The sequence below is a fragment of the Motacilla alba genome, chromosome 24, assembly GCF_015832195.1.
Source record: "Motacilla alba alba isolate MOTALB_02 chromosome 24, Motacilla_alba_V1.0_pri, whole genome shotgun sequence".
NCBI lineage: Eukaryota > Metazoa > Chordata > Aves > Passeriformes > Motacillidae > Motacilla > Motacilla alba.
In genome coordinates this window covers 4,086,335-4,140,264 of record NC_052039.1, presented here as the reverse complement: position 1 = coordinate 4,140,264, position 53,930 = coordinate 4,086,335, and the positions used below count along the sequence as shown (strand labels likewise).

At 47.4% G+C, this 53,930-nt stretch overlaps 1 protein-coding gene across 1 annotated transcript; it reads right to left on the bottom strand.

Annotated features, from left to right (window-relative positions):
• Nucleotides 1-441: 441 nt before the first annotated feature.
• LOC119711274 (CXADR like membrane protein) lies at nucleotides 442-52,675 on the bottom strand. Its single transcript, XM_038161230.1, has 7 exons — nucleotides 52,170-52,675; nucleotides 51,102-51,456; nucleotides 5,493-5,650; nucleotides 4,657-4,858; nucleotides 2,728-2,895; nucleotides 1,859-1,981; nucleotides 442-461 (listed from the first exon to the last, which is right to left on the bottom strand). Exons 2-7 carry the CDS (start codon nucleotides 51,127-51,129, stop codon nucleotides 442-444), a joined length of 699 nt encoding a protein of 232 aa, XP_038017158.1. The 5' UTR covers nucleotides 51,130-51,456; nucleotides 52,170-52,675.
• Nucleotides 52,676-53,930: the final 1,255 nt, after the last annotated feature.

Genomic DNA, 53,930 nt, shown 5'->3' with positions numbered 1-53,930 from the left:
AGAGAACATTTCCCATGGGTGATGGGCCCTTGGCTGATCGTTTGTGACAACCTTTTTGGATAAAAGTGGTCGGGCTGGGCTCGGCTGAAAGGTGTTTTCTTAAGCTCAGTCCCTCAGGAGGGTTTAACAAAGCCAAGTGAGGTTTTAAACCGGTTCAGTTCAATTGCCATAAAAGCTGCCCGGGCGCTTTTGCTTCACACGCCTGAGGCAAACCGGTTTTCCTCATTCCATATTCCAGCTCTTTCAGGCTTGGCTGGGCAGAAAAATTCCAAAGCTGTGGAATCTCCGGGAGGAGACTTCTTTGTTAGGAGTCTTATCACAGCAGGTCCAGCTCGGGGAGCTGCTGATCTCCATTGTTTGGCTTTGGGGGATAAACTCCACCCTTTTCCTGCTCTGCAGATGTGAAGCACACCCTGGCTGCACACGCCCTTGGGCGCTTCCTCAGGCGATTTGGACCTCAGCTGTTGGGGACACAAAGGGCTAAACCTGATTAAATTATGTCAAAATTACTCTCTATCCTGCAAATTAGTCCATGCAGAAGCCAGGCTTTCCAACTGCCTTTAGATATTTTGCTGCCCCAAGTGCAGCAGATACGTAATTTGGGGTGGTGGAATGCCCACAGAGAGAATTCATACCTGAGAGTCACCTCATGCAATCACTCCAGCCAGGAGAACCCCTAACTTACCATTTTCCCTGCTTGTGCTTCACGAATCGTTCTGAAAATCAACTTTTCTAACAGACCCAGACACCTGAAGTGATAAAACCATCATCTGGGCTCAGGTTGAGGTGTTATTTTAGGTGTGTGAATCAAAAATGTAATAAATAAGAACCATTTTGTGGGATTAAAGCATGAAAGGGCAAAGGAGCAGCACAGATTTTTCAGGTGGGAGAGCTGGGAGGCAGCAGGTCCCCTGTGGAGCAGGGACACGGGTCTGGGTGAAAGGAATGAGGGACTGGTCACTCTCACAGCTCCTGAAAGTTGCCTGTGCTCAGCTGGGGCTGGGCTCTGTCTCCAGGCAGCACTGACAGAAGCAGAGCACACAGCCTCGAGCTGCACCAGGGGAAATACAGGCTGGAGATCAGGAAAAGGTTTTTTCCAGAAAAGTGATAAAGTTCTGGAATGGCTGCCTGGGGAGGTGGTGCAGTCACCATCCCTGGGTGTGTTTAACACAGCCTGGATGTGGCACTGGCTGCCAGGGTTTGGTTTAGGGGTTGGGGCTGGATTGGACTCGATGATCTTTAGGGTCTCCTCCAACCTGGTCATTCTGTGAATTCTGTGATTCTGTGATTTGTCTTTACAAACAAACCGTGGGTCTGCTGGGAGATAAACCTAGCACTGAGAGATAAGAGAAACCAAGGGAAGGATCCCATTGATGAATGGATGAAAAGAATGACAGAGATTTGTCTCTACAAACAAACTGTGGGTCTGCTGGTAAATAAAATTGGATACTGAGAGATGGGAGAAACGATGGGAAGAACCATAATTTCCATGGGAATTCCACAGATTGGAAGGGCAGCCCAGATGATGCTTTTATCACTTTAGGTCTTTGGGTCTGTTAGAAACGTTGATTGACACAAGGAAAAGAAAAAGGAGAGCACACATTAGGGGGGGTCTCTATGAGGAGATTTGGGAAGTCTGAACCTCTCCAGTACCTCAGGCGATGGGGAAGAGAGAGGGAAACGTGGCGGGGAAATTGGGATAAAAAGGAGGCTGCATCCTCCAAAAATCTGAGAAACCCCATGGGAAATGCCCCGTGGCCTCTCCCTTGGCTGGAATGAAGTTGCAGGGCTGCTCTGTCTCCTCTCTGGCCAGCAGGCCCTGGTGTTTGGGGGCAGTTCCCCTGCCCAGGGTACTTACGCTGCACTGTCACCTGCAGCGCGCAGCTCTCCTGGCCCGCCTCGTTGGTGGCCACGCACTGGTACAGCCCCGTGCTCATCTGCGTCAGGTTCTTCAGCAGGACCTGCCCGGGGTTCGAGATGTCTGCGAGGGGAAAAACACCCCCGGGGTCAGTCAAAGGAGGAGAAACTTCAGCTGCGGGCAGTGCAGGGAGGCACGAATTGACCCGCGGGGTCAAACCGGCTCCAGAACAATGCCACGGGGAAGGAAAGGAGAAAAAAGGGGGAAAGAAGGGAGAGAGAAGGGAGAAAGGGGGAAAGAAGGGAGAAAGGGGGAAAGAAGGGAGAAAGAAGGGAGAAAGAAAGGGGGAAGAAGGGAGAAAGAAAGGGGGAAGAAGGGAGGAAAGAAGGGAGAAAGAAAGAGGAAAGAAGGGAGAAAGAAGGGAGGAAAGAAGGGAGAAAGAAAGGGGGAAGAAGGGAGAAAGAAAGAAAGAGGAAAGAAGGAAGAAAGAAAGAGGAAAGAAGGGAGGAAAGAAGGGAGAAAGAAAGAGGAAAGAAGGGAGAAAGAAGGGAGGAAAGAAGGGAGAAAGAAAGGGGGAAGAAGGGAGAAAGAAAGAAAGAGGAAAGAAGGACGAAAGAAAGAGGAAAGAAGGGAGGAAAGAGGGGAGAAAGAAGGAAGAAAGAAGGGAGAAAGAAGGGAGAAAGAATGAAGAAAGAAGGGAGGAAAGAAGGAAGAAAGAAAGGGGAAAGAAGGGAGAAGGATGGGAGCAAGAAGGGAGAAAGGAGGGGGGAAGGGGGAGCACCCCCCAGGTGCAGCCGCAGCGGTGGGAGGAGGGTTGGAGCATCCACCCCGTGAGCCCCGGGCCCGAGGGAAGCCATGCCCCGACTCACTGACTCTGGAGTTGGGTGGGAGGTGCTCGGCTCTCTCGTCCTCCTCGCTGAGGCGCTGCCAGCGGTAGGAGATGGGGGCAGTGCCCGAGGCGGAGCGGCACTGCAGGGACAGCTCCTTCCCCTCCAGCATCTCCCCCTCCAGCCAGCACTTGGGCTTGGAGGGTTTCTCTGCAAGGAGAAGACAGGTCATGGCATCACAGCAGAGTTTGCTCACTGGAAACCCTTCCTTTGGCATTTAAACAGCTTCCAAGAGCTGCCTTCCCTGGAATGCGTGAAGGAATCACACCAGTGGTGGCTTTTAGGGGACTAAAACCCCTTCCTTTTCCTTTCCTTTCCTTTCCTTTCCTTTCCTTTCCTTTCCTTTCCTTTCCTTTCCTTTCCTTTCCTTTCCTTTCCTTTCCTTTCCTTTCCTTTCCTTTCCTTTCCTTTCCTTTCCTTTCCTTTCCTTTCCTTTCCTTTCCTTTCCTTTCCTTTCCTTTCCTTTCCTTTCCTTTCCTTTCCTTTCCTTTCCTTTCCTTTCCTTTCCTTTCCTTTCCTTTCCTTTCCTTTCCTTTCCTTTCCTTTCCTTTCCTTTCCTTCCCTTCCCTTCCCTTCCCTTTCCCTTTCCCTTTCCCTTTCCCTTTCCCTTTCCCTTTCCCTTTCCCTTTCCCTTTCCCTTTCCCTTTCCCTTTCCCTTTCCCTTTCCCTTTCCCTTTCCCTTTCCCTTTCCCTTTCCCTTTCCCTTTCCCTTTCCCTTTCCCTTTCCCTTTCCCTTTCCCTTTCCCTTTCCCTTTCCCTTTCCCTTTCCCTTTCCCTTTCCCTTTCCCTTTCCCTTTCCCTTTCCCTTTCCCTTTCCCTTTCCCTTTCCCTTTCCCTTTCCCTTTCCCTTTCCCTTTCCCTTTCCCTTTCCTCTCCTCTCCCATAGGGCACACAGCAGAAGGTTTTTAGGGTTCAGCTGCCCCCCAGGAGCTGGCTGGCTCAGCCACAGCAGTGACATTCTCGCACTCTTTGCCTCGCGGTCCCTTGAAGCTCTGTTATCACCACATTCCTCCTCCAGGCACAATTTCCAGAACATCCTTCCTTCCCAGTCCTTCCTTCTGCCCTGACGGGCTGCAGGATCCTTCCAGGGGATCACAGAGAGTGTGAAAAGCAATGAGCTGGAATCAGGGAGGGAAAGGCCACCCTCAGCTGCTCGTGTGTCACCCCCACGGGCTGGGTCGGGTCCGGTGCTGGGACATGCAGTGCCAGTGCCCAGCAGGAGCGTGGCCAGGGGGGTGGCCAGCTGAGGTGGGACATCAGCCGGCTGTGGAGTGAGATCACAGCCATCCTCTGCAAAGAATGGGTTTGCACCTTCGTGCCTGTTTGTGGACTAACTGGCTGCCAGGAAGCAGAGAGATGAACAGAGGAACGACTCTGGCAAAGGACAGCTCTGGAATCACTAAGCAGAAACCTCCTAGAGAATAATCAGATGGGATCCTTGATATTTTCCTGACGGAGCCATTGCGCACGAGAACCTTATGAATTTGTTTCAGGGTTCAGTACACCAACCTCAGACCAGTTCTTTAGGCTCTTCCTGTGGCCAAAAGCCACACAGGCAGATATAAAGCTGAGCCCTGAAACCCGATCTTGAGGTGTTTTGTGCTCGGCAGAAACCTCCTAGAGAATAATCAGATGGGATCCTCGATATTCTCCTGATGGAGCCATTGTGCACGAGATCCTTATGAATTTGTTTTAGGGTTCAGTGAGTTCAGTGCTATCACACCAACCTCAGACCAGTTCTTTAGGCTCTTCCCGTGGCCAAAAACCACAACGGCAGATATAAAGCTGAGCCCTGAAACCCGATCTTGAGGTGTCTTCGTGTATTTATACCCTGCTGAAACCAATCTCTCCCCAGGAAGTGAGTCTGGATTTCTTTTTTCCCCCTTTGGGAGACCAAGGAACTGTCCTTACCCACGACCTTGAGGGTGATGCGAGCCCACTCGTACTGGCCAGCGTTCTTGACCTTGCAGATGTATTTCCCTGCATCGCTGGACTGCAGGGAGATGATTTGCAGGGATGCATCTCCAGCAAGGAAGTTGGAGGTGAAGGAGACACGGCCCTTCTGCTCCTCGTTCAGGTCATCATAAACACGGCCCCCAGAGTAGGTGATCACCTGGGAGCAGAGCAGACCCTGAGCTGTGATTTTATTTTCACGTGGAACAACAAATCCGAGCGTTTCCAGGAGCTGCACATCCCACAGAGGTGACTTGCCAAGGGGAGCCTGGGGCAGGGTGGGAAAGCAAACCTGGGTTTCTGCTCTGAGAATGATGCAAAAGTGTGTTTATTTCTGCTGGAGGTTTCTGTTGGGCACTGTACGAGTGTGAAAACAGGCATCAGTTTGTTTTCACACATCAAAGCAGCCTGGAGGTTGGGCTGTGTTAATTTCTAAGTCCCTGCACACCTCATTTGTGTAAGGACTAAACTGCTGAGTGTTGTACTGAAAGCAAGGGGTCGAAAAGTGGGCCTGCGAAACCCAAGGTTATTTTAAAAACCTGAAGGGCACTTCTGAACCTGATCTAACAAAGACTGATTACATTAAAAAAAAATAAAAATCCATTGTAGCCCAACCTGGTCCATGTTGGATCTCAAATAACTTCTCCACATTCTAAACCTCTCTAAATCAGCTCTGTTTTCCAATCACTGCTCTCATCATCAGAACAGCCCGCAAAGATCGTCACGGCAGTGCTGGTGAACGGAGGGCTGGTGGCGTGAGGGCAGGAATAAAGTGATTTTCTCAGCCAACCCACCGCTTTCTGCACGGTCTCAGAGATGTGCAGCAGCCACTCGATGTCCAGGCTGCCCTGCTCCAGCAGCCCCAGGCGGTGGTGGCAGGGCAGGGTCACGTTTTCTTCTGCCACCCTCTTGAACTCGGTCTGAGCCTCGCAGAGCCACACGGAGCAGGAAGCTGGAAGACAAATTTCAAATTTCAAAGCGGTCAGAGGAAGACAAATTTCAGATTTCAAAGTGGTCAGATGAAGACAAATTTCAAATTTCAAAGCGGTCAGAGGAAGACAAATTTCAAATTTCAAAGCGGTCAGAGGCCAGGGTGTGGAAGAGGTTCTACAGAGAGAGTCCCAGCATTTCCAGGAGCTGCACGTCCCAGGGAGGTGACTTGCCCAGGGACACACGGGAAGCCTGGGGCAGGGTGGGGAAGCAAACCTGGGTTCCTGCTCTGAGAGAGAAGGGAAGGAGGGGTGGAAAGAAGGAAGAAAAAATGAGGCAAGGGGGTGGAAAGAGGAGAAAAGAAGGGGAAAGAAGGTGGAAAGAGGGGGAAAGAAGAGGGAAAGGGGGGAAAGAGGGTGGGAAGAGGGGAAAAGAAGGAAAAAAGGGGGAAAGGGGGAAGAAAGAAGCTGAACAGAAGGTAGAAAGAGGGGAAAAGAAGAGGCAAAAGAGGGAAAGAAGGGAGGAAAGAAGGAAGAAAGAAAAGAAGGTGGAAAGAGGGAGAAAAGAAGGGGAAATAAAGGAGAAAAGAAGGGGAAAAGAAGGTGGAAAAGGGAGAAAGAAGGGAGAAGGAAGGGTGAAAGAAGGAAGAAAGAAGAGGGAAAAGGCAGAAAGAAGGTGGGAAGAGGGGGAAAGAAGAGGAGAAGAAGTGAGGGAAGAAGAGTGGGAAAGAAAGGAAAGAAAAAGAAAAGAAAGAAACAAAGAAATAGAAAATAAAGAAGGAAAGGAAACCACCCCCAATGGTGGTGCAATGCTGCGGAAAGTGTATTTGTTTCTGCTGGAGGTGTCTATTGGGCACTTGTGCCAGTGTACTCCCAGGGTGTGGAAGGTTTTACAGTGACTTCTGTGAGCCAGAGAGGAGTTTGATAGGAGGATCCACGTTTACCCCTGTGAGAATTTCCTACCAAGGTCATTGATACAGAAACCAAGAAAGAAAGAAGGATGTTCAGCCAGCACTGCCTTAGGCAGTGTCTGCTGGAGCTCTTGTTCTGCATCCATTGAAACCTGGACAAAAATCCCCCCTCAGTTCTTGGCTTTGCCCGTCTCCCACTTGTGAGCGTGGACTCAGCGTGGGAATGCAAACTCAGTGAGACCTGACCCGCAAGATCAGAGGGAGGGAAAGCTCCAGGCGCTGGGCTCAGGGGTCCCCCGGGTCAAAATCCAAAATTCCCCAACCAGATTTCCGTGGGGCACCGCTGCCGTTTGCCCCTGGGGTGTAACTCTTCTCTGGAGTTGTTCTGCAGTTTTGCTGCTCAAAACAAAACCCTGAAGCTGCTCCAACGAGCACTTTGCTTGTCCTTCCTGACCGATGGGTAAAGTGCAAACTGAAGAGTTTGTAAGGGTGTATAAGAAGCATGCATGTTATAACAAAAATGGTTTGAAGCACTTTGAAGATGGAGTGTTGCTTTGTGTTGTCTCCATCTCGACTACGACACCAGGGTGCATCTCTGGAGGGGTTTTTTTGCTGGATTTTTCCTCATTTTCCTCACAGCATCCGAGCAAACTGCCCAGCTCAGCTCCCTGCACGGAGCGCAGCTGATTCAAGGAGACATCTCCGCAAAGCCAGGCGTTGTCACCCTGCTCCTGAAGCACGAGCAGATGGCCTCACGCAGCCAGTGCTGCCGCACCCTCCGCACGCTGCAAACTTCACACCACCTCCCCAGCCCTGCCCTCGCCTCTCAGCACTGAAATGACCCGATTTCAAAAGCAGTATTGATTCAAAAGCGTTATTTCCACCCAAAAAAATCTTCAATTTATCCCTTCGTCAGTCTGACGAAGGCTTGGAGTCTCTTCCCTAACAGTGGGTGATACTTACGTATTTCAGAAATAAGAAATATGTGTATCAGATATATGTATATCACAAATATAATGTGTATCAGAAATAGATATATGCCAGAAATAGAATGTGTGTCAGAAATAGATATATGTCAGAAATGTTATGCATATCAGAATTATGTATATCAGAAATATTGTGTCTATCAGAAATATGATGTGTATCAGAAATACATATATGAGAAATATTATGTATATAAGAAATATATATCAGAAATATTATATAGATAAGAAATAGGTATATAAGAAATATGTATATAGAAATATATATATGTCAGAAATATTATGTCTATCAGAAATCTGTGTATCAGAAATATAATGTAGATAAGAAACACGTATATAAGAAATGTGTATCACAAATATATGTAGTCAGAAATATGTATATCAGAAATACGTATATCAAAAATATTATGGATATCAGAAATATGTATAGTCAGAAATATTATGTATAGCAGAAAAATGTCTATAATAAATATGTCTATCAGAATTATGTCTAATATGTCTATCAGATTTATGTCTATCGGAAATATAATGTATATCAGAAATATGATGTATATCAGAAAGATAATGTGTATCAGAAATAGATATATGTCAGAAATGTCATGTATATCAGAAATATATATATTAGAAACATTATGTATATCAGAAGTATATATAACAGAAATATTAGGTATATAAGAAATATGTATATCAGAAATATTATGTGCATCAGAAATACATATATCAGAAATATTATGTAGATCAGAAATATATATGAGAAATATTATGTATATAAGAAATATATATCAGAAATATTATATAGATAAGAAATATGTATATAAGAAATATGTATATCAGAAATATATGTATGTCAGAAATATTATGTCTATCAGAAATATGTGTATCAGAAATACATATATCAAAAATATTAGGTATATCAGAAATATATATAGTCAGAAATATGTATATCAGAAATACATATATCAAAAATATTATGTATATCAGAAATATGTATAGTCAGAAATATTATGTATAGCAGAAAAATGTCTATAATAAATATGTCTGTCAGAATTATGTCTATCGGAAATATAATGTATATCAGAAATATGATGTATATCAGAAAGATATATATGTGTATATCAGAAAGATATATGTGTATATATATGTATATATATGTATATATATATTATATATATATATATGTATGTATGTATGTATGTATGTATGTATGTATGTATGTATGTATATATAAAATAATGTATATCAGAAAGATATATACGTCATAAATCTTATGTATATCAGAAATAAGAAACCAGCCTGGGAAGAAGAGGGCTAAACTTAAGAAAAGTGTGGAATAAGTAGGGTTGGGAAGTAACTGAATAGCAGCGCCAAAAAAACCCCAAAACCCCCTGTGAGTGTTTGGTCTGTCAGGATCCGAAAGAGAAACAAGAAGGGGAGCGCCGAGCGAAGCCGCTAGAGGGAAGCAGAGCCCGGGGAATGTGGGACGAAAGCCCCGAAAGGGCCGCGGACGCCCTGAAAGCCGGCCCGGGAGATGCTGCCCAGGGCCGCGGGCTGGCCGGCCAGCGCTGCCCCTGCTGAGCTTCTGTTCCACACCCCGGCCAGCGCTGCCCCTGCCGGAGCTTCTGTTCCACACCCCGGCCAGCGCTGCCCCTGCCCGAGCTTCTGTTCCACACCCCGGCCAGCGCTGCCCCTGCTGGAGCTTCTGTTCCGCACCCCGGCCAGCGCTGCCCCTGCTGGAGCTTCTGTTCCGCACCCCGGCCAGCGCTGCCCCTGCTGCAGCTTCTGTTCCGCACCCCGGCCAGCGCTGCCCCGGCCCGAGCTTCTGTTCCGCACCCCGGCCAGTGCTGCCCCTGCCCGAGCTTCTGTTCCGCACCCACTGAAACCCGGACAAAAATCCCCCCTCAGCTCCTGGCCTTGCCCGTCTCCCACTTGTGAACGTGGACTCAACGTGGGAATGCAAACCCGGGAATTCAAAAACCTGACCCGCAAGATCAGAGGGCGGGAAAGTTCCAGGCACTGGGCTCAGGGGTCCCCCGGGTCAAAATCCAAAATTCCCCAACCAGATTTCCGTGGGGCACCGCTGCCGTTTGCCCGTGGGGTGTAACTCTTCTCTGGAGTTGTTCTGCAGTTTTGCTGCTCAAAACAAAACCCTAAAGCCGTTTACTTTTTCCCTGTGCAATGAAGTGGGAGGAAATATTTTGCTTCCTGGGCCAAATATTGCGAAAGTGCTGAAAAGTGGGGAAGTTCAGAGCGCTGGGAAGCCCCACGCGGGGCTGAACACACAGTCCTGAGAGGACAGGGCAGCAGCACAGGAGGTTCCAATCACTCAGGCTGGATTTATTCCTATATTTTTAATATTATTATATACTATTTATATACTTTTATGCTATTTAAACAGTGGACCCTGAACCTTCAAGTGAAAACCAGACAGAAAATTGACATCCAACATGACTCTCCCTCGTTTTTTCCATTTCTTCAGGAGCAGCTTTTAGAAAATTCCTTCTATCCCTGCTCCCATTCTCAGCTCTGCCTCTGAGTTTCCACGGCCATCGCTCAGCTGCTGAGATCTGGAGGTTTAATTTCTCCTTCCCAAACACTTTAGCAGCAGTGATCATCCACTACATCAAACATCCAGAATTTTGGGGCAGGTGGAGCCTTGCCAAGGCTTCAGCTCCTTCCCAGCCACATCAGCTGCTTGCTCTAAAGGGAGAAGTGATCCAGTTTCTCCCTGGATTCGCTGCTCTCAAAGCTCCATCTGCCAAACACAATCAGAATTCCTGCCCAGGACGGCTCCAGCTTTTCCCTGGAGCCCGGCTTCAAGCGGGCTGCCCTCATTAGCGCCGCCGCTGATCAATAATCTTAATTTAGGCACCGCAGCAGGGACATTCACACGACATTTGCAACATTTTCTAGGCCCTGTGGAGCTCTGAGGGTTCCTGCACAACCTCGCAGGTGTTTTGAGTTTTTAAGTTTAATCCTGCTCGAGGTTTTTCATGTGAAATTATAATTTTTCTGTGAGGTTGTGGCAGAGTTTTTGTTCCTTTCTGGTTTAGGCTGGGTTTGGCAGAGCTCACACCTCAGAGGGATTCTTGCTGCTCCCAGGAATTATCTGTGGTTTTGAGGAAGAGCCCTGTGCCTATAAACTCATCATCTAAATGGGGAGAACAATCAGGGAGACATCCAGTGGGACAGTGACATTTGCAACTTTTGGAACATTTTCCAGGCCCTGTGGAGCTCTGAGGATTTGTGCACAACCTCGCAGGTGTTTTGAGTTTTTAAACTTAATTCTGCTCGAGGTTTTTCATGTGAAATTATAATTTTTCTGCCAGGTTATGGCAGAGTTTTTGTTCCTTTCTGGTTTAGGCTGGGTTTGGCAGAGCTCACTCCTCAGAGGGATTCTTGCTGCTCCCAGGAATTCTCTGTGGGTTTGAGGAAGAGCCCTGTGCCTATAAATTCATCATTTAAATGGGGAGAAAAACCAGAGAGGCATCCAGTGGGACAGTGACAAATTCCTACAGCACCCTTTACTTTTCCAAAGAAATCAGAAATAATTTGGAGCAGATTCATCACTGACCCAATAACCAAACTCACACACCGTGCAAACTTTTCCGTAACATTATTAGGAAAACAAAAAACCTTATTTACAACCCCCTGATTTGTCTCTTTAATCCTTATTAATGCTTTACCAATGCCTGAAACTCCCACAGGAGTTCAAATTTTGCAGGTTCTCCAGAGAGGAGTCTCACTTGATTTCCCTCCAGTCACCCAAATGCTGAAAGGAAGATGAAACAGCCTCTTACAGTAACTCAGCATAAGAGCCAGGTAGAGAAATTACCCACAAAAAAATCCCAAAAGACCTCGACATGAACAAATCTCACATTTTCCACAGCTTGGGTAGGGTTTAGCTGCAGCAAACAGGGATGAGATGGTGATTTAGGTGTAGAAATGTGCACGAATTTATGGCACAGGAGAGGAAAAGGAGCTAGAAACAGATGCAGGTCCCTTCTAGGTTTTATTATCCAAAGAAGAATAAACAATCCCTGAATTTGTATTTGTGTAGGTGAGACCTTGCAAGGACAGTCCAAATGAATGAGATTTTTAATAAATAAATAAGGTTTTAACCATTGTCATGGTTAAAAGTTGAAGTGAATGAGATTTTTAATAAATAAATAAATAAGGTTTTAAGCACTTTCTTGGTTAAAAGTTGACGTTTCCTTTAAAAGGCTGCCAGAGGAGTGTCTGCCCCTTCCAGCAGCACTGCCAGGACACAGGGCCGGGGTTGCAAAGGGATTTATTTATCCCTGTGCCGTTCCAAACCTTCCCTCACAAAGCTGCCCAGCCCTGGGTGGCCTCAAGGGCTGGATCCTGCACACAATGGCTGAAAAAAGGGATGATTTTCCCAGAAATCACGTCCAAGAGCAATGCCACATTTCCGCAGGCTCCGCAGTTCTTACCCAACAAAGCCTCTGCCCCTTTCCACATCCTGTGGGCAGCTCTTGGTGCTCTCAGGAATTCGGGAATTGCTGCTTGTGGCTTCATCAGTGTGGGAACCCCGGGCACTGGGAATATTTCTCTGTCTGCTCTGGGGTGCCCTGACCCCCAGGGCAGCACTGACTGTGACCTTCATTCATGGAGAAAGCTTCCAGGACTTCAAGATGGGCTGGAATCCACAGAGGTGTGAAATGGATTACAGAGAGCAGTGCAGGTGTGTCACTTGGGGAGAAATTGAGGTGTTGGGGTTTTTAGTGTGTTGTGGATGGCAGCAAGATGGAGGGCACAGGGTGTCATCCTGGGTTTCTTCTCCATGGGTTTGGGTGGCATTTTGTAATTGGGCAGAACAGGCTGCACTGGGGCTCTGTGGGATCAGTTATTGGGTTAAAAGGGAAAATAATCCAGGTGTCAGCTCTTAATTGGAGAGTTTAGTCTGAAAAGATCTTGTACCAAGATATTGTTGGCCATTTTGTGCCTTCTAATGAAAGGCTGCAGAACTCGTGGTTCTGAGGCTGTTTCACTGGTAAGAAACAATAAACACCTGAGTCCCAACATGAACTGCTGCCTCACGTGCCTTCAACCCAGACCCAGAGAAACCCACAACTGGAACTGCCACAACTCAGCTCCTGTCCTATGACTCCAGGAGGAGGTGGCTTTGCTTTTCCTGCTTATTCCAACTGCTTTTGTTTTGTTTTTTGAGTTTTAGTTGGTTTTTTTTTTGGTTGTTTTTAAATGCTTTTGGAAGCATTGGCCTGAAGGCTTTGGGTGGCACAGCAGTGACCCTGTGTGACTGTTCCCTGCATTGTTCCCGGGACAATAACTCACCCCACACCCTGCAGACCACCACAGCCATCCTCTCCTCCCTCCCCGTGTTGAAATCTCCAAGGAAAACGCAGCAACAAGGATTTTAATCACTCTCCAAACCATCCAGACAGCACCCAGGCTGACCAGGGGAAGGATTCAAAGGGGTTTTAGCGCTCTCAGCCTCTTCTGCCTTGTACACATGGCAGAGTTTAAATTAAAAAAAAAAAAAATATGGACAACAGGCTGGATCCCTCAGCAAAGATGTCAGGCTTGAGGAATTCCTCAGAACTCGTTTCAACATTTTAAGGACTCCTCATCGTGAGGGGATGTCATAAAAGGCGTTGAATTTCAGCAGAATCAGCCCTTTGAAATGGATGCAGAGGGAAGGAGCCTGTGCAGCACAGCAAGCAGCAAATGCTGAGTGAACCCAGGCTGTGTTTGGCCTTATCACAAGTTCTGCCCCCACCAAAGCAGAGTTTTCATGCCTGAATCCTTCCAGGAGCCCACATTCTCATGCCCATGCTGTGCTGAAGCCCAGAGAGTTTCCATACCCGTTACAATTATATGTACACACCCCCCACGCACCCCAACATCAAATATACATTACCAGACAAGCGGAATCAAAGGGGAAATAAATGCTTTGCTGATGTTTTTATTTGTAGGCAAATTCCCATCCTGAAAGCTAAAGAGCTCCCAGACTTAAATCTTTCATTAGGTTCAGAAGGTTTGAATTAGGGAGCAACGCTAAGAATAGATTCTGCTATTTAAAAAGTAATAGGTTGTGCTGTATCACTTAACTGCTGGAATTAGGAGGAACAGCCTAGAAAAGGTTCAGAGAATCAGGATGAAAGAAATGCACAATAAAGCTGTGTGAGCTTGGCCCAAGCCATACCCAAACCAAGCCCAAAGCACACCCAAGGCCAAACCAAGCTGTCTCAAAATGTGAATATCCAGAACAGGTTTTCAAAAATTTCAGCTTCTTCAGAAGCATCGGTGCAGTTTGTCCTTTAGCAATGCGTTTTATGATTTATTTATCAAAGATGAGATTTGCACCAGAATATTCCTGATGTCCAGGGAGGGGCAGAAATGCAACCTGTGATTTTCCTGCAGCTCCAGAGGCCAGAGGTGACTCAGAAAACGCCTGGAATCTGCCGCTGAGGAAAACTTCCCTGCACGCAGCAGCAAGGCAGGAATTCCAGTGGTATCCACACACAGACGCAGTTTGTACCCTGTCTGAACAATTCCCGGCCGACCTGTGACGGCTGCTCTGCCTGCTTTTGTTCGTTGAGATCACGGCTGGGTGCAGGTGTGACAGGAGCAGCAGCAGCCCTGGTGCCAGGGCACATCTCACCCTCCCTGCGCAGGAGCCGTCCCCTGCAGGCAGGGCTCCGTTCCTTGGCATCCTCCTAAAAGTCATCCTCACACCCGCGCCAGTCCTCTGAGGGAAAACGGGATCTTTCCAAGAGGGAGGGTTGGATTTTAGGGAAAGTTTTTTTTCCAGAAAGGTGATAAAGTTCTGGAATGGCTGCCCAGGGAGGTGGTGGAGTCACCATCCCTGGGTGTGTTTAACACAGCCTGGATGTGGCACTGTTTGGTTGAGCTGTTGGAGCTGGGTTGGACTCGATGATCTTTAGGATCTCTTCCAACCTGGTGATTCTGTGACTGTGTGAATTCCCTGTGGTCCTGACTCACCCACTCTCCCCCAAACCCAGGCTGTTGGAAAAAAAACCACCTCAGTGCATGCAGAAATCCCGTGCCATTGATGCTCTCAGCCAGACCTGAACTGCTGAAATACTGCATTTTAGTAAAAACAGCCCAAAATAAGCAAAAACTTCCTACTTAAATCAGCCCAGAGAGAATAAACATCCACAGAACTACACCAGGGTGTTCCTCCAGCTGGATGATCCTTCATTTGCCTCACTGTTTTGTGCTAAAATCAAAGTGTCTGCAAACAGGATGCGTCTAAATCAGGCATGTGCAGGAATAATGTGTTTGGGAGTTAGAAACAAAAAGGACAGCCTGCCATGTTGCAGCTCTGAGCCACTCCCTCGTGCCAGGAATTTAGGACGTTTCACATCTGTTGGAGCACATAGGAAATGATTTACTGAGTTTCTCTGGAACAACAAGAGCTTGCCCCCCATCCAGCGCTGCCGAGAAAAACCCTGAGCGTTTTGCAACCAGCAGATTCAGAATTTCAGCTGCTGGAGCAGGAGGCTGACAAGGACTTTTATGGCCAAGGAATTCCATCTGCAGCCAGCCTTGCAGGGCCGCTGGCGTGACGGGGAGCTGGAGCAGGGGAGTGCTGAGGACTCTGCAGACAGTTCTGCTCCCCAGTTTTTAAGGCTCTGCGGGCCTTACAATCAAACTCCTGAGAAACCAAAGCTCTTCCCGCAGGGTGCTGTTCAGCACCGCTGGCAGACAGGCACACAAAGGGTTTGATGTCCCCTTGGACTCTCTCCCCCAGTTTTTGCAGGGCGAGGGAAAGCTGTGCTGTTTCATCCCAGAGTTATGAGCAGAACCCACAGAGGTCGACAGCCCCACTCATGCTCAGACCACACCAGCCCTCACAGTTACCCTGACGGCATTTCGGGCCAAAACAAACAGCAGGCAGCGTCTCCTCGCAGCCGGCCCTGTGCATTCCTTGCACGGGGAGGGGAGGCTGGAGGCGGCCGCAGTCTCCCGAGGGTCATTAAGGGAGCGCAGGCTGTGCCCTGGGACATCTGCTCGCTGTGTTCCTTGGCTGGCACGGCCACACGGGCCAAGGGTTGCCTTCTCCCGAGAGCTCCAGTGCTCCCAGTGACCACGGGCTGGCCCCAGCACGCTGCCTGCCTTCGGTGGCAGCAGGAAAGCATCCCAAATAGGAAGGATAGCGGGTAAGAGGTGGCTCCCCCTCCCTGAGGTGAAGGAGAGGGGTCAGGCCAGCCCCATCCCCATCCTGACAGCCCTGCAGAGCCTCTGGAATTGGAACCACATGTGCTGAGGCTGGGGGAGCTGTGCAAACACAGCACGGTCCCGCACGCCGCCCAGCTTCCAAGCGGTGACGTGAAGAGTTTGGAATTGAGACTGCAGAGGAGGGAGCAAGGCAGGCAGAGCAGAAAGAAACAACAAAACCAGAGCAAAACCTCTGGTTTTTAGAGGTTTGCAACAGGAGTCGGGCTGGAATTGGGCTGGTGGTGCTTTACCAGCAGAAATATCAACAGTGCCCCGCAATCCTTCCTTCGGAAATCTGGGATGAGCCAGGGAGGGGATGTGGGGTGGCTGCAGCAGCACAGCATCGGTGCTCGCCCTGCGTGAGTAAATTCACTGTTCCTGGAGTCTAAACGAGGTGGTTCATCCAACGGCCCCAGAGGAAGGGTTCAACCCTCCTCAGGGAAATCTTCAGGATTCCCTTGTGCATTAAAGACAAGTGAAAAACGAATCCTGCAGTACCCAGCCACCATGGGCAACTAGAAATTTTACCTGAAATAAAAAGGCAAAATTCTGTCTCTGAAAATGGCAGAATTAACTTCCAGCACCAACCCACATCGGATCCAGAGTCCGGAGAGCCTTGGGAATATTGGGAAATAAAGCACTGAAGCCTTCCCTTGGCCAAGGAGCCTCCCAGGCAGCTCTGGATGTGCTTTCCTTTCTCTCATTGCACTTCAAAAATTCCACTGCAAGCAGGAGATTCTGGCTTTCCATCCCTGGAGACTCACGAGCAGAGAGCGAGGCTCCAGCACGGCAGCTCCCAGTTTAGTGATGCAGGGAATGCCTGTGCGCAGGAATGTGTGCCATCCCCTTGCCTTTGATCCAGGTAATTTTATCAGGGAATTGACCCGGGTGTCTCCTGTTCACAGCACCAGCTCAGCCAAGCCTTGCAGTGATGCAGCTGGGAATTTGTCAGGGCAGATCTCAGGCTCCTGGAGGCAAGAAGCACCAATGGCTCTCTGATATTTCCCCTTTTTTTTTTTTTTTTTTGGTTTACTCTGTTTACCTTAAAGATCTGAAGGCAAGAAAACCTAAACATTCCATCCCTAAACATGAGAAATTTCACTCCTTTCACCTGGTTTCCAAAGGATTAAGAGGAGGAAGATGGTTTCAGTGATAATTTCGAGGGTTTCTTTTGTCTGAGGAATATTCTTAGGCCTCAGTCTCCCAGGGAATCTCTTGTTGCTGTCAGTTCAGGGACACACAAATGAAGGCGCACAGAAATGAAGTTCTCTGCCCAAGGCAGACACGGAGCAGAATCCAGAATACAAACCCAAAGAGACAGCAACAAAACTGTTTTCAAAGCAGTATTTGTCCATCAGATCTTTCCTCACCCATTTTGAAATCCAAGGAGAAGGTTGCATCAGCTAACTCTGAAAGCTGAGGAGACTGGAAAAGACTTGAGAGATTGATAAGGATTCCCAATAAAAATGTTATTGTGCTGAGGATTCATTCTCCCTTTTTTATCCCTTTGCATCAAGATTTTAATAAGGCAGTGGACTGGTTCTGCTTTTCTGCTGCTTGGTGTCCTGGAAATTCAGCTTGCTCTAAACTGGCCCCCAAAGGGACCAGGAAACTCAAGGTATTCACAGGTGGCTTCATCCCTCCCTGCAGGAGGAACTGAGGCAAGAACTGGGGAGGTCAACCAGCCCAGCTTGTTCCTTTGGCTCCATCCCCTCTTGTGATCCTGGAAGTGCAAACAACCCCAGGTTTACATCTGCAAACCCCACAAAATCTCCTTTCCTGCAAGGAGTTTGAATCATTGCAATTTGCTGTTCCAACGGGTTCATTTTGGCTTTGAAAATTCCCGACGTTCCGGAGCCAGGATTGCCACGAGAAGCCACCAAAACATTTGGCTGCTCTCTGCAGAGCAGAGATCCCTCCGAAATACTGTGCAACCTGGTCCCTGAGCGAAGACAACCCCACGAATGGGTTTGTCTGTACTTGAGGCAGAATTGATCCACACGCTCTTCCCTAACAAACCCCTGACATGTACCACTGGGACTTTATCTCCATCTGTTATATTCAGCGACTCAGATTGGGCAGGACCTGCTTGGTTGGTGGAACCTCGGGTGTTAACTAACCAGGTGGCCTTTGCTAAATGCTGCTCCCAATTTTTGAAAGATCCCCCACCCAAGGCAAACCCGTTCCCAGCAGGGTTTGGTGCAGTTCTGAGGCTCAGCCTTCACTCCCTGCCCAGCCCATCCCTGTTACCTCCACGGGACGTTCGTCTGCGGGCTCCTAATTGCACATAACCGGCTCTGACATCTCACTTACCCACTACAAGCAGCGCTAATATGATACAAAATGAATGCCTAATGTATTAACACTCTGTCACTTTTCATCTCCACTCAGCCTCAAAGCCTCGGCCACAGCTGCCCTAAGGCACCACATGAACAGCAGCAGCTCCTCCCCACCACCCCCAGAAGTCTTGTAAGGGAGATGTTCAACTCTGTGAGGCTTCAGGGATGGAGCCAAGGTGCAAACTGCAGGGGCTGAGCAGCAGCAGCCTCACCCACAGTAGTGGTGGCCACGCTGATGCCTTTTTGGGCTACCTAAAAGCATATCCCAGGCAAAAAAATTAGAATAAAAATTTGTTATTCCTTCTTTTTTTTTTTTCAGGTATTTAGGGCAGATGAAGCCCTCCAGGGCCTACACCCAAAAATGGACAACTGGTCACAAGTTTTCATACTTTTATGAGTTTGGTCCATTTGCATTTTGGGGTGAATCTGCCAATTCCAGCTTCAGCTCATGAAGTCATTGACCCCAAGTTTGCTCCCCCAGCTCCCTTTTGTTCCCATCTCTGGGGCCTGAGGCAGTGAGGGGTCCTTGATTGCCAGGCTGGAGAGGAATTGTTGTGTCTGCCCCAAATGGGGGAGCAGCAGCTCCCACTGTGTGTGGAGTTTGGAGTTCTGCACTGAAGAACTGCAGGGTTACAAACAGATGGAAAATAGAAAAGCTGAAATCCTAAAGCCTCAGCAGTGCCAATCTACTGCTTGCAGCCTCCTTCTCCTCAATTCCATTGTAGGCAGGGTCAATTATTTTGCCCAGTTGTTTTAAATATTCACTTAAGCTGTTAGCTGGTTTCCAGTTATTTAAAATATTTACTTAACTTGTTAGCTTGTTCCTAAATCGTTATTTAAAATATTCACTTTGCCTGTTAGCTAGTTGCCCATTATTAAATATATTCTTTAGCCTGCTGTCTTATTTCTAGTTACCCAAGATACTCATTTAGCCTGTCAGCTTGTGTCCAGTTATTTAAAATCTTCCTTTACCTGTTAGCTTGTTTCCAGATATTTTAAATATTCTTTTGCCTGTCAGCTTGTGTCCAGTTATTTAAAATATTCCTTTGCCTGTTAGCTTGTTTCCAGATATTTTAAATATCCCTTTGCCTGTTAGCTTGTTTCCAGTTATTTAAAATATTCCTTTACCTGTTAGCTTGTTTCCAGATATGTTAAATATCCCTTTGCCTGTTAGCTTGTGTCCAGATATTTTAAATATCCCTTTGCCTGTTAGCTTGTGTCCAGATATTTTAAATATTCCTTTACCTGTTAGCTTGTTTCCAGATATTTAAAATATTCCTGATCCAGAGATAAGAAAATGAAAGGAACCTCATTCTTTAATCCTCATCTTTCACTGGCTTAATTTGAACCAGAAATTGGCATTTTCAATTCTCGTCCCCGAGGTCCAGCTCCCTCCCTGCACTTCCCCTGGAGTTTGGCACAGCCCTGTACCAGCTGCGAGCAGACTCTGAGGACATGAACAGCTTTCCTCTCACTTTTTCCACTCTTGGCAGGGTCGGAAGCATCTGGACATCACGCTCCGGGTGGAGGTGGAGCTCCAGCTGCAGTTTGTGAATCAGCTCTGCCAGTGGTGACTGCTGAGGAATGAAACCCCACTGGCGAGGCTGGAAGGGACCCCAGCTGCATTGTGGGGAGCTGGAATCTCACAGGGAATTCTTTGCAACCTGTGGGAGTTCACCCTGCACTGAGCACAGCCTCACCTGGCCTTTGGAGAGGCCCCAGATGATCCCAGATTCCTTCCCAATTACACTCACAAGCCAAGGATTGGACTGAACACCCCAGAGAACTTTAAAATGAGGCAAAACACAGTTTGGAAAGAATTCTCCCTCTCCAAAGGGGAGCCCAGCAGCTCTTAACTGACAGCACTGCACAGCTGCTGCAAGCGATCCCAAAATCCTGAAATTCGGGGAAACTCAGACCCAGGAAACAAGGAAATGTTATTTAACACACAGCAGGATAGATCCCTGCATATAAATATATATTTATGGTTTTGTTTTCTGTGACCCAAGGTGTTCTCCTGTAGTGAAAAAAGCCTGAGGGGGATTCTGCTCCCCACAGGGTTCCAGCCTGGGAGCTGAGGATGCCAAACTCCAACTTCTGGACCCATTCCACTTGACAACAGCCCACAAACCTAAAAAGGGCACCACCATACACAGTAAGAAGTGCAGCAACATTTTCAGCCCAAGAAACAGCCTCAGAACATGAAGAAACATTGAGATTGTTTTTGCTGCCGTCAAAATGTTGGGAGATTTCAAAACTTCTGGGAAATTGTGTTTGTTGGTTGGCTTTGGGGTTTTTACTTATTTACTTAGAAACCTGTGCAGTTTTAGTGTAGATGTGCCAAAATCCTGATCTTCTAAAGTTCAAAGCACGAGTTCAGTCACCAAGTAAGATGTTTGCAAAAGGCAGAAGGACTGAAGCAGAAAGCAGCTCCATTTCCTTTCTCTCAGGAAGATGCTCAAATTACAACTTTTCAATTCCAGTTTTAGCAGCCTGTCAGAAATACAGGTGGGAAGACTGAAAATAAAGCTTTGGCTTTATTCCTTGAGGTAAAATCAAACCTGCAAACTGTTGGAGGGGCCAGAGAGGGATGATGAGAGGCAGGGAGCTCAGCACATCCCTCTGATGTCACATCCAGCTGTTTCAGAGTGAGAGGACTGAGGGATTTGTCTTTCCAAACAAGCTGTGGGGCTGCTGGTAGATAAAACCAGCACTGGGACATAAAAGAAACAATGGGAAGGATCCCACTGATGAATGGGAAAAGAGACTTGCTTTTACAAATAAACTGTAGGTTTGCTGATAAATTAAATTAGACATTGAAAGATCAAAGAAACAATGGGAAAAACCCTAAATTCCATAGGAATTAAAAATTGAAAGGGAGGGTTATACATTAGAGGGGAATCTTTGGTATCAGGCGTTCTGGGAAGTCTGAACCTCTCAAATACCTCAGAAATGGGGAAAGAGAGAAGGGAAATGTGGCTGGGAAATGGGGATAAAAAGGAGGCTGAGTCCTCCAGAAATCTGAGAGACCCCAGGGAATGCCCCATGGCCTCTCCCTTGATTGGAATAAAGGGACAGGACTCTTCTGTCTCCTTTTGGGACATCAGCCCCTGGTGTTTGTGGGTGAGTTTTCCTAACAAGTGTCAGGCATGAGGTTGGGAGGGAAGCAGATGCTCCTCCCTGCCCAGCTCGGGCTCCCCTGCCAGCAGCTGAGCTGTTACAGGGATTTTTCATGTCTGCAAATACCAGGGGTCCTGCAGAGCCAGCGGATCTGTGCCAGCCCAGGGCCATGGCCGGGGGCCACCCCGAGCGAGGAGATGCCGAGCATCGCGCCTGCCAAGCGTCCCTGTGACCTTTGCTGGGAAAGAGCACAGCGGCTCCCTGGCACACGGCCCTCCCTGCAGCCAGGGATGCCCCGAGCAGGGCTGCAGAGGCAGAGCCCTTTGCAAGGACAGGAATTGGGGATCAGCCTAAAGAACGCCTGGCTGGGGGCTACGGCGCGTCACGGAGCCCTGCAGAGGCAGCACGGAGCTTGCGGGGTCTGCAGGAGAGCAGGAGGAGGTGAAAATGGGATTCAGGCAGCAGCTGAAGCGTTCTGCTGATGGGATGTGAAAAGGGCAGGCACCTGGTGGGGAAACACGCCGGGAAGGTCAGGGGAGGATGGAGGAGTGAGGCCAGGGGCCCTCAGGACCAGGCTGGGTTCCCCCCTCCTCCCCAGCCCTTATCCCAAGCCTTGGAACCATCACGTATGGGAAGAAATCACATGGGCTCCGTTTCCTTCGTGGTGGAAATGCCCTTTTAAATTCACATAACACCTTTTTATGCAGTTTTACAGACGTGCTGTGGGACTCCAATTGGTCAGCAGCTTTCTCGCCAATTATTGGTTAATGATCAATTCTGTATTGATTGGTCACTCCAACCCCCGGGTGCACGTGCAGGAAAAGTGGCTTGTGAGGGATAGTTTTCATTTTTCTGACGGTGTAAAGCCAGTTTATACAGGTGCTGGCTGTTTCTCACCCAGGAATAGATTGCCGTGTTCACAAATACACCAGGATTGTTTCACGGGGGAACTCGCAAAGTGCCAGCCTGCCTTGGGGGAAATGCCAGGCCGGGCAGGTTTTACCAAGCCTTTCTTTGTGACTTTTCCACCTTTCTGCAGCCCTCACTGCACATTTCCCGTGTCCTGAGTCACGCTGAGGTCCCCAGCACCGGCTGATTCCTCAGCACCAAGAGGGGATCCAGCCACAGCCCTGACTTAGCACAAAGCTGACGCTGAGTAAACACTGGAAAGCACTGGGGAAAGCGAAAAGCAGACTGTGCCACACCAGTCCCTTCTTGGGAACAGCTGGTTTGGATTTTGTTTGGTCAGAACATCATCACTGAGAGCCACTTTTTAGGATAAGAGAATTCCTGTAACACCTGCCATAGAGTGAGAGCTCCGTTTGACCAGCAGTGCTTTAGAACCTCGAGACAGAGGAGCCAGAAAATACAGATTATTAATATAATATATCATAATATAATATAATATAATATAATATAATATAATATAACATAACATAACATAATATAATATAATATAATATAATATAATATAATATATCATAATATAATATATCATATCATAATATAATATTGTATTATATATTATATATAATATGTAATATATTATATATTTTATATATATCATATATCATATATCATATATCATATCATATGTTATATGTTATATATTATATATTGTATATTGTTTATTGTATATTATATATTATATATTATATATTATATATTATATATTATATATTATATATTATATATTATATATTATATATTATATATTATATATTATATATTATATATTATATATTATATATTATATATTATTTATATTATATTATATTATATTATATTATATTATATTATATTATATTATATTATATATTATATTGTATATTGTATGTTGTATATTGTATAATATACATATAAATTATATTGTATCTAATATATCTAATATAATATTATATCTAATATTATATCTAATGTTATATATAGTATTATAGATATAATATTATATATGTAATAATATATTATTTTATTGTTATTCCAAAAATTCCCAAGAAACTCCAGCCCCAATTCCTGCTCCAAGCAGACGCTCAGTCCCTTGATCATCTTCATCTGGGCTCCTTCCAGCATTTATCCCAACTGGGCCATATTTCAGCTGGAGCTCAAGGAGAGCTTGGAGCCCTGGGTTCCCTGGACAAGCTGCAGCTTCTCTGCTCGCGCTCCTGTCCTCTCCAATCTGTGTGACAAAAGCTGCAGGGCCTGGGGGGAACGCGTGGAGCTGACAGAGGGAACAAGGAAATCAAGGGAATCGGAGCCAGACTTCTCAGAGGTGGAGAGAGAAATCCTAAACTGGGGAATCCCAGACAGATTTTAGGGAGAGAAGTCACAGTGAGAGCAGTCAGGCACTGGAATGGGGGCTCAGAGGTTGGGAATCATGGAATGGGGGCTCACAGGCTGTGGGATCATGGAATGGGGGCTCAGAGGTTGGGGAATCATGGCATGGGGGCTCACAGGCCGTGGAATCATGGCATGGGGGCTCACAGGCTGTGGGATGATGGCATGGGGGCTCACAGGCTGTGGGATCATGGAATGGGGTCTCACAGTTTGTGGGATCATGGCATGGGGGCTCACAGGCTGTGGGATGATGGAATGGGGGCTCACAGGCTGTGGGATCATGGAATGGGGGCTCACAGGCTGTGGGAATCATCGAATGGGGTCTCACAGGCTGTGGGATCATGGAATGGGGGCTCACAGGCTGTGGGAATCATCGAATGGGGTCTCACAGGCTGTGGGATCATGGAATGGGGGCTCAGAGGTTGGGAATCATGGAATGGGGGCTCACAGGCTGTGGGATCATGGAATGGGGGCTCACAGGTTGGGAATCATGGAATGGGGGCTCACAGGCTGTGGGATCATGGAATGGGGGCTCACAGGCTGTGGGAATCATCGAATGGGGTCTCACAGGCTGTGGGATCATGGAATGGGGGCTCAGAGGTTGGGAATCATGGAATGGGGGCTCCCAGGCTGTGGGATCAGCATCCTTGGGGCTGTTCCAGGCTGGACTGGCTGAGCTGGGGTGCGCTGGCCCTGCTTTGAGCCAGAAGCCCCTGACAATGGACACTGTTCTGTGCCAAGCTCCAAGCCCAGAGTCAGAGACAGATCCCTGAGGGTCAAATCCCACTCTTTAAACCTCCAGCTTTCCCTGCAACTCCTAAACTGCCCCCAAAAGCCCAGAGAGCTCTTCCCCAGTGCAGAGAAGCCCCTGGAGTGCCCCAGTTGGTGTCACCACAGTGACAGCCCTGGCAGCTCCCAGCAGGGACGAGGGGGCTCCCTGGGAGCTCCGAAGCCAGCCTGGGTGGTCTGTGGGATAGCTGAGCTCAGAATGTGAGGAATTCAACCTCTGTCCTGCTGAAATTTGATGAATTCAGCCTCTCTCCCTGCTGAAATTTGATGAATTCAGCCTCTTTTCGTGCTGACGGTATCTGTGAGCAGGTCCCAGCTGTCCCCACTTTCACTCCAGGACCAGTTTATTCCCATCACATTGAGAGAAAAACAAACAAGTGAGTGATCAGATCCATCACCTGATACTGTTTTATGGTTTCTCAAGTACAAACCTCCATGAAATATTGGGGTTTTTCCAATATTTACTTGGGCAGCACTGAAATCTCAGGGTGCCAGAAAAATGACTGTTAATAAATCATGAACTGGCCACAAAGCAGCACAAAAAGAGGCACAAGATGTGCAAATATTCAAGTTTTACCTTAGCTGAGTATCTGATACCATTCAAAGCTTTAATTTGGGGAATTGAGGCAAGAACTGGGGAGCTCAACCAGCCCAGCTTGTTCCCTTGGCTCCATCCCCTCTTGTGATCCTGGAAGTGCAAACAACCCCAGGTTTACATCTGCAAACCCCACAAAATCTCCTTTCCTGCAAGGAGTTTGAATCATTGCAATTTGCTGTTCCAACGGGTTCATTTTGGCTTTGAAAATTCCCGACGTTCCGGAGCCAGGATTGCCACGAGAAGCCACCAAAACATTTGGCTGCTCTCTGCAGCACTCGTGGGGGTTTTTTTGCTGCTTTGAATTCTGTAGGAAAAGCCATTTTCTGTAATAGGAGCTGACCCAGCCTTGCTCTCAAGAGGCATTTTCAGGGAGAAGAAATCCCAGATGAAAGCGCTGAGCACGCTGGGCTCTGCTGTTCACCCTCACCCCCTTCACCCAGGGCATCTCCAGCACCTCTGCAGAACAGCCCCCGAAAAAGCTCATCTCTAACTGGCTCTGACTTCCCAAATCTGGGAATTGGGGATAACCTCAATGGTTGGGGTGTCCTGTGCAGGGCCAGGAGCTGGATTTGATGATCCTCATGGGTCCCTTCCAATTCTAAGCCTCTCTCCGGGGTGCAACACCGAAGAGAAGTAGAAAATTGCCCAGAAAAGGAAATAGTTCTCAGTATAGTCATTATTTACTGTTTTAAACCTCTTCATCTTCACTTTTCCTTCTTGCATAAGCAAAGACATCCCACAGTGCCACCTGGACAATAAAAAAGGACAAAAATCACAGCTGCCCCTGCTAAAACCTCAGGGTTCTCTTCACTGGAGCTCCCAGCTCTCCCTGTTTTCAGTTTGCAAGGGAAAAAAAACCCAGATATTGAAAACTCAGTGGGTAACTCAGGGTGCAACAAGACTGACCAAGGTTGGAGGAGCCCAACCTGAGGCAGATTTTGGGATCAATCTACAATCCACAAGGTCCATGCAAAGGAAACCTCTCACCTGGCTGCTGGCAGATTTCAGTCCCCTGACCATGAGGCCAAGCTTAACTCCAGATTAATTTACGGCTCAGTCTTTCTGCTTAAAAAATATAAATTCTATGGAGTTTCATGCAAGGTATCTATGGAAAAAAAAAGCTGTCCCCCCACTGTGCTGACATCCAGAGATTGGCATCTTGCACAGCCCACAGTGGGAAGGGAAGAAAACCCCAAAATCAGCTCATTCCTCCTGGTTTCCAGCTGGGAGAGTGAGTGAAGCCAGCCCCGAGCTCAGGCTGTGAGGAGGTACCTGGCTTCCTGCCCAAAACATCCCTTCCTTCTTCTGAGGCCCCTCCAGCTCCGCATGGCTAAAAAAGGCAGCTGGAAAATGTCCTGGAAGCACAAAATGCTGCATCTCTGCCTCTCTGCCTGCCCGCCTGCCTGGAGGGAGCAGCTCTAGGTGAGCTCTGCGAGAGCTCTTCCCACCTTGGAAGAGATTTCACACAGTTCTTGCCCCCAAAAATGTGGAATTAATGATTATTCCTGGCTCTCCCTTACTCCTGGCGGTAAAATCAGGTTCTGCCGCGGCCCCTGCAGCTCTGAGGAGCTCCAGGCCCTGAAGAACAAAACTCAATTTCTTTTCACTCCGTGCTGGTGCCACGGGAGCTGAGCTGGCAGCTGGGAATGTTTCCTCCTGAACCTGGCACTGCTGTTACAGGGATGAAATATTTCCCCGTTTTTACTAAAAATGGCTACAAGAAATGGCCCTATTTACACTGCAAGGGCCAAGAGGGGTTTTTTGGTTTTGGGGGGTTTGGTTTTTTTTCTTTTTGCAGTTTTTCTGTCTGGAATTGTCACAGCACAGGGAGCAAAGGCTCCACACCAATGCCAGCAGCTCTGCTCCAACATCCCAAGGATGGATGAGCAAAATGATCCCTTCCAGCTCCATCTCATGGTGCTGATTAAAAACCCTAAATGACCCTTTTTGCTTTCATCTCATAGTGCTGATTAGGAATCCAAAATGATCCTTTTAATCTTCATCTTATGGTGCTAAGACCCCAAATGATCCCTTCTATCTTCATGTCTTGGTGCTGATAAAGACCCCAAAATGATCCCTTCTATCTTCATCTCATGGTGCTGATTAAGAACCCAAAATGATAATTTTTTTCTTTGTCTCATGGTGATTAAAACCCCAGAATGATCCTTTTTATCCTCATCTTGTGGTGCTGATTAAGAACTCAAAATTATCCTTTTTATCTTCATCTCATGGGCGCTAAGACCCCAGAATGGTCCCTTCTATCTTCACGTCTTGGTGCTGATTAAGAACCCAAAATTATCTTTTTTTTCTTTGTCTCATGGTGATTAAGAACCCAAAATTTTCCTTTTTATCCTCATCTTATGGTGCTGATTAAGAACCCAAAATGATCATTTTTTTCATGGTGATTAAGAACCCAAAATTATCCTTTTTATCTTCATTTCATGGTGCTGATTAAGAACCCAAAATTATATTTATTTTCCTTTGTCTCATGGTGATTAAGAACCCAAAATGATCATTTTTTCCTTTGTCTCATGGTGATTAAGAACCCAAAATGATATTTATTTTCTTTCTCTCATGGTGATTAAGCACCCAAAATTATCTTCATCTCACCGTGTCTGAGACCCTGACGTGGCCCTTTCTGTGCCAACCCCGAACATCTGCCACAGATTCCCTGGATGGGGACTGGAAGAGCTTTCCTGCCTCCCATTGCCAGGTGGAGCATTCCAAGGAAATCCCTTCTCCTTCCCCACCCAGCCACCTCCAGGAGCTCCCAGTTTCGGGCCCAGCGGTGGGGAGAGCAGTTACATAAACGCCGCAGGAACTGAGGGGGAGAATGAATGTCAAAGCTTGCTGGAACATGAACCCGGGAGCCTTGTGGATTCAGTCTCTAACATCCATCAAACGCGATTAATTTTAATGTCACAACATTTTAATGTCAATTACTTTTAATGTCACGGCTTCCTATTTACTGCCCCAGCCGCATCGCCCGGCTGCTAAGAGATTCCCCCAAAGAACTTTTAAGATGAAATAAATAAACAATCCAGGGTAAATGCTACAAACAAGCCTCCCTGCTTTTGGAAGGATGCGGGGAATCTGTTCCAAAGGCATGGAGAAATAGAGCATCTGAAGCGTTCACGTTTAAGGCCAAATTCCTGCTCAGTAAAAATTCTCTCCTGCTCTTTTTTTTCTGGCTAAAAACTGGGCAAATTCCAGACGTGAGCTGGAAATGCAGCTTGGCATTATTTGCATTAGCCAAGGATATCTTTTATTTAGGTGCTGCATAAAAAAAATAACCAAGTTGTGATTGTGGCATCTTTAAATTTGTGCGCAAAAGCAGACACCAGGCAAGTTAAGACTGATGAAAAAACTCATAAAAGACAATTTGAGACATCAAATCTTTGGCTGGGGGAAAAACCAGCTGAAAAATCAAATAGCTGAAGGTTTTTTTGCAGTGCCAAGGATATCTTTTATTTAGGTGCTGCATATCACCAAGTTGTGATTATTACATCTTAAAATTTATGTGCAAAAGGAGACATCAGGCAAGTTAGAACTGAGGAAAAAACTCATAGGAGACGATTTGAGACTTAAAATTTTTATGCTATCAAGTGGCTGGGGGAAAAATCAAACAGCTGAAAAAACAAACAGATTAAGAGGTTTTTTTGCAGTGCCAAGGATATCTTTTATTTAGGTGCTGCATAAAAAAAATAACCAAGTTGTGATTGTGGCATCTTTAAATTTATGTGCAAAAACAGACACCAGGTAAGACTGATGAAGAAACTCATAAAAGAGAATTTGGGACTTAAAATCTTTAGGTTATCGAGTGGCTGGGGGAAAAAAACAGCTGAAAAATCAAACAGCTGAAGGGTTTTTTTGCAGTGCCAAGGATATCTTTTATTTAGGTGCTGCATAAAGAATAATAAAGTTGTGATTATTACATCTTAAAATGTGTGTGCAAAAGAGACACCAGGCAAGGTAAGACTGATGAAGGAACTCATAAAAGAGAATTTAGGACTTAAAATATTTAGGTTATCGTGTGGCTGGGGAAAAAAACCAAACAGCTGAAGGTTTTTTTGCAGTGCCAAGGATATCTTTTATTTAGGTGCTGCATATCACCAAGTTGTGATTATTACATCTTAAAATTTATGTGCAAAAGGAGACATCAGGCAAGTTAGAACTGAGGAAAAAACTCATAGGAGACGATTTGAGACTTAAAATTTTTATGCTATCAAGTGGCTGGGGGAAAAATCAAACAGCTGAAAAAACAAACAGATTAAGGGGTTTTTTGCAGTGCCAAGGATATCTTTTATTTAGGTGCTGCATAAAAAAAATAACCAAGTTGTGATTGTGGCATCTTTAAATTTATGTGCAAAAACAGACACCAGGTAAGACTGATGAAGAAACTCATAAAAGACAATTTGAGACGTCAAATCCTTAGGTTATCGAGTGGCTGGGGGAAAAAACCAGCTGAAAAATCAAACAGCTGAAGGGTTTTTTTGCAGTGCCAAGGATATCTTTTATTTAGGTGCTGCATAAACAATAATAAAGTTGTGATTATTACATCTTAAAAGTGTGTGCAAAAGAGACACCGGGCAAGGTAAGACTGATGAAGAACTCATAAAATAGAATTTGGGACTTAAAATATTTATGTTATCGAGTGGCTGGAGGGGAAAACAAACAGCTGAAGGTTTTTTTTGCAGTGCCAATGATGTCTTTTATTTAGGTGCTGAATAAAAAATAACCAAGTTGTGATTATTACATCTTAAAATTTATGTGCAGAAGGAGACACCAGACAAGTTAGGACTGAGGAAAAAACTCATAGGAGATGATTTGAGACTTAAAATTTTTATGCTATCAAGTGGCTGGGGGAAAAATCAAACAGCTGAAGGTTTTTTTGCAGTGTCAATGATATCTTTTATTTAGGTGCTGAATAAAGAATAACCCAGTTGTGATTGTGGCATCTTAAAATTTATGTGCAAAAGAGACACCAGGCAAGGTAAGACTGAGGAAAAAACTCATAAAAGAGAATTTGGGACTTAAAATCTTTAGGTTATCGTGTGGCTGGGGGAAAAAACAAACAGCTGAAGGGTTTTTTTTGGAGTGCAGCTCCTCACAGTTTCAAACCCATTTAAATGCCACCCCTTTAGCAGCCTGGACTTGCATTCCAGTTCCTCTGGCTTTCCATTTTTCCTGAACTTGCGTTTGCTAAATGTTATTTTAAAGAGCTGGTGAGGCTGACAAAGCCTCAGACTCCCTGGGGTTTCTCACAAGAACAAAAGCAGCCTTGTGGATATCTTTAGAACAAATTATAAGACTGAGGAGAAGTCAGGCCTCTAATATGAAACTGAGATGGGTCACCAAAGATATTTGAAGAGACAAACCAAAGTAAAACAGGAACGTGAGTCAGGCACCTGCATGGCCTTTTTTAGAGTCCAAGAAGACTTGGTGCAGCCATTAAAGCAAATTTCGGTGCCTATATTTGCATTTAATGGTGATGCAGAAGCAGCTTTAGCTCGGAATCTGAAGGGATTTTAAGCCCATAGCAGCTCAATGGGGTGAACACGGCTGAGTGCACAATTGAAGTCTCAACCAATAATCAAACAGCAAAAATGGAATGCACCATTTGGCAGCAGATCTGTCCGAGCAGAATCGGGGATTCTGATGGAGTTTCAGCAGTTTTTAGTGCAGCAGAGGCCGCACAATTCACCACAGCGTTTGTAGCTTGACAGCCTGCAGCTCCAGCAGCCCCTTTTTGGGTGAAACAGAAAACTGAAGCAGAAAATTGCCTGAAATTCAGTTTCTATCCCGCGTTTGCCAAACTTCCAGCTAGCAGAGCTTAAACTCCCTTCCTGAAGAGTTCTCAGAGGGCTCTGCAAAGGCAGCAGGGGCTGTCCTGATCCCGGGGAGCTTGAGCATGAACCAGCCTCAGTTGTCAGATGCTGTTAGGATCCAGGGCTCATTAGGAAGCCAGGCTGGAATTTCCATGACTCAATGAGTTTAGAGTCCCTGAAAAGAGGGAGGATTATCCCAGCACTCTCCATCTGGGCTGAGCGTCACCCAGCCCACTGTTCACCTGGACACTTAGCCAGGAATATTCGCTCTAAAACCTGAGCAGGTAAAGCAAGAGGTGCCAGACAGCACAGGTGACAAAATGCAGCGTGTGTGACAGCAAACACAGCCTGGAGCCATCCCCAGCCTGCCAGAGCTCACATTCCTGGAGCTGCTGAGAGCAGCCTGAGCCCGGGGTGTGCTGCAGGGACCTTTCCCTGACCCAGACTAAGCAAAGGCTCTGCAGGCACCAGCTCCTAAACAAAGCCCCACATTCTGATTATTTACACATTTCCTCTGTCCCGAACCAGCCAGAGACAGAGAGCGTGCCTGGGAGGCTGCTGGGAGGTGTGGGAGGGCTGCTCCTCACCCCAGGCTGCACAAAACTCTCCCAAAGCTGAAGCTCAAACCCCTCAAAAGGCTCCTCAGACTGTTTTTGTTCAAACTCCTCCATCACATTGAGAAAAAGGCTTTTCTTTATCACAGCCAACATCAGATGCACTCAAATTCAGCATAAACTCAGCCAGTGCCTGTAGTTTTTATTTTCACTCAGATGTTGGCCATGAAACATGAAAAATCTCAGCTCAGCATCAGATCCACTCAAATTCAGCAGCTCAGAGCCATAAACTCAACCAGTGTCTGTAGTTTTCATTTTCACTCAGATGTTGGCCATGAAACATGAAAAATCTCAGCTCGAGTTCCCTCCCCAGTTTGGTTCCCTTTTCCCACGGCAGGCTGGATCCATCCCATCAAGGCTAAACAGAATCATCAGGGTCAGGAAAGGCTTAATTTTGACAAATTAGGTGACAAATTGGTGCCCCACTAAAAAAACCCTCAATCCAGCAGGCAGGAGCGTGGCTGCAGCCTGATCCGTGCAGGAGAGGGGGAATTGTCACCGGGCTGCCCCGAGACATTCCTGCTGCAGCTCTGGGAGCTCCGGGCTGGTGGGGCAGGGAGAGCTGAGACAAGTGTGGAATTGTCACCTGGCTACCCCGTGAGATTCCTGCTGCAGCTCCGGGAGCTCGGGGCTGGTGGGGCAGGGAGAGCTGAGACATCTGGGGAGTCACAGGAGGGACAATCCGGGTAAATGAGGGCACTGACTCCTGCTGATGGGGCAGGGAGAGCTGAGACACACGGGAGGGACAGTCCGGGTAAATGGAGGAATTGGCTCCTGGGGATGGGGCAGGGAGAGCTGAGAAACATGGGGAGCCAGGTGGGACAATCCGGGTAAATGGGGGAACTGGCTCCTGGGGATGGGGCAGGGAGAGCTGACACCTGGGGAGCCACAGGAGGGACAACCCGGGTAAATGGAGGAATTGGATCCCAGGGCTGATGGGGCAGAGAGAGCTGAGACACACAGGGGCAACCTGGATAAATGGTGGAATTGGTTCCCAGGGCTGGTGGGGCAGGGATAACTGAGACAAGTGTGGAATTGTCACCTGGCTACCCCATGAGATTCCTGCTGCAGCTCCGGGAGCTCGGGGCTGATGGGGCAGGGAGAGCTGACACCTGGGGAGCCACAGGAGGGACAGTCCGGGTACATGGGGGAACTGACTCCTGCTGATGGGGCAGGGAGAGCTGAGACATGCAGGGGCAACCTGGATAAATGGTGGAATTGGTTCCCAGGGCTGGTGGGGCAGGGATAACTGAGACAAGTGTGGAATTGTCACCGGGCTGCTCCGTGAGATTCCTGCTGCAGCTCCGGGAGCTCGAGGCTGGTGGGGCAGGGAGAGCTGAGACACCTGGGGAGCCACAGAAGGGACAGTCCGGGTAAATGGGGGAACTGACTCCTGAGGATGGGGCAGGGAGAGCTGAGACACGCGGGAGCAATCCAGATAAATGAGGGAACTGGCTCCCAGGGCTGATCCGGGCGGGGGTAACTGAGGCACACAGGCGGGGCAGTCCGGGTAAATGGAGGAATTGGCTGCTGCTGCTGGGGGAAAACCAGCCCGGGAACAGGCTGGCTGCAGTTTTCACCCTGTCGTGAGTTACTGCCCTCAAACCTGCTCCTGGGGATGACTGGAAACAAAATAACAGGTGAGGAGTCATAAACCAGTGGACACAAGGTAACAGGTGAAGGAATATTTTAAATAACTGGAAACAAACTGACAGCCTAAGTGAATATTTTAAATAACTGGAAACAAGCTAACAGGTAAAGGAATATTTAAAATAACTAGAAACAAACTAACAGCCTAAGTGAATATCTTAAATAACTAGAAACAAGCTAACAGGCTAAGTGAGTATCTTGGTTAACTAGAAACAGGATAACAGGCTAAAGAATACATTTAATAATGGGCAGCTAGCTAACAGGCAAAGTGAATATTTTAAATAACTAGGAACAAGCTAACAAGCAAAGGAATCTTTAAAATAAGTGGGAACAAGCTAACAGGTTAAGTAAATATTTTTAATAACAGGAAACCAGTTATCAGGCGCTTTGTTAGCTGGTTTCCAGTTATTACAAATATTTAATATTTAAATTAACTGGCTTTTAACTGGATTTTTTCCTTATGATAAGGAATATTTAAAATAACTGGATTCCAGTTACTTTAAATGTCAAATATTTGAATATAATAATAGTTTAGATATCAAATAACATTAATATTAAAATATTTAATATTTAAAATAACAGGAAGCCAGCAGTATCCCAGCCCTGAGTGTCCCTATTTTTCTGTAGCACATCCTGGCACCCAGGACATTTCCATGTGTGACTCTTGCACTGACAACTCCCATCCCTGTTTGCTCTTCTCGCTGCATCTGGAGTGACAGGAATCCCCCATTTCCCCCTTTCCAGCCTGGATTTGCCCTCCTGGGCTCCTCCAGCCCAGCCAGCTCAGCAGAAAGCAGCAACAGCTTCATCACACTGGAAATTGTTTGTTATTTTTGCTTAGTAGAGAAGGGATAAAGGAAAAATAAAATAAAATCAAAACAATCAACTAGCTGCAGCTTAGAGCAGCCCAGACTGCCCCAGTGTCCATCTGGCCCTCATTAACATCCAGAAACATCCCCAAAGTGCTGCCAGGCAAGAGTGCACATCTCTAGAGACCCCGCCAGCCAGATGTGCCCAGCTGGGGGGTCCTGACTGATGCAGGGGGATTTCTGGGGTGCTGGGAGGTGCCAGGCAGGACAGGGTGTCCTGAGCCCTGCTCAGAGCTGCTCCTGGCATCCTGCAGGATCCACGCTGCTCTGGGATGGGGGGATGTGGCCGTGGGGCTGCTCAGAGATGTTTTATTCAGGCTGTTTATCCTCAAAAGAGCATTTTCCTGTTAGATTCAATTATCTGGACTCTGTTTATTCTAAACACAGGAGACAGGACTCAAGCATTTCCTCTTTTAGGAAGTATGGTTGAGTGTATTTCCTACAAAATTTATAAAGAATTCAGGCAAGGGCTTGTGTGGCTCCTTAAGATTTCAAAGCCTCCTTCCCTAAATGCTGGAAGAGCTGCCTCTGTCAGGGCACAGCTCCATCCCAGTGACACCAAGTACAAATGCGAGCAGACAGCAGCTATCAGCTCTTTGGAAAGGGCAGCCTGATAAAAACCATAATCAAATTATTTATCAATATTCCTCATTTTGTCTCAAGACCAGAAATTCCATTACATGATGAGATATTTCCCTTTTTTAAAAAATTTTTATTTTTATTTTTACAGCTGGGGAAGCTGAGGCTCCAGAAGGACTTGTTAAAAGCACCTAGTGGGACTGGAGGTGATGTGGGATGAGTTAATCAACAAGAGACTGAGTTAATCAATGACAGAATAGAATTTTAGCAGTAAAATTTTCATTCCAGTAGGTGACAGAGTCACCACTGGAACTGGAAGAAAACCCACAGATTTCTGCCTTCCCATCCTGCCTCCTTACAAAGAATTCTGACTTTTTGCTGTAAACCCACCACATTTTAATTTGCCAAAAACCCACCACCATTTAATTCCTGTGCTTCAGTCCCCACTGCTCCTGCAGGAAGGCTCCAGCTCCAGCTCGAGGGGAGTGTCCTGCTCACTTTTCCAGGACACCTGAAGGGCAGGTCCTGCTCAGAGCTCCCCTGCCCTCCAGGAGAACCTTCTGAACCCCCAGAGCACAGCCCAGCCCCACGCCCCTGGATTTTTCATCTCCCCTGGCTGCCCAGGACATTTCCCTGGCGTCTCCCAGAACGTTCATCCATTATTCACCGCTCCTGCACAGGGAGGGCAGGAGGAGCTGAGCAGAGGCTGCAGGAATTCCATTTAGCTGCTCCATCCAGCCCTGCCTGCGCGGCCCCAGCAGCCAGGGAGGCTCTTCAGGCACTCTCATCATCATCATCATCACCTGCTCGATCCCTGCTGCTGGCACCAGGAGCTGCCCGTGCTGCTGCTCCACCAGCTCCCTCCACCAGGGGAATTCTTCCCGGTTTATTTTTAATTCTGCCTCATAATCAGGCCCTAATTTTATGCATATTGGCTCAGGATATTTTTTCCCCTTTCTTCTACATTGTCAGTCTGCTTGTCACATCCTTGCTGAAGGGGATTCCTCGCTGAGTCCTTCTCTTGCTGGGCTAGGATGGCCTCTTTCGCTTGAGGATTATAGGCTCTGACAGTGCTGACACAGAAAAATAAAGCCCCTGAATGATTTCAAACCACGAGCAGAGCAGGAATACACAGAGCTGCTCCTGCCCTTTCCTCCCAGAGCCCAGAGCCAGCCTGAACCCAGCTCCTTCTCCTCACCCAGAGCAGCCCCAGAGCCTCTGACAGCCTCTCCCTCGCTGGCTGATAAGATTATCAGTTTTGCTAACAAGGAGACCACACACGGTGTCCCCTCCATGAATGAAAGCTTTCGGAGGCACAGCAGAAGTCACAACAGAGCTGGGCCATTAAATCAGCGAGGGAAGAAGAGGACTGGATCTCCTCAGAGGCAAGAACAGCACAAACTCCTAAATCCAGGAGTTTCGAGGCAATTGACTCTCACTGCCAGGCAGATCCTACTTCCAGCTAGGAGATATCTTTTCCAGGAGAGAGTTTTGAGTGAGCTCTGTTCCAATCCCCACACAGATATTTTAGACAAAAATCAGAATTCATTTGCTTCTTAGCCTTTGGAGTTTCCCCCCGTCTGTTCTGGTTTTACAAGATGATCATAAAAAATGAAGCAGCATTTAAATCAGCAGCAAGGGTGGAAGAGCAATGTCTGAATCAGCTCCATCCTTGCAGGAGCTGGAAATTAATTTGCCTTCCATGGGCTGAAGCTGCTCCTGAGCTTGCTGAACCAGGAGCTTTCAGTGTGGAGAGACGACAGAGAATCCCAGACCCCACCAACGCTTCCAAAAGCCCCAAACCCTGGAGAGAAGATGAACACACAGCATTAAAGGAGCTGCAGCACACTCCCAGCCTGTCTCAGCTGGAGAGATGACAGAGACAGAGAATCCCAGACCCCACCAACGCTTCCAAAAGCCCCAAACCCTGGAGAGAAGATGAACGCACAGCATTAAAGGAGCTGCAGCACACTCCCAGCCTGTCTCAGCTCCCGAGGCTGCCAGGAGCTGCTGGAGCTGCTGGTTTTGCTGGGCAGGCTGGAAGAAAAGGAAATATTGAGAGGACAACCCCGAGGGCAGGAACTGGGAGGAAAAGCTGCAGGCAGCAGCGAAGGGATGCTGCACACTCGGGTTTGCATCACAGGCTGGGGGAGAGGCTCCGAGGCTGCTCTGGGAGCGGGGGAGGCTGGCAGCAGTGGCACTGTGAGGGGAAAGGCTCCTGCATATGTCATGTGCCATTGCAAAGTGATGAAAAGGGTTTGCATTCAAGGGTTCTCCTCGGGGAAAGAGAATTTTATTGGCCAAAATAAAGGACAACGTTCTGCCCAGCACAGCCTCCATTAGGTGATGGCAAAAAGGGGTGTCAAGGCACCGTGGCAATCACTCAGAGCAAATAATTCTGTTTTTAATTCATTTAACATTCTCTTGATATAAGGGTCTCTTCAGCTAGATCTCATCAGGTCTTGGAGATCTATATCACACTCGAGATAGCTCAGCTGCCTTAGAAGGCATAAAATCAGCAGGATGGCTTCTGGGGCAGTGCTGGAAACAGAAAAGTTTTAATAAAAAGCGAAATAACAAAACTTTTTAGAGAGAAAACCCGAGCCAGGTTCAAGAGGCTCCTGCTCCTGGTGAAACACCCCACAAAAGCCATGAGTTCCTTTGTTCCCTTCTTTTCCTGGTGAATTGCTCAGGCAGGACTTTTGCCTCCTGTCCAACTGGCCATCCTTAAGTGTGAGGTGAAGTCCCCCAGGTCCTGTGAGGTGTCTTTTTACCTAATTGAGGAGAGAAACCTCTGGGATTTTTTCCTTTTTAAGGAGACAATGGATAATTTTGTCACTCCAGCACATTCCCACATTCTCTGGGGCGGGACAGAAGATGCCCTGCACCACCATAATAACCCTAAAAACCCATCAGCTTGTGCTGTATCGGGGCATTGGTGCCTGTGAGCAAAGAGCAGTCTCCAGCAGAGCTCAGAAAACCTCTCACAGGGCAGGAAAATGTCAATATTGCCTAACTGGCTAGTTAAAATCATTCTGCATGCATGAATAATCAGCTTTTGTTGTCAGCTTTGTTTTATCCCCTGCGTGTTTCTTGCTTAAAGGTGTTTGTCAGGAGGAAGGGAAGGAAGTAAAGAGTTCATTCAAGCAAAATATCTTCAGTTCCCAGCTTTTGTGCAGGAATTGATGCCCTGGAATGCCACGGAGAGATGCTAACCAGGTGTCTGGCTCATTTGGACAGCAGGCAGGGACAAAACCAGGTTTAAACCTGGTTAAAACTCAGGATTTCCATACAAACATTTGAGGCTGCAGGGTTTTAAGGAACAGTGCAAACAGGCGAAGAAACGATATCTGCCTCAGAGCACTTAAAATCCCGAAAAATATCAATATGTCCATAAAAATACCAATATATCCATAAAAATATCAATATAGCCAGAAAGAAAAAATCAATATAGCCAGAAAAATATCAATCTAGCCAGAAAAATACCAATATAGCCAGAAAAAAAATGCAAGAAGGCCACGTTTCCTCCATTCACATCCCGGGTTTGGCTTCTCCTGTGGAGGATGTGGAGAGGGGAGGATGCCTGTGACAGCCCCGCAGCCTCCACCGCCTTTGGAGCCTTTTCCTAATGGGAACGCATTCCCGGCTGGCCCACAATGGGAGCAGCAATAGGAAAAATGCGAGCCCAAGGCATTATGGAAGAAGGCCGGCGTAATTCAGCCTCGTTATCTGCAGAGCGGAGCAGAGTTTGGAGCCTCCCTCCCTGCAGGTCACACAGGGCCCGAGTGAAGTGGCAGCTGCAGAATTGTGGTTTTTGTTGGCTCCAGGGGTAGCCTCGGGCTAAGAGGAAGGAGCTGACAAAGGCAGGGGAGCCGGGATGCATTTGGCACAGCACGGGAAGGCTCTTCCCGCATTAGAGCAGGTGGAGCAGGCTGGCTGGGCTCTCCAGCCCCATTCCTGCAGCGGTTTCAGAGCACTCTGCAGCTCGGGAAGGAAAGGCTGGCACGGTCTGAGTGCTCTCCCTCTGCAGAACAAGCACAAAGCTCTCAAACACAGCATTTCCAGTTCTCCAGCGCACCCCCAAAACCTGGGGTGGTTAAAGGACACAGCAAGTGTCACCTCCTTTGGTGTGACCCGGCTCAGGTGGCCCCACACTCACAAATTCCAGAGCACTAATCCCTTATAACGCTGGAAATGGAGACACTCAAAATGAGCAGGCATTTAAAAATGGGTCTTGAATCACTAAATCATGAATCACTGGCAAAATCCAGGCTGGAACCTCAACATCCTGAATGCTTCTTTGCCAGAAGACACTCACCATTGCTTCATATTCCCCCTTGAATAGAAAAAAAAAAAAAACACCAAAAAAACCCCAACAAAACATGGCATTTGTCAACAAAAAAGCTCTGTTTTTTGTGGCTAAAATTCCCTTTGTCTCCCAGCAAGAGCTCGAAACAATGGAAACAGGAGAGGATTTGCCCAGAGCAGAGACCACAGACAAAGCTGCACTGTGGGAACATCTCCATGGCATTGGATGGATCCAAACAGCTCCTTTCACACAATCACAGAATCACAGAATGACCAGGTTGGAGGAGATCCTAAAGATCATCGAGTCCAACCCAGCCCCAACAGCTCAGCTAAACCCTGGCACCCAGTGCCACATCCAGGCTGTGTTAAACACACCCAGGGATGGTGACTGCACCACCTCCCTGGGCAGCCATTCCAGAGCTTTATCACCTTTCTGGAAAAAAACCTTTTCCTGATCTCCAGCCTGTATTTCCCTTGGAGCAGCTCGAGGCTGTGTGCTCTGCTTCTGTCAGTGCTGCCTGGAGACAGAGCCCAGCCCAGCTGAGCACAGGCACCTTTCAGGAGCTGGGAGAGTGATGAGGGCAGCCCTGAGTCTCCTTTTCTCCAGGCTGAGCACCCCCAGCTCCCTCAGGGCTCCTCTCAGGGTTTGTGCTCCCAGCCCCTCTCCAGCCTTGCTGTCCCCTCTGGATGTGCTCAGTGTCCCAAGGTCCTTCCCAGGCTGAGGGGCCAGAGCTGGGCACAGCACTCGAGGTGTGCCCTCAGCAGTGCCCAGGGCAGGGGCACAATGCCCTCCCTGCTCCTGCTGCCACTCCATTCCTGATCCAGGCCAGGAGCCATCGGCCTCCTCGGCCACCAGGGCACTCTGCTGGCTCGTGTTCAGATGAGATGCTGAGTCCTGGGAGAGCAGCACCAGGCTGTCCCAAAGCGCCACCTCAGCGCCACTGCCATGGACCCGGCCTCACCCAGGCACCCAAACAGAAATTGCCCCAGGAGCAGCAGAGCTGATGGCCAGGAGCCCTCTGCAGGTCTCCACACAAGCACGATGTCAAATTGCTCGGGTGGAATTGAGCTTCTGAACGTCACTGACAAAAGGTTTGTGGCTGCTCTGTGCCCAAGTGACAAATAAGCCGCGTTTGAGTGTCACGGTCATATTTTCTGAAAAATCCCTTCGCCAGGGTTTCTTCTCCTGGGAAACTGAGAAGCCTCAGAGAAAAATGAAAACAATAATTATCTGATTGCTTCTCCTGTGCTTTGCTGCTTTGGAATGTGTCTGGACATTGTTTATGAACTGGTCGTTGTTCCATTGGTTTCATTGTTCTAACTTAGTGACCAATCACAGCCTGCTGTGTCGGGACTCTGGACGAGAGAGTCACGAGTTGTTTATTATCATCTTGTTAAACCTTCTGTCTGGACCCTTTATTCATTAGTATAGTTTTAGTACAGCATTCTTTAATACAATATCAAAAAATCATAAATCGGCCTTCTGAGAACATGGAGTCAGATTCATCATTTCCTCCCCACGACGGGGGACCCAGAAAATACCACACTGAGTGTCACGGCAGTGTCCATCCTGCCCAGCCACGCCGGCTGTCCCTGAGGAAGGGACGGAGCTGGCCCGGGTGGCTCCCAGTGACACCCAACCCCTGCAGCCCTGAGGAGATGAAAAGCCAAACTCACACAGCACAGGGGGTGAGGGCAGGGAGAAGAAATCACCCAGCCAGGGCACCAATAAATCTAATTTCTATGTTAAAAGTTGTCAGCCACCACGTAAAGCTGCATTTCATTTGCTGCTGCTTTGGAAATGCTCAGGTCCAGAGTCCTGAATTAACTCGGGTTCTTCAAATCTGGCTCTGAACACCACACCAGGTTTGCTGCTCATCCATTTGCACGATGTACAAACAGTAAATAAACAAAAATGCAATATAAAATTATATAGAAATAAAATGTAACTATAACTATAAATATAGCTATAACTATAAATTTAGCTACACATATAACTATAAATATAACTATAAATATATCTACATCTATAACTATGAATATAACTATAAATATAACTATACCTATAAATATAACTATAAATATAACTATAAATATAACTATACCTATAAATATAACTATAAATATTAAAATATATAAATAATGTACATGAATACAAATAAATAACAATATAAATAAACATTATTTCCATATCCAAATGTTAAATATACATTAATACAGTATTAATAAAATATTATTCCAAGAAATAAAGTATTAATGAAATATTAATATGAACATTAATCCCCTTCTTGCAGAGCCCAGCTCTTGCACCACTCCGAAGCAAATGAAGCAAAGAGCTGCCAACCCCCACCCTCAGCAGAGCCTCACGGCCCAGTGCAGCCCCACTGGGGCAGGGAGAGGCTTCGCTGAGTGCGGCTGGGAGCTCTGACACGTTCCTGGCTGCTTTTGTGCTCCGGGGCTTCCAAGTGAGGCTACAGAGACCTCTGGAAACCAGGCAGCGCTCCTGCTTCGTTTCTGGAAGGGGGCAGCAGCCTGGGCTGGTCTGAGCCAAACGCACGGCACCAAATCTGGGTTTGGTGTCCTCGGAAGTCACCTGAGCTCCCCCAGAAGATTCCTGTGTCCCTCAAGCTCCCCCAGCAGAGGAGGAGTGAAATGTTCTGCGCCAAATCTTGGGTTTGGTGTCCCTGGGAGTCACTTGAGCTCTCCCAGAGACTTATTGTGTCCCTAGGCCAAACTCACTGCACCAAATCCTGGGGTTTGTGTCCTTGGAAGTCACTTGAGCTCCCCCAGTAGATTCTTTTGTCCCTCAAGCTCCCCCAGCATTTTGGTTTTTTTGTGTCCCTGGGCAAAACTCACTGCACCAAATTCTGGGTTTGGTGTCTCTGGGAGTATCTCAAGCTCCCCTAGGAGATTTTTTGTGTCCCTAGGGAAACTCACCGCACCAAATCCAGGGTTTTGGTGTCCCTGGGAGTCACTCAAGCTCCCCCAGTAGATTCTTTTGTCTCTCAAGCTCCTCCAGCAGACTTTTAGTGTCCCTGGGCCAAACTCTCTGCACCAAATTCTGGGTTTGGTGTCCCTGGGAGTCACCCAAGCTCTCACAGAGATTTTTTTGTGTCCCTGGGCCAAACACACGGCACCAAACTCTGGATTTGGTGCCGTGGGAGTCACCCAAGCCCTGCCAGCAGATCCCCGTGTCCCATTTCGTGTCCTGCTCTCCAGGAGCAGCGCTCAGGAGGGGCAGGGAGGTGGAGCAGCCTGATGCTGCTGCTCTGAAGTGAGTGCTAGTGCCAGCCAGTGCCTGGGGAGCATGAGGCAATTTCCCTAACATTGCTCAGCAAGGCAGGATGCAGAGCAGCATTCCCAGCACCCCCAGCCACCAGCCTCCAGCCCCAGTGCAGCAGATCCAGCTCGGAATTCCAGCTCCAAATCTGCCTCTGCACCTCTCCCTGCACAGCTTGGAGAAACGCTGCTTTGTTCGGGGAAAAGGGAGAGGGGAAAAAGGGAAAAATAAAGCCCTGATGTTGGAGAACGTGGCTCCTTTTTTCCTCTTGTCCCTGGAATTGTGATTGGAAATAATTGGAAGTGTCACTGGAAGTAATCAGAAGTGACAGTCCCTGGGCTACAAGGCTTTTGCTTCAAGTCTAACGATCCCCCCGCAAAACAAAACCTAAATTTAAACAATGAAGTCATAAAGTGATTTGCCTTCAAGGTTGAAAACCCTGCAATATTTTTTTTAATAAAAAAAGAAGAAGTGCCTGGCTGTGGTTCAGTTCAATATTCCAGGCTGGCTGTGGTAGATGAAAGCTCAAGCACACACAAAGGCACCCTGTGATTTCTGGCCCTACCTGGCCAATAAAAGTCCAAATCTCCATTAAACATTCCTGTGACCTTTGAAATTCTGTCACATCTGCAAGGAAAACCACGGCCTGAGAAACCTGTGACACTCATCCAGCACCCACCTCAAACAGTCCAAATACTGCAGAACCACCTAATTCCAATATTTTGCTGAAGCACAGGGGGAGTGGAGTCATCCTTTTGTTTTACATTTCTGAAAAGGCCTCCTAACAGCCCGTCCAGGCACTTAGGGAGAGAATCTGTTCGAAAGACCTCACAGCACAATCCTCTCCATGTATTTGTTAAAAACTCATTTTCCTTTTTTCATGTGCAGCATGAAATAATTCAGAGCCCAGGATTTCCTTTCTGAGAGCACAGCAGCTCTTCACACCACCAGTGGAATTCCTCGGTGTTAAAAATAGGTTAGAAAGGGTTGTAAAATAATTGATAATTGTTAAGCACTTACTATTAGTTTGGTTATTGAAAAAGGGGTTAAAAGGGATAATAAGAGATCCAGTACTCTAGTACCAGGAGTGTGGTCCCGTTTTTTAACATCAGCACAGTGGTAGCAAAAAACATGTGTGATAAATATGTGATAAAATATGTGATAAATATGTAATAAATATGTGATAAATATCGGATTAGAAAATAAAGCCAAGTCCCTCCAGGTGGCAGGTGAAGGATTTCAGCCTGGGTTCAGCTGTTTGTTAATGATCTGCTCATCAGTGCTGTGCCCATGTTTGGGGGTGGATCAGCAGGAAAACGCCTTTAAGTTAAAATGACTTTAATTTAGACGTGTTCCAAGCGCTCCATCACCATCAGCAGCGTGCACCCACCTGTGTGTGAGTTTCCCCTGTGCTTTTAATGCTCTCTGTGCAATACGGAGGGAACAAATCTCTCTTGGAGTGACCTTTTATTGTGTTTGTGAGGACCCCGTGGCAGGGAGGAATGATGGATCTGACTCCGTGTTCTCAGAAGGCTGATTTATTATTTTATGATATTATATTGTATTAAAGAATGCTAAACTAAACTGTACTAAAGAATACAGAAAGGATACAGACAGAAGGCTAAAAGATAATAATGAAAACTCGTGACTCCTTCCAGAGTCTGACACAGCTTGGCCCTGATTGGCCAAAGAGTGAAAACAACTCACATGAAACCAGTGAAACAATCACCTGTGGGTAAACAATCTCCAAACACATTCCAAGGCAGCAAAACGGAGGGGAAGCAAATGAGAAAAGAATTGTTTTCCTTTTTCTCTGAGGCTTCTCAGCTTCCCAGGAGAAGAATGCTGGGCAAGGGGATTTTTCAGAGAATGTGAATGCCACAACCCGTTCTCTCAGAGAGCCCCAGCCGTGGTCATCCCTTGCCTCTAACCCTGCACGCTCCATTTCAGAGCAGCCTCCCTCCTGCCAGGCAATGTCACAAAACCACCCCAATACTCAGTGACCTTTTCCCTCCAAAGGCAGCTCGACTGCAGGCACGAAGCTGAGCTCCAACCTTTCCACCCAGCCAGGGTTCAGCCTGGTTTTCCTGCCACAAAAAAAAACCCGAAAAACATCACGGCAGTTCCCTGGGAGGAGAGAGAGGCTGTGATGGGTATTGATCCTCGTGGGACAGCAAATCTGACACCCTGGGGCTGGGGCTGGGAAGTTCTGAGTTAAACATTTGCCTTTTTCAGCTGCCAAATGATTTCCTGGAGGAAGGGAAGGAGCAGATGAGGACAGGATGGGGTTTGTGGCCTTCTGTCACATCCAGCCCCTTAGAGCTGCTCTGTTCTCTTTACAACTTGTTGCAAAGAGGAGCCAGAGCTCATTAAGGAGTCAGATAAATAAACCAGGGGGCCAAGGTGTGGTTTAGCAGAGCCTGGCCTGGTGCCCATCCTCCTTTTCTAGGACTGGGATAGTTCTGGCAAGAAGGAGCAGCTTTATTCTGGGTTATAACCCAGCGCAGAGCTCCAGGTTCCCGTTGCACTCAAAAGAAACACATTTTAGCCCTGGTGGGGCTAAACTAAAAGTGACAGAGCACAGAGGTGGCTGTCACTGCCCCCAGCAACGCTGAGGAGAGGAGAGAGCCCGGGAGATGGAGGAGCTGGAATTCAGCCCCGTGCCTGTTGACTTCTCACACATTTTCCATTGTTGTGCTTCCTGCCCTGCATCCTGCACTGTCCTGTCATTTGAGGCTCTGCTCACAGACCTCCCTGACCTGGCTTCACCCCTGACTTTTCGCTGGGCTGCTTCTGTAAACTGAGCATTTCCAAAAATAAATGAAGACACAGCTTTGGGGGAAAAAAAAAAAAACCCAAAAAACTCCAAAAAAAATCTCCAAAACCAAAACAAACCCTAAAAAAACCAGAACAAAAAAATCCCAAACACAAAAAAAACAACTAAAACAGACCCATTCATCTTTTCAACAAGGCACCACCAAGCTCCTCCTGCACCCAGAGCAGGCTCTTCTGTAGCACACAAGATGTGCACAATAAAACACATTTCAGAGGCACCAACACTGCCTGCAGCCTGGGCTAACACAGGCCACTGTTTCATTAGGAATTCAAGAACACAGGCCATTGTTTAATTAGGAATTCAAGAACACAGGCCATTGTTTAATTAGGAATTCAAGGTGTATTTTGACTAAAGTTGTAGGGGAAAGGCACAGAAAGCAGCTTGCAGCACCATTTGTAGCATTGTAACACCAATTTTATTGGTATTACACCCGATTTTGAGTCCAGTGTAACAAAGATTTAGACCTAAAAGGTTTTCCAAATACATTTAAGAGTGTTTACATCTCTTTCTGGTTCTGAAAACAAATCCCAGAGTGCAAAGCTGCTGAATCCCCTGCAAACCCTGTGTTTGCCTGGAGGAGAACAGGGGTGCTGGTTGTGATCCTGAGGACAAACACCAGGATCTCTCCCTGCCAGTTGTGCAGTGGCATTTCTGGGAATAACGTGCTGCTCTCACATAAAAAATCCTTCTGAAGTGGGCCAGGCCCCCCCAGAACCAAACCACTAATTCTGTGTGGAGGAGACAAAGCCAGGGTGGGTACAGAGGCAAAACACCATTTGTTTTCCATGGGAAATTCAGAAAAGCTGCCTTCCCTCTGCCTCTACTTCCCATAAAAAGGAATTTTTCTCCACAAATCTGGCTGCTTTTCCTCTCTCTGGCAGGTCAGTCTTTTCTCCTGTTTCCTCCTGGTAGTAAAGTGTCCTTTCTGGATGAAAAAAAACCTCTCCAAAATAAAGTTTCTTTGGTATTAGTTACTAAAAATCCCAACTATTTCATACAAAACAAAGAGAAAAACAGGCAATTTATCATCAAGTGTCTCGACAGCAAATATTTGATGCAGAGCATCCCTGGCTTTGGGAGAACTGGAGTGTCTCAGAGCAGCGTGAACCCTGATATTCTGCCAGAGAGCAGCTCACTCATGTCTGGCTCCTCTGAATTCCCAGGGGTGCCAAATGGATCCTGTGCTCTCCTTTATTCCCTTTCCTCAGGTATTCCCAGAGCTGTGTGCTGATAAAGGCTTGGAATTAAACCAAGTTTCATTCCTCTAACAGCCTGAATATCTCACAGTTGGTGTTTTGTTGCCTGCTCTTGGAATTTGAGAGAATTATTATCAATTCCACGAAGCTGTCCTGGGGAGAACAGTCCCTTTTTAAAAAGCTAAGTACACCCCCAAGTTCCCTGCATTCCTGCAGGAGCCAGTGACAAAGGGGAGGTGAAATCAAGACACAAAATCACACACAAAACTTCTTTTCCCAGCTGCAGGCTGGTTTCTTTGGGGTTTTTTTTACACCACTCCTGAGCCAAGGTTTGTGCTAAACGTTAGAAAAAAGTGAGGCAAAACTCTTGTACCACCAACCGTCAACACCTGGAACAGTCAAAGGCAAGAGAAGGAGCAAAGAAAACTGGAAAATAGCAAATATATTATATATTTTAATTGTCACTGAGAAATTCTGGAAATATCTGGAAAAGCAGCAGAAATAGAGGCCCATAAACTTTGTTTTCAGGTTGCCAAAAACAATCTCCTTTGCTTTCTACTATTTCTGGGAAATCAGCAGGAATAAAACTCCACAAGCTTCGTTTTAAACAACCTAAAACCTGTTTTTACTCCTGGGAAATCAGCAGGAACAGAGAACCATAAGCTTTGTTTTAGGGAACCTGAAAACCCTCCTTTGGTTTTTTTTACCACTTCTGGAAAACCAACAGGAATAAAGATCCATACAGTTTATTTTAAGGAACCTGAAATCTGTCTCTTTTGGTTTCTGGGAAATAAAGGTCCATAAACTTTGTTTGAAGCAACCTGAAAACTCTCCTTTGGATTTTGGGAAATAAAAATCCACGAGCTTTGTTTTAAGCACCCTGAAATCCATCTCCTTTAGTTTTTGGGAAATAAAGGTTCATAAACTTTGTTTTAAGGAATCTGAAAATGCTCCTTTGGTTTTTGGGAAATGAAGGCTCACAAGCTTTGTTTTAAGAAACCTGGAAACCCTCCTTTGGTTTTTTTACCACTTTTGGTTCACTGCGTCGCAATAAACATCCACTTTCCAACTTTAACAGTTAGAGAGCTTTTGCCCGTCACAGTTGGATATCGGCACTAGATCAATATCCTCATTTTTTTAATAAATCAAAACCGATCCAAGGGGACAAAAAACAGGGTAAAAAGGGGCTTCTTCACTGAAGTCGTGCTGCTCCACCTGGAATATTGGGGACACCCCTGCTGAAGCAGCACTGGCGCTGCAGCATCCTCAACGGGAGCGCTCCTGCTCAGCCCGGGCCCCTTGCTTTGGGCCTCGCTTTTTATTGGAATAAAGGCTGAATTCACCTTAGTACCCCTGCTTTACCCCTTGCTTTTTATTATAATAAATGCTGAAATCACTTTAGTACTGGGAGCCTGCTCTCGTTTTTAACAGGAGGCTTTGGGGAGCAGGATGCCAAGGGCAGGGGTTGCTGTGCTCTCCCAGCAGGAGCAGGAGGCTTTGGGGGGCAGGATGCCAATTCCAGCACCCCACAGGTTGGCTGTGCTCTCCCAGCAGGAACAGGAGGGTTTTTCGGGGGCAGGATGCCAATTCCAGCACCCCACAGGCTGGCTGTGCTCTCCCAGCAGGAGCAGGAGGGTTTGTGGAGCAGGATGCCAATGCCAGGGGTTGCTGTGCTCTCCCAGCAGGAACAGGAGGGTTTTTCGGGGGCAGGATGCCAATTCCAGCACCCCACAGGCTGGCTGTGCTCTCCCAGCAGGAGCAGGAGCTTTCCCAGCCGAGCACAGCCCCGGGCAGCCCCAGCTCTGCATCAGCTCGGGTTTCCCAGCTACCAGCCGCGGATACCTGGGCAAACGCCGGCTGTCAGAGGCAATTCCTCACGCCAGCAGGCCCTGCCAGGAGCTGCTCCAGAACCTTTGTGCCGTGCAGCGAGACAGCAGGAGCTGGGGCTCAGCACGGTGGGGTCAGAGCCCCGGGACAGCGCTGAAAGAGATCCCCAGCTCGGAGCGTGCAGGGCAGAGCTGAGCTGCTCTGCAGGGACCTCCATCTCAGCAGCCCCCCAGAGTGACCCCCAGCTCCCACAGAACCACCGAGGAGCTGCTCGTTCCCCTGCGCTGGGGTGGGTGACCCCTAGCCCTGCGGGAAGGGTCGGTGCCCCTAGCAGGATGGCAGAGGAGGGTGAGGGGTTGGGGTTGGCACAGCTCCTGCTCTGGTCCCCAAGGGCAGCAGCTCCTGCAGGGCACAGCACTCACAGCACACACAGCCGAGGAAAAGGCACATGGAACCAGTGGCAAAGCACATGGAACCAGTGGCAAAGCACATGGAACCAGTGGCAAAGCCAGGCGTACAAATAATCACCCCTCCAAGCTGTTCTGATCACAAGAAAATCAGCTTTTTCCTTAGTTGTTGGGTCATTAAAACATTCATGATTGACTTGGAGCGGGGGAAAGGCAGAGAGTTCCCACCACATAAAATTTAAACCACTTCAGGAACACGTTTCAAGACAGCACTGGCTACTTCTTTATTAGGTGAAAAATGCAACATCCCATTACAAACTTTTTCCACTCTGAAGAACCACTTCAAAATTATGCTTTCCAAGGGTGCAGTGTGTAACAAAGGGAGTTTGTGACACCTGATTCTCACTCCTCAGCTGGTCACAATCATGTAGAACTTACAGGGCCACCTTCCCCTCCTCACTTCCCCTCCTCAGCCTCTCCTGGCAAAGTGAGCTCTTGTCCACACTCAGCCAAGTCTTTCATCTTGTCCTGTTTTAATAAAGTCTCCTCCAAGCAGATTGGCTCCCGTTTCCTGTCTCCTCACACAGCTGCTCGTGTGCCCCAGAGAGGTAAACAGTGGAAAAGACAAGACTTGTGTATATCAGCCACGTTACTGGGATGTTTAATGATGGAAGCACAAACCTCCCTCTCAAGGCTTCTCTAAAACCTGGTTTTTTCCACATTTCCTGTTTTTTTTCCACATTAGTCTTCACTTTATCAGCCAAAAAAAAAAAAAAACCAAAACAAAACACCAAAACAAAAAAACCCCAAACAAACAAACAAACACCCCAAAACAAAACAAAAAACCAAAACAAGACATCCCTGGCAGTTCTGTAGATTTTTACTGCAGAAAATCCAGGCTTCAGCCAGCAAATCAGACTCTCCAGCCTCCTTGTGTTCAGGAGGATCCAGGATCAGGGAACCACAACATTTCCTTCCTTTTCCCTGGACCTGCTTCTAATATTGGTGAGGAAGCTGGACAAGGAGCAGAAAGACCAAGTCCTCTGCTGGCAGGGCAGGTGAAGCTCAGGGGGCAGTTCAGTGCCCACTGCAGGACCAGGAAACAAAACATTCCAGGCAGTTCAGCACCCACTGCAGGACCAGGAAACAAAACATTCCAGGTTTTGTTCTGAGTTTTGAGGACAATTCTCCCCTCACCAGCGCTTGGACAGGAGAGGCTGAGGAACCTGACTCCAGGTGAGGGCAAAGTGTCCTGTGGTGGGCATTGCGGTGCTCCTGTCAGAGTGGAGATGCTGAGGACACGTTGATAATTTAGATTCTCCATTCCAGGAAGGCTTTCTGCCTTCTCTAGTAAACACCTGCCTTGTAAACCAAGACACTTGATGAAGCCACTTGTGTTTTATAGATAAAAGCAGCAAGGGTGAGTTGTTGTTATATTTCAGACCAACCCACCTTTTCTGCAGCAACAGTTTGTTATTTCTCTCCAAACCTTCCACGAATCGGAACCTTCTGGATGGGATCAAAGACTGCAATGCCCATTGTCTCCATCAGCAAGGTGAGCGATCCCCCCTTCTGTGTCCCCAGTTTCCACAGAGCCGCTTCCTGAAGGGCTGAGCTGCTGCTGGCCCTGCTCTCTCAAACATTCCCTGGCACAGAGAGGCACGAATGGCCAGAGCAGAGGTGCAGGGCACCAAGCGCTGCCTGCAGTGCCCAGATCCCCCAGCACACCCAAACCCCACCACAGAGACAACCTCAGAGCCCTACAGGGAAAACCTTTGCTGACAGCAATCCCCAGGGCCAAAGCCCCTTCTCCATTTAGCAGCAGCTGCACAAACGTTGAGTTTGATCCCCAAACCTCCCTCTCCAGCCCACATTCCACGCCTGGGAGCCTTCAACTGGGCTTTCCCTGCCACAATCCTTTAGCGCTGTTCAAAAATCCTATTTCTGCCTGTCCGCACGCCCTCAGCTCCTCCCAGGGAGGCAGAGCCCAGCCCTCTGTCACACCTGTGCCCAGGTTCAGCACACGGCAGGCTCTGGAACGGGCAGGCTTTGCCCAGCCAGGGCTGTGCCTGTCAGCAGGACGGGGTGAGCAGGAGGGAGGCACAGCTCCCTGCAGGAGCCCCTCACACACCTCAGGGCTGCCAACCCTCTTCCCTCCAGCTTTCCTTCGCTCTCCTTTTCCTTCCTCTTCTTCCATTCTCTGCTCCTCTCCTCCTCAACAAATCAGCCTCTCTCTCTTTTCTCTCCCTCTTTTCTTTCTCTCCTTCCCCCTCCTAGCATCCCTTTCTCCCCCAACTGCTGCCTGCTGCACTCCAACACATCTGTTTCTAATCTCAGCCACCCATTGCAAACAATAACCCCTTTTTCTTTTCAACATCTGAACGCCGAGCGCCCGACAATTCCACGCAGTTACACAAATTTGACACTCTGCTCGAAACAAAGACATTTTATTCACCTTGTTTTGCCCAAGAGCTCCGAGCCCCTCTCTCCTTTATCCCTGAAATCGCTGCTCTCTTCAAACAAGAAACACACACTCCCAAATGAGTCTGTTTGACCCGCACTTTTTAAAATTAATCTGGATAATCAGAGATCTCCGGCTGTCAACCTGCTCATAAAAGGATCAGAACTCAAAACACCACTGAAATTTACAGTTTTCCGTGAAAGTTTCCTCGTTCACAAACCCCTTTTCTCCAACTCACCAGCAAAGAATTTCAGGCACACGGAGCAGACTCGTGGAAGTTTGATTAAATAGAAAGCCAGCAACACCAAAAAAGCCAACCTACCTAAGAAGAGGATTGAAAATGCAGACATTCCGTCTCCCAGCAAGAGGGACTTCTCCTCCCTTTTTCTTCCTCTCTCCCAAGGACGGCAGGCAGACCTGCACAGGATTCAAAGGAACGCCTCTGGAATGCACTGAGTGTAATTGCATCCATGTGCCAGAAAAATCACCAACTTCACTCTTTCTTCCCTCCTGCTATTCATCCCCTGGTCCATCTTCCATCCAGATCCAGCCTGATGGGTCTCTTTTTAGTTTTGGGTGCTGCAAATTCAGGGCCCTGGGAGTTTCTGGGGGAGAAGAAGCAGAGGCAGCACGGTGAGGACTTCACATCCACGGCAGCACGGAATGATTTTGCCTGTCTGGAGAGGAGAGAAGCAGGGGGAAAACACTGAGCTCAATGTTCACCACATGGCTGCCTCCCACTAGAGCCCCTCCCTGCCATCAGCTGGGATTAATAGTGAAGACCAGTCATGTGGGTGAGGTAGAGCTGATTTCCAGCAAGAATACAGATATTGAACAGAGAAACAAGAGGATTTCTCCAGTGGCAAAACAGTTAAGTTTGGAGGCAGCAAAAAAAAAAAAAAAAAAAAAAGGGAAAAAAAAATCCAGCATGGAAAAAAAAATCAGATTCGACACTCAGGGGTTGGAGGGAGACTCTTGGAAAAAGCTCCTCAGGAGGATAAACACACTCCCCTGGATGCATGAGCTTTGGGCTCTTTTCTGCACTGAAATCGGAGATTTCAGGCTTGCTGGAGCCCTCGCTCTGCCTGCTGCTTGGTTTTCTTTTTGTGTCTTTAGGAGAGGAAGAAATCTCCTAAAAACGGATTTGATTTCTTGTCGTAGCTGCGCTTCACCGATGAGGGCAAAGCTCAATCGAGCAGAAATTGGTGGCTACGGGGTGCGAGTTTTAACTCCCTCCCAAAATGCATTTTAAGGCACACGGAGACACCTTTACAGCCCAGCTTCAGCTTCACCCTCGCGCAGGGGAGCAAGATTTTAAAATTACCTCAGGTACCCCACAAGGAAATACCCAGCACGCGCAGCAGAGGGGAAATAAAGCAGATTTACCCACCTCGGTGCCTTGGAGTGCAGAGCAGAAATTCCTCCCCTCAGAACAGTTATGAAAGTGTTTGTAAAGCCTCAAGGAAGGCAGCAAACCACGGGCAAGGCTGCCAGCCTGTGGTTTGGGACATCACACTCCCGTTTTCCAAGCTTTCTTTCCTTTCCCTGTGTTACTCCACCCACGCACCATTTCTCTATAGTTCCCCCCAAAAGAAAATCAGGGATAAAATGCTGCTCTGCCTCTCCGGGGATGAAAACAAACCCCGTGCAGAGCCAGGAGCTGGGCTCGCTGATTCTTTCGGTCACCTTCAGTTCAGGATATTGTATTTTTTATGAAATACAGAAATATTTATGAAGCCCTCAGCAAGGGGCACAACTCCTGGAAGCTCTGAAGGAATCTGGTGCCTTTGGTGTTGATCACAGAGCTCTGTAGGTATTTATGGGAAAACAACAAAGATCAAAACCTAGATCTTTGAATCCTAGGACCAAAACCAAACCCTAGATTTGGATAGATCCAGAGAGAATAAAAGGGATAAAAATCATCCTTCTGCACTCAGTTTCATCCAAGTTTTGTTTGCTCCTCCCAGCCTCAGATGGAGACAAGAGCAGCATTTGGCTCCTCCTCTCCAGGAGTGATTTTCTCTCTGTATCACGACGTTTTAAACAACATTTTAATCTAATATAGACTGATTAACCAACTCTAATCTAGATTAGGTGAATGTCACAGTTCCCACAGAGCGCTCTGTCCATCCCACATAACCAAATCCCAAGATTCCTCCAGAACTTTTCCCCACACACTTGACCAAACTTGATTTCCTTAATGAATGCACCTAAACCCCCTTGATTCTAGAGCAGGACATGAATCAATGGAGAAAAATTCATTTTTCTGCAGGCCAGGCAGCAGCGAGCCTGTCTCTGTGCATTAGGGGTGTGACAGAAGATGGCCCTGGCTCTGCTGTGAATTCCCTGATGGATTTAATGGGATCAATTCCTCCCCAGGGAGAGGCAGAGGAGTGCTGGCACCCTGCACTGCCTGCCCACCTCCCCCAAACAAAACTTCCCTTGTAAATAAGGTTTAAGGTTTTTAAACTTTATTTTAGATAAAGTTTTGTTTGCCCCTCTGTCCTGGTTTTAGGCAATTTTAGGAGAAAAACTTCTGAGGGGCTTCCCTCTAAGGTGTCAGGAAAACTCATCCACAAACACCAGGGGTTGATGTCCCAAAAGGAGACAGAGGAGTCCTGTCACTTTATTCCAATCAAGGGAGAGGCCATGGGGCATTCCCTGGGGTCTCTCAGATTTTTGGAGGACTCAGCCTCCTTTTTATCCCAATTTCCCACCACATTTCCCTCTCTCTTTCCCCATTTCTGAGGTACTTGAGAGGTTCAGACTTCCCAGAACGCCTGATACCAAAGATTCCCCTCTAATGTATAACCCTCCTTTTAATTTTTAATTCTTATGGAATTTAGGGTTTTCCCCCATTGTTTCTTTCATCTTTCAATGTCCAATTTCATTTATCAGCAAACCTACAGTTTATTTGTAAAAGCAAATCTCTTTTTCCATTCATCACTCAATGGGATCTTCCCATGGTCTCTTTTCTCTCCCAGTGCTGGTTTTATCTCCCAGCAGCCCCACAGCTTGTTTGGAAAGACAAATCCCTCACTCCTCTCAAAGGGGAACCCCCTCTACGGGGGTCTCCTCTCGTAAAACAAATTCACATCCCAGGGGGCCAGGGTGTGCAGGGGGAGGAGGACGGAGGGTGGAGAGGGAGGTT

Coding starts and splice junctions, on each gene's coding strand:
- LOC119711274 (XM_038161230.1), bottom strand. CDS start 51,129: ATGTCTGCATTTTCAATCCTCTTCTTAG. Junction 5,651..51,101: donor ATTTTCAATCCTCTTCTTAG/GTAGGTTGGCTT, acceptor TTTGTCTTCCAG/CTTCCTGCTCCGTGTGGCTC. Junction 462..1,858: donor GCTGCAGGTGACAGTGCAGC/GTAAGTACCCTG, acceptor TGTCCCCAACAG/CTGAGGTCCAAATCGCCTGA.